A 72,089-nucleotide genomic window follows, 5' to 3' on the forward strand; every position below is an offset into this window, starting at 1 on the left:
ACACACTCACTCAGAGTAGCTGAGTCCTCTGTGCCACATGCATCTCTACATGAGATGCTTTATATGTATGATCCTAGTTCGTCACAACGAGGACTCTTACAGGATTAGGATTACTAGTATTACCCTGAATTTGCAGGTGAGAAAAGTGAGATTCAGAGATACAGAAGTAAGCTCTCTGAGAGGGGGCAGTAATAACGTGTCGATCCTGGACCCACACCAAAGTCTTCTGACCCGGAGTCAAGAGTGCTTTCCAGGGAAGATGATAGCCACGTGGGGTGGACATAGCAGCCCCTGGGAGTGAGGGTGAGATCGTTCCTTTGTCCACCACTTAAAAGATGTCCCTGAACCACAGACACACTCCTTTCCCCACCACCAACAGAGGGAACTAGACAAGTGCTTCCTATCATGGTCCATGTACTAAGTTAACTTAAGGTCTGGAAACTTCTTCTTTGGTGTCTCAATGTCCTCAAAACAAGACTATAAATGAATGAGATTGATTTGACCAGATACATATAGAAATAAAGCAGATTTCTTTTTGGCCATGCCTCACGTGTGTGTATGCGTGTGTGTGTGTGTGTGTGTGTGTCTCCATCTTGGGTTCTCGTAGCTGTTAGGTGAGCTAAGTCTATAACTTATTTAGCTCCTCTTCCCCCGCAGGCATTGTGGGGGTGACCTGGGCTGGGAGCCTTTGGCAGAGGAACATAGCCATAGCGGTAGTCCTGCCCCCAGTTCTGAGGCACCCGAGGCTGCTCCCTTCACGAGATGCTTCACTGGGAAATATTTAAAAAGCAGGTTGGCAGAAAGGTCTAGGCTTCCCTCTTGGAAAGAAATCTTCATCTGCGTTTATGCTAGAACATGACACTTCCTCTGTCTGTACAGGGTGGAGTACAGAGTTTTTTGCTTTTGAACATCCAGAGGGCTCTTCCGTAGAGCCCCCAAAGCACCCCGGTAAAGCCTTGCCCACACGGTACAGCCAGGTCATCTGCTGCTACCGGCCAGAAGAACAGAAATGCCGGCCGGCTGCTCTGGATCCAGTTTTTCATTAAGGACAGACTTTTGTCATTGACCGTGATGGTTGGTTGATAAGCAAAGAGTGCCAAATATGCTCAAAAAGAAAGATAGAACAGAGGTTTTTATTTATTTTTATTTTTTTAAATACAATTTATTGTCAAATTGGTTTCCGTACAACACCCAGTGCTCATGCCGGCAAGTGCCCTTCTCAATGCCCATCACCCATTTTCCCTTGGAGCAGAGATTTTTACCCTTGAATGTGCATTTGAGTCACCTGGAGGTGCTGTTACAAATGCAGATTCCAGATCAGGAGTGGGTGGGGCTGGGCTTCTCCGTGTCCAGAAGCTCCCAGGTGAAGCTGATGCTGGCCGAGACATGGGCCACACTTGAGGACCTACCAGGGTGCTCAGGGAAGAGCACATGGGGGATTCCCACCCCCTTGCCCGCCCCCACCCCCCCAGGCTTTGCTTCTAACCTCCTGGTCTGGCTCAGGAATGACTCTGTGCATCTTGATGTCTAGGTTTGTCCACCCCCGCTTTGGGCCCATCAAATGTATCCGCACACTTCGAGCTGTAGAGGCTGATGAGGAGCTCACCGTTGCCTACGGCTATGACCACAGCCCCCCGGGGAAGAGTGGGCCTGAAGCCCCTGAGTGGTACCAGGTGGAGCTAAAGGCCTTCCAGGCCACCCAGCAGAAGTGAAAGGCTCAGCCCTGGGCTTCAGAGACCTGGAATAGAAACTTGGATCTATGCACTACGTTTTCCGACCACGGGACAACCAGGGACTGCTCATGCTGTGACATCATATCCTCTCACGCAGCGTTAGCAACGACTTTCTCGCATACTAACTAGGCTTGACTGTATTACTCATACCAGATTTAAAATTAGCTAGCCTTGCAACAACGTCCTACTGAGAGGTATTGTCGAACACTTGACACAGACAGCGTGATGTTCTTGGGTGGTTCAAGTCTAAATCTGTACCACACTCAGAGATGCCAAATGATTAGACTGAAAAAGGGAAAGGGGGCTTTTCAGTCATTTTTAGCCAGTGGTTTTTCCATGATGTTTTTTCCTATGGCCAACACCAGGTGTGTTTTCACACTTGCGTATGTGCCATATGGAGGATAGAGAATTACTACATTTTTATTCTCTAAATGTAGTATAATTTGCCTTTTAACCTTTGATCTGTATCTTGCAATAGAATGGCTTTGTTTTTTTTCCTAGCAGACAGAACCCCACTTTTTGAGTCATTTCACCCCTCAGTCTCAATCTCTATCTTAGCTATATCTTTTATAAGAGAAAACTTCCAAATGGGTTTCGTGTCAGTGCCAGTGCGTAGGTCTCTCTGGCTCTTTCTATATCATTGTTTCATTCTTATGTCCTAATATAAAGAACTGGCTCATAGGGCCGGGGTATTATTATAGAATTATTATTCTCGCATGTAAACAAAGATATCTTTGCTTTAAGATGTGAGAAGGGATGAATTTACATTGTCTGCATTAAGTTATGGAAGAGTTGTAATATATACTTTAAGAAAGGAGAGAGGGAAATTAGTACTTCTGAGCAGTAACTGTGGCAATTTTGCAATATCTTTAATAGTACTAGTAATTTCTTCTCCTCGGGTACACTTTAAATGTACATAACATAGAGCAGTCTGGCTCGTGGCACATTGCATTGAATTCAGAAGTCAAACAACAAACTAGAATTCTAACACAGAATTCAAAAGTTTTTTTTTTTTTTTAATTGCTACCGTTAAGAGAGACATACTGATCACTAGGTACAAATCGAACTGTAATGCTAAAACTCTTCATTATTGTAATTTCAAAGCACTTACCTGCTTCAAAGCATTGTAAATTAAGAGTAATACCTGTGTAGTTTAAAAGCAATGATATCAATAGCATTTCAGCCATTTTGCCAGCTATGTGTAATCACAGCTGCAGAAATAAGGAGAAAACCCCTGTTTTTTTAGTTTAGCTAGTTTGGTGTGTAACGTGTCTGGGATCGCTCTGAATGAATTCCGAGAGTCTTGGGCTTTTGCAAGCACCCTCACCACATGCCATAGCCGGGTCTTCTTCAGATGCCTGGACACGGCAGCTGGAAAGTTCTGGAGAGCAGCGGTGGTTCCGAAATGCCGCTGCCAGTGGTGGCACCTGTCACCTGAGCTGGTTAGGTCTTGAAAGCTAAAGCCTTCCGAGCCGGTGGGGAGCTCTGGCTGAGCACAGATTGCCTGGTGGCAGTGAGGGGAGTGAAGAAACAGCTAGGAAGGAATTTGCTTTTTCTTGGCAGGTACCCATTGCTCTTAGGAAGAAGTTAGCAAAAGTGCCCGAGCCAGCGCTATTCACAACTTTCAGTTCAGGCGGTCTCTGGATGCAGTGTTCAGCCCTCAGTGACGGAAGGGGCCCTTCCCTCCTCTGCGGGACCCAGCGTCTTGGAGCTCCCCCCTCTCCCCGCCACCCCAGCAGTGCCAAGGGCATGTGGCCAGCGCAAGGCGTGCAGCCAGGTGGTAGTGGTTTCGGAGCTGAGCGTTCATACGTGAGTAGTGGTCAGGGCTGCTGAAAGGATCTGCCACAAAAGGAACCAAATAGGGTGTTTAGATGAAAATGCGGCAGGATAGGATAGCTTCTGTTCTGCAGAAAGAGATGATTCTGTAGGCAGTGATAGAGGGACAGTCTCGGGACTTGTATTCTGATGGGTGCTTTAATTCAAATGCGTCCCAAGGTGAGTGACTTCTTCAGGAGAAAGGTGGCTTCACTTAGCCCCGGCCAGTTGGGCTTGGAGCCAGTCAGGGAGCGAGGGCAGCATGGAGCCGGTCACACCTCCCACACAGCTAGGCCTTGAATGATTTTATTCCTGGGGGAGATACCATTCTTGCTGAGGCTGCAGTAGGGGGATAACCTCTGACCTAATGGGTTATTGGAACTTCCCCACCCAAATGGAATCTTTCTTTCTTCCTCTCTTTCTTTTGATACAAGGGATTGAAGAGTTGTAAGTAGTACCAGCTAATCCGTTTTTCGAATTAGATATGTGATGACAACACTCAGTTTAAAACCCAGCAGTGTGTCTGTGACCTTTAGACAAATCAGAGGAAACAGTAAGTACACCCAAGCCGAGCCTGGTCTTTCTCTCTCCTCTCTTCTTGTGTCTTCTGGCTCTTCTTTGTCCCGTTCTCCTGTCCCATCCCTTTCCACGTCCTCTCTTGTCTGTAAGAAGCTTTGCTGTGTGAGCTGGTCTCTTGCCCTTTTCCCTCCTCCCCCTCCCTGTTCTGAGCATCTCTCCTTTCTTGAGCGGCCCTCTGTGTGTACCTCTGGCCATTTCCTCTGTGTCTCTGCCTGGCTTGGTCGCTCCTGCTCGCCCACGCCCCCCACCCCACTCCCAAACAGAAGGCTTCGTCACGGACTGGAATCAGAGCAGGGTTGAGGTTCACTGTGTTCTGTAGGTAGGTAAAGTCGTGGCGGTGGAGGTACCATAAGGAATTAACTGGTTAGGAAGGAACGTGTTTGCTCCTCGTTGGAGCCAAAGTGTGACAGGGAAGGCCTCGGGATGTAATTTTTCTGCTGAGCCTTTACATCCACTGTGGAAGGAAACCTGTCAGGAAGCAGCCAGATCTGGTAGTTTTAGTGGCATCATGACCACAGCAGAATTGTGGAAGATTCCAGGTGGTAGGGAAGAAAAAAGTAACTTTGTGCTCTCCCCAAAAATGCTGGCACCTGTGAGGGTACGTGACACCATTGTCTCGAGGAGATTCACTCAGAGCTGTCTCGGGCCAACTCCTGCATGACTAGATCTTTCCTTAGCAGCTTTTCTATGACAAAATATTATCTTGTGTTAGAGTTAGGAATAGGAACTAACCTGTAGGAGTATGTCCCCAAAATGGACATTTGAATGGACTAACAAAACAACGATAAGGACTGAGTTTTCGACACAAAGGAATGATGAGATTAAGAGGCAGCAGGCAGGGAGGACTTGAGTTTCGTAGTACCTATTCTTATTTTAACCGGCTTCTCCCCTGGTCTATGGGAGAAACAAAGAAGGAAATTCAAGACCTCTTTGAACCTGGCCGGGGCTCTAGTTAAATTTATTTGCCTTCTGGGGGTTCTTCACACTTGAAAAACTATTTCCTTATCACCCACAACCTGGAAAGGCCAACATGGAGGCAAAAGTGTAACCAATGACAACATTTAATTGGAACTCTTAAAATGGCAGTAACTGTAAACGGTGAATTCAAGGCTTGCCTTCTCAGTGAGACAGTATGTGGCACTTTATAGAGACTTTCCTTTAATATATAAAATTTTAAATCACTCACTGCGAAGTGCATTTAAGATCTTCCAAGAGAGTGTCGTTTTCTGTTTTGCCTTGTTTTAAAACAGTTGCCTCAAGTTTCTGTCTTACGAGTAGTGATTTAGAATCCAGACATCTTTTCTTTTAGAAAAACAAGCAAAACTATGTTGCAAGACTGATAGTTGTATTGTTTATTTGCCACAGATCAAAGGTTCACAAAATATATTAAATTTACATCTACTTGAGGTACCTTGATAGATTGTGTTTTCTTTGATCTTTCCCTTCAGGAATTTGGAGTCTTGATGTCACTTTTTTATTTTAAAACTACTAAATTTTAATAGTTTTATTTTGCCAAATGTGTGCAAACATATTCAAAGCAATGAAACTATTTCAAGCCATACAACCACAGGGGTGGAAACCCTTTTCACAAATTTTAATGTGTTTGTATGTAAATAGATGTTTGTATGAAATATTTTCATGGTAGAATGAATATATTTAAATGAAGTTGAATTATTCCAGTGCTATTTAAACAAATTACAAAATTTTTGGTGAGAATTCTCTGAGTCTATTGAGATACAATGCAGATCAATTTTGATTTTTAAAACTCAAAAGCCTACAAATAACTCTGACTCATGGCAACCTCCCCGCGTTGTTGCATCTGCCGTGGAGAGAGCTCGTAGGCTTCCCCAGTGCCTCCGCCGCTTCCTGGTGTAAGTTAGGTGCTCATGGAGGTGTGTCTACCTTTAAGTGACATCGCTCCAGGCCTTTGAGGGCCTAGGAGTGAACTAGAGGCATTAGAGACACTGGTGCAGTTATCCGGAGCACAATTTCTTTGCAGGGCAGCAGAATCAGAAGCCAGATGTGGCCACGGGAACCTCGGAACCAGGTTTTCTGGCCACCATCAACCGCCACCCTTACTGCCTAGTCACACATGTCAGGGAGGCTGCCCTCAGTGGAGTTGGGGTTCAGACCCCAGGGTGGAACTTCACGGTTTTGCCAGCAGTCCCTGCCTCCTGGCCTCCGCCTCACAGAGAGGAAGGAGGAGGGAGCCGCTGGCAAGGGGCCCATTTCTCAGCACAGTCCATTTCCTGTCTCAGCTCTGGGAGACTATGCACGTAAGCACCAAACTTCCAACCAGAGAGAGACGTCCTCGGATAACGCAAATCCTTGCTTCCTCTGTCTGTGACTTTACACACTGTTGTTAGAAGTCGTTTTAATATCAAGACCAATCACATCTCTGGGACATACCTCCCAACTCTCCTGACTCTTACGTTACTAGAACACTCCTTTATAATGGTATTCAACTTGAGTGGGATTTTTTTTTTTCCTCTGCTTCGGTCCTGGATATAAAGAAATGATAAATACGACAAATTTTCACTGTGTATACTAGCAATATGTACACACATGCCAATGTATCTTAACACAGCGACTTGGTTATATTTTGAGTTCCTATAATTAACTTCGATCCTTGCATTGGGAAACCACAGGAATATGTAATGTCTGCTTATCATTGAAGAAATTAGGTTCATGGTCTGAGCTCCCTCTTTCAAAAGGTTTACTCCTGGGTTTTCTATGTTCTCCTTTTATCCTGAAATGCGTTTATTAGGTTGTGAGGTATGTTTAAGGATTGGAACCTAGGGGTATGCTTTCAGCATTTATTGCAACCAAAAGTTAACCCCGTCACAGTTAACAAAAGATTGGTCTTTTGTGGAATTTGAACTAAATCTATGAGCCTTATTCAATATCTATAATTCTATGATTTTTTTAAATTATGGGAAATTAATGAAAGATGTTTACATGAATAATGTTTGCCCTTACTGTGTTATGAATGAGTTTTTTTGTAGTGTGTCTGGGTGCATGTGCAAGAGAGTAGGAAAAATGTTTCTGAAACAAAACTTGACAAATATTTGTAATGAAAAGTAAATTTAAAGATTGCTATAATTGCGCTATAGAAACAATGCAAGTATTAAACAAAATATACAATCACCTGTCAGTGTCTTTCTTTGTCATTTGGAGCAGAAAGGTAGTAACATTTTTCTCATGACATGTCTTCCGGTATGTTGAAATCACGAAGCAAACTTTACACTTTGACTTATTTTTAAATGTTTTTAAAGCCATTTGCCATTTTCAAAGCATTAGGCGAGACAAGAGGAGGGGTATAAAATGGTTAGGAGATTTGTATTTAGCATGACACCACATACACCTATGAATCCGGAAGAATTCTCAACATCAAACAAAAGGGTCTAGTTGATTACATAAATGTTAAGGGTATTGGATACAAATGAAACAATCGGGAAATTTCTCAAGGATGGGAAGCTTCCGCTCACGGTTTAAAGAAGATCATAGGGATTTTGTTAGATGTTGTGGTAGATTTTGGATCTTAGGACAGTTTTGAGCAGAGAAAACCGGCAACCCCTGATCCCTCCCCGGATCACAGCTGACATCCCCAGACTCGCCCCTACAACATTCCCAAAGAACAGAAGCCAAAGACACAGGATGTAAAAATAACACCTTGCTACCAGTTGCGCCTTGTGCCCAGGGACCCAAAGCAATGGACTGTAGTAAGCTGGGTGGTACTACCTGAGGTGCAGTTAGGCATCCAGCTGAAGCAGGCCAGGAGACCTCCTGCTTTATCTTACCTCCCTCAGTTGCTCAGTCTTTGATCTTATCACACCTCCTAGGAAGAAAACCCAAGCAAGTAAGATGATTAAATCAACTGATGCTGGATCAGCTACATCACTTGGATAGAGACAGTTCCATATAGGGCCCCTGGGTGGCTGAGTCAGTTAAGCGTCCGACTTCGGCCCAGGTCATGATCTCATGGTTCATGGGTTCGAGCCTAGCGTCAGGTTCTGTACTGACAGTTCAGAGCCTGCAGCCTGCTTCACATTCTGTCTCTAGCTCTCTCTGCCCCTCCCCTACTTGTGCTCTGTCTCTCTGTCTCTAAAATAAATAAACATTTTTTAAAAATTTTTAACGAAACATCTCCATATGCTGGCTCTTTAAGGCGAAGTTTCACCCACTAACACAATATTGGTATTCTTCCTCCTTGTGCGGGGAGGGGTATGAGATTAAAATTTTAATGCTAATGGGGTGAGTCTAAGAAGCTAAAATCTCAAAAGCAAAAAGATCAGGCAACTTTTCGGGCATTAAAATTGGTGTGGAGTCAGGGGATGTAGAATTGAGGTAAGGTGAGGAGGATCGAGACCACATCCTTTTAGTCTCAGTACTTGTCTCATGTGTGGCCCAAAGTAAACACTCAGTAAACTGAATGATGGAACAGGAGAGAATAGATTGTAATGGTTAAGAGAACTCTGGTAGTCATCTTAGGCTGAAAACCCAGCTCTACCATGTCCTGTGTGACATAACTTCTTTGTGCCTCCGTTTCCTTATGTGCAAAATTGCATTAACGATGATACCTGAAAAAAAGCAAAACCAAACAAAAGACTGTGTTTGACCCGTGGAGCAGGCTCACGAACTGTGGCCCTGCTGCTTCAGGATGCCACTCTCCAGGCATAGCCAAAGAGTACCTCCTTCCAAGAAGTCCCCAATGCAGACAACCTGTCCCGGGAAGCTGGCCTGACTCTTCAGGACCTGCCCTCGGAGTCCCCCTTCTCTACACCACGTGGATGCTGCCGGGCCATGCCAGGGTGTGCACTGCATATCCTTGACTGTTCATTGAGTGAAACCTCTAGCTGATTTCTCACATACATGACAGGCTTTAGGGGACCAGCAAGTGTATCCTAGTGGATGCATATGAAGCAGTCTCCAAATATTTGCTGTGAGAATGACTTAAACTAGCATGTCTTTATTTCAAAAATCAGGTTCTGGGAGACTCTTCAAGATGGCGGAGAAGTAGGGGGACCGGGACTTCCCCAGCCCTCAAACACAGCTGTATTGAGCTCAGAACACTTAGAACACCCAGGAATACAGTCTGCAGAGTGACAGAAAAAATCACAGGTGGAGGAGACAGCTTGGCAAGACAGCCTGGCAGGACAGAGATGAGTTGGGAGGGATAAAACAGTCAACAGCACAGGCACAGAGGGGAGGGAACCCCTTCTGTGGAGAGACAAAAGGAAGAGAAAGAGACTGGGAAGTGTGAGATTGTATTAGGACAAGGGAGAAACCTCTCTGGACCACGGACAGGAGAACAAAAAGTACAGAGAGAGCCAGTTTCTACTTTGCAAACAGCCTTGAGAACTGAAGATCAATTGATCAATTATCAGGGGTGCAGGACTTTCTCCAGACTGAAGCCGTTGCCGTGTTTGCACACCTAGTGGCGAGGGGAGCCAGCCCTTGGACTCTGTAGTGATCGCAGGGGGCATGCCGGGAGAGAGCTGTCCCCTCCCTTGAGTACTGTGGGGAAAGGGTATACTGCTTCCCCACAAGGAGAAAAGACCCTGCAGGCACCAGCCAGAGGACCTTTGTCCGGTGGGCAGAATGGCGCTACCCCAGAACCGGGTTCACTAGGTGCGGGATCCTTTAAGACATCTGGGTTTGAATCCCAGCTGAGCACCTGGAAGGCACAGGAGACTGTGGAGCAAGCTGCCCACGCACACCCACATTGCTCTGCCAGCGTGGCCTGAACAGCATGATTTGGGATACGTGGTCCAGGGAGGAGAGGTTGGAATGTCACCATTTTTCTCCCCATCACCGACACTACGGGGCTTCAGGGAACAGGACAGCGCCCCCAGTGGAGGCGGGACCACCAAACCCTGTCTCCCCCGCCGCCCCCGATTGGGACTGACACTGACCAAACCAGACAGCTTCTCCTCCGGACCAGCATAGCCACCAGTCCCAGGCACTAACAGACAACTGTCTTGTGGGTTTGTATGTTAGTCTGGTTTTTTTTCTTTTCTTCTCTTTTTCCTTCTTTTTCTTTCTAACGTCCTCTTTATCCCCCCCCCTTCTTTCCTTCTTCTTTCTTCCCTTTGGAATCAGGCTCATAGTTTCAAATTTGACTTTTGGTCAGTTCTTATCATATACATCGTATATATCAGATATATATATATATATATAGGCATATATATATATCTGATATATACGGATATATAAGATAAGATAGATATAAGATAGATATAGATATATCTTATTTATCTATCTGTCTATATCTTTTTTCTTTCTCTGTTCTGTTTGTTTAATCAGACATTTTTACTCTGTCCTTTTTACATCTTTTCTTTGTATCTTTATTTTCTTCTTTATTCTTATCCTATTTCTTCGTTTTCCTCTCTCTTTGGACTAAGCCATATAGTTTCTTTGATTCTCAGCCTGGTGGGTCTGTTTTTTGGGTTGTTTTGTTTTGCTTTGTTTTTGCCCCTTTCATTTCTCTCTTTGGGATAAGGTTTCCCTTCTCCCCCCTTTTTTCTAGGGTTACTTCAGTGAACAAATCAAAGCACACCTGGTAGAAAGTCCAAACAATCCACCACTGTAAGTAGTGGGATAAAGCAGCCAAATACACAACAACAGAGTGCACAAAACACACTCCAAAAACACTTCCTGAAGTTCCAGGCCCTGGGCAGTGTATTACCCCTTTCTAATACAGTGGTTCTCACAGGTGCAAGAAAAGAACAATAACAAGCTATTAAAACAGATAAAAGACAGAAACAGCAAAAATGATGGAAAGGAAGAGTTCTCCTCGAAAGAAATTCCAGGAAGAAATGACAGCCAGAGAATTGCTCAACACAGATATAAACAATATATCTGAACAAGAATTTAGAATAATACCCATTAGACTAATAGCTGGGCTTGAAAGAAGCATAGGAGACAGCAGAGAATCTATTGCTGCAAAGATCAAGGACCTGAGAAATTGTCACAATGAATTAAGAAATGCTGTAAATGAGATGCAAGATAAACTAAATGCAGTGACAGCAAGAATGAAAGAAGTAGAGGAGAGAATAGGTAAGAAAGAAAATAAAATTATGGAAAATGATGAAGCTGAGAAAAAGAGGGAAAGGAAATTACTAGACCTTGAGGGGTTAGGTAGAGACCTAAGTGATTCAATGAAAAGAAGTAATATGCATATCATAGGAGTTCCAGAAGAAGAAGAGAGAGAAGGGGGCAGAAGGTTTATTTGAACAAATTATAGCTGAGAACTTCCCTAATCTGGGGAAGGAAACAAACATCCAAGTCCAGGAGTCACAGAGAACTCCCTTCAGAATCAACAAAAACAGGTCAACATCACAACATATAACAGTAAAACTGCCAAAATACAAAGATAAAGAGAGAACTCTGAAAACAGCTAGGGACAAACAGGCCTTAACTTACAAGGGCAGACACATAAAGGTAGTAGCAGACCTGTCCACTGAAACTGGGCAGGCCAGAAGGGAGTGACAGAAAATCTTCAATGTGCTGAATAGGAAAAATATGCACTCAAGAATCCTTTATCCAGCAAGGCTGCCACTCAGAATAGAAGGAGAGACAAAGGGTTTCCCAAACAAAAACTAAAGGAGTGCATGACCACTAAACCAGCCCTGCGAGAGTTCCTAAGAGGGACTCTGTGAGTGGAAAACAGCAAAGACTACAAAGGACCAGAGGCATCACCACAGCAAGAAACCTACAGATCACACACTGACACTAAATCCTTATCTTTCAAGAATCACTCTGAATGTAAATGGACTAAATGGCCCAATCAAAAGACACAGGGCATCAGAATGGATAAAAAACAAAGATCCATCTGTATGCTGCCTGCAAGAGACTCATTTCAGACCTGAGGACACCTGCAGAAAGTGAGGGGATGGAGAACCATCTGTCATACTACTGGATATCAAAGGAAAGCTGGAGTAGCCATACTCATATCAGACAAACTAGATTTTTTTTGATGATTCAATCATATTTTATTTATTTATTTAAAAAATTTTTAACATTTATTTATTTTGAGAGACAGAGACAGATCATGAGCAGGGGAGGGGCAGAGAGAGAGGGAAACAGAATCGGAAGCAGGCTCCAGGCTCTGAGCTGTCAGCACAGAGCCCAACATGGGGCTCGAACTCACAAACTGCGAGATCATGATCTGAGCTGAAGTTGGTTGCTTAACTGACTGAGCCACCCAGGCGCGCCCAAACTAGATTTTAAAACAAAGACTGTTACAAGAGATGAAGAAAGGCATCATATCATAAGGAGTCTATTCATCAAGAAGAGCTAACAATTGTAAATTTTATGCCCCCATTGTGAAACATCCAATGTATAAATCAATTCATCACAAACATAAGCAAACTTACTGATAATAACACTGTAATTGTAGATGACTTTAATACTCCACTTACAGCAATGAACAGACCATCTAGGCATAAAATCAATAAGGACACAATGGCTCTGAATGACACATTGGACCAAAGGGACTTAACAGATATATTCAGAACTTTTTATTCAAAAGCAGCAGAATAAACATTCTTCTCAAGTGCACATGGAATATTCTCCAAAATAGAACACATACTGGGTCACAAAACAGCCCACAATGAGTACAACAAGATTGAGATCATACCATGCATATTTTTGGATGACAACACTATACGATTTGAAATCAACCACGAGAAAAAAATTGGAAAGCCCCAAAATAAATGGAGGTCAAAGAACATCCTACTAAAGAATGAATGGGTCAACCAGAAAATCAAAGGAGTAATTTAACAGTATATGGAAGCAAATGAAAATGAAAACATCACAGTCCAAACCCTTTGGGATGCAGCAAAGGCAGTCCTAAGAGGAAAATACATTGGAATCCAGGCCTATCTCAAGAAGTAAGAAAGGTCCCAAATACACAACCTAACCCCACACCTAAAGGAACTAGAAAGATAGCAGAAAACAAAGCCTGATGCCAGTAGAAGAAGAGAAATAATAGAGATTAGAGCAGAAATAAACAATATAAAAAATTTTAAAAACCCAACAGAATAGATCAATAAATCTAAGAGCTGTTTTTTTTTTTAAGAATAAACAAAATTGATAAACCCCTAGCTAGACTACTCAAAAAGAAAAGAGAAAGGACCCAAATAGATAAAATCACAAATGAAAGGGGTGCCTGGGTGGCTCAGCTGTTTAAGTGTCCAACCTCAGCACCCGTCATGATCTCATGTTCATGAGTTTGAGACCCATGTGGGGCTCTGTGCTGGGAGCTCAAAGCTCAGAACTCGGAGCTCAGAGCCTGGAGCCTGCTTTGGATTCTGTGTCTCCCTCTCTCTCTCTCTGTCCTTCTCCCACTCATGCTCTGTCTTTCTCTCTCTCAAAAATATATAAACATTAAAAATTTTTTAAAAAGATAAAATCACAAATAAAAGAGGAGAGATCACAACCAACACCACAGACATATAAACAATTATTAGAGAATACTATGAACAACTATATGCCAACAAACTGGACAATCTGGAAGAAATGAACAAATTTCTAGACACCCACACACTACCAAAACTCAAAAGAGAAGAAATAGAAAATTTGAACAGACCCATAACCAGTGAAGAAATTAAATCCATTATCAAAAATCTCCCAACAAATAAGAATCCTGGGCCAGATGGCTTCCCAGTGGAATTCTACCAGACATTTAAAGCAGAGTTAATACCTATTTTTCTCAAGCTGTTACAAAAAATAGAAACGGAAGGAAAGCTTCCAGACTCATTCTGTAAAACCAGCATTACCTTGATTCCCAAACCAGACAAACAGAATTACAGGTGAATATCCCTGATGAACATAGATGCAAAAATTCTCAACAAGACACTAGCAAACCAAATTCAACAGTATATTAAAAGAATTATCCACCATGATAAGTGGGATTCATTCCGGGCTGCAGGGCTGATTCAATATTTGCAAATCAATGTGGTATATCACATGAATAGAAGAAAGGATAAGAACCATATGATCCTGTCAATAGATGCAGAAAAAGCATTTGACAAAATACAGCATCCTTTCTTAATAAAAACCTTAACATCATAAAATCCATAGAAAGGCCCACAGCTAATATCATCCTCAATGGGGAAAAACTGAGCGCTCTCCCCTGAGATCAGGAACACAACAGAGATGTCCATTCTCACTACTGTTGTTCAACATAGTGTTGGCAGTCCTAGACTCAGCAATCAGACATCAAAATGAAATAAAAGGTATCCAAATTGGCAAAGAAGTCAAACTCTCACTTTTCACAGATGATATGATACTCCACATGGAAAACCCGAAAGACCCCACCAAAGAACTGCTAGAACTGATACATAAATTCAGCAAAGTCTCAGGATATAAAATCAATGTACAAAAATCAGTTGTATTTCTATACACCAATAATGAAGCAACATAAAGAGGTATTGAGGAATCAATTCCATTTACAATTGCACCAAGAACCATTAAATACCTAGGAATAAACCAAACCAAAGAGGTAAAAGATCTGTATGCTGAAAACTAGAAACCTCCTGAAAGAAACTGAAGAAGACACAAAACAATGGAAAAACATTCCAAGCTCATGGATTGGAAAAACAATATTGTTAAAGTGTCAATACTACCAAAAGCAATCTACACATTCAGTGTCATCCCAATCAAAATAGCACCAGCATTCTTCACAGAGCTAGAACAAACAATCCTAAAATTTGAATGGAACCACAAAAGACCTTGAATAGCCAAAGTGATGTTGAAAAAGAAAACCAAGGTGGAGGCATCACAATTCCAGACTTTCGTCTGCCTGTATTACAAAACTGTCATCATCAAGACAGTATGATTTTGGCAAAAAAAACAGACACAGAGACCAATGGAATAGAATAGAGAACCCAGAAATGGACCCACAAATATATGGGCAACTAACCTTCGACAAAGCAGGAAAGAGTATCCAATGAAAAAAAGACCATCTCTTTAGCAAATGGTGCTGGGAGAACTGGACAGCAACACGCAGAAGAATGAAACTGGACCACTTTCTTACACCACACACTAAAATAAATTCCAAATGGATGAAATACCTAAGTGTGAGACAAGAAACCATCAAAATCCTACAGGAGAAAACCGGCAGCATCCTCTTTGATCTCAGCTGCAGCAACTTCTTACTTGACATGTCTCCGAAGGCAAGGGAAATAAAAGCAAACATGAACTATTGGACTTCATCAAGATAAAAGCTTCTGCACAGCAAAGGAAACAGTCAACAAAACTAAAAGGCAACCAATGGAATGGGAGAAGCTATTTGCAAATGACATACTGGATAAAGGATTATATCAAAAATCTGTAAAGAACTTAAACTCCACACCTAAAAAACAAATAATCCAGTGAAGAAATGGGCAGAAGACATGAATAGACACTTTTCCAAAGAAGACATCCAGAAGGCAAACAGACACATAAAAAAATGTTCAACATCACTCATCATTATGGAAATACAAATTAAAACCACAATGAGATACCACCTCACACTTGTTAGAGTGGCTAAAATTAACAACTCAGGAAACAACACATGTTGGCAATGATGTGGAGAAATGGAACCCTCTTGCACTGTTGGTGGGAATGCAAACTGGAGCAGCCACTCTGGAAAACGGTGTGTAGTTCCTCAAAAAATTAAAAATAGAACTACCCTATGACCCAGCAACAGCACTACTGGGAATTTATCCAAAGGATACAGAAGGGTTGATTCATAGGGACGCATTGAACCCAATGTTTATAGCAGTGCTTTCAACAATAGCCAGGTTATGGAAAAAGCCTAAATGTCCATCACATGATGAATGGATAAAGAAGATGAGGTTTTTATATCCAACAGAATACTACTCATCGATGAAAAAGAATGAAATCTTGCCATTTGCAACAACGTGGATGGAACTAAAGGGTATTATGCCAAGTGAAATAAGTCAGTCAGAGAGAGAATGATATCAAATGATTTCACACATATGTGGAATTTGAAAACTTTACAGAAGACCATAGGGGAAGGGAAGGAAAACTAAGTTGCAAACAGAGAGGGAGGCAAATCATAAGAGACTCTTAAAATACAGAGAACAAACTGAATGTTGATGGGAGTGGGGGGTTGAGGGAGTGTGAGAGGTGGGTGATGGGCATTGGGGAGGGCACTTGTTGGGATGAGCACTGGGTGTTGTTTGTCTGTGATGAATCACAGGAATCCACTCCTGAAGCCAAGACTACACTGTATGTAGGCTAGCTCAACAATAATTTTTAAAAAAAATATGTCTCAGTTTGCTCATTCATTCAACATATATTGCTTAAGTTTTGCTATATAATAGCCACTATTCTAAAACATTAACACCTCAGCACTGAACAACAATAAAGTCTCTGCCTTGCGGAGCTTACATGTTCAGGGGGACATTAGTCACAAACCAGCCAGAGAATGGCTATATGTGCCAGGAAAGTTCTGTGGGACAGGGGAGGAGGAAGGAGTATGGGAAGGGGTCTGCAGGGGCAAGATTGGGGAGCCCTCACTGAAGAAGGGAGAACACAAATCAGGGGGTCTGGAGAGAGTTTCAATGCAGGAGAGGATGCAATGAGCCAGGATTTCCTGAGGTGGGAACTTGCGTGGAGTGTCCAGGCCAGGGTGGCTGGCAAGGAGAGGCTGGGGTGATGTGCTCAAGTACTCAAAGGAAGAGCAGAAATCCAGATGTCTGGGGGCCCTCAAAGCCATTTTAAAGATCTTATTTATTAACTCAGAGTGTAATGGGAAATCAACCCATGATATAAACCCATTTTGTCTGTTTCTAAAAACAAACCAGCTTTGTCTTAGTTTACTGTGGGTTCCAAAACACTTTTTAAAAATGTTTATGTATTTATTTTGAGAGAGAGAGAGAGAGAGAACGTGAGCAAGGGAGAGACAGAGAGGGAGAGAGAGAATCCCAAGCAGCCTCTGTGCTGTCAGTGCAGAGCCCCACGTGGGGCTCGAACTCGCAGACTAGGAGATAAGGACCTGAGCCAAAATCAAGAGTCGGATGCTCAACTGACTGAGCCACTCAGGCGCCCCCGAAAGCACTTTTAAAATTTTAATTGCTATCATCCCAACAGTTGGCGTGCTCTGAACGACAGAGTGGTTAGAGGTGCTTCCCAGCTGTAGCAGGATCACTGTATCCCTCTGGCGGTTAACAGGTGAACAGACTAGAGTGGGCACGGGGCCAGGTAACTGCAGGAAGAAGAAGATGACGGTGGAGGGGAACACAAAGGACAAGGAGAGGTGGCAGGACCTCAGGCATACAGTAAAGGCAGAGACGATAGGATTTGCAGAGACAAGACATGGGGTTAATTATTTTCAAAGATATATTTAGTATCATTGAGGTATGGTGAGGCCAACACATCAGGAGACGAGTGCTAGTGAAAGAGAGTTGGCTACTCACAGTTCCCAAAAGGAGAGAGCCCGGGTGGGGGCAGGGAGGAGGGGGCACAAGCCACAGGGAAGCATCAATGTCAGGGGGCAAGGACCTCCATGATAACTTGGGGGAAAGGAACAGGTGAGGCAGTGTAAGCAAGTTTAGGATTGACTACTTTGAATAATTTCAACAGCTGCCTGGAATCCGGCCCTGGGGTGACAGCGGCCCAGCGTGAAAGAGCCTGTAGGAGCCGAGTATAAAGAAGCTGGTGGCGGTGTGGGCTCTGCAGTGGTGTCTGGACATGTAAGAAGCATGAGTTGTTTGCTGTCTCTTGGAACTGATAGCCAGGGTCAGCAAGGACCCAGATGTCGAAGTAATGGAATAAAAGGATATCTTTAATACATGGAAAGTTAGGAGTCAAGGCTAAGTCTGAATTTTGATATAAACAACTGCTGCAAGAATGAGGTAGTTACTTGTGGAATGACTTCGGTCTCCACTGCTCACACTGGTCTTCCCCCAAATCACATGCACTCTCCCTGTTTTTAGTTCTGATTCCAAAGTAACCCATTAATTCTTCATGGTCCGGCTCCCTCTTGTGGTAAGGATTTGATACTGTTTCTGACATGAAGTTGTAAAACAAAATGAACTTCAGCAAAAGGATGATTTAACACATTTCAAAGACAGAGACAAACCGTGTGCTGATGTATATCCCCATCATCAAGTTGAACTTTGACTCACCAGATGAAGACATCACTTCCAGAGCTTTTTTTTTTTTAACTTTTTTTAATGTTTTTTTTAATTTANACTAAGTTGAATAGAACTTGCTTATTTATTAAAATAAACAAAAGCATTTTATGTCATATAGCTCTTTAAAATCTCTTTCTGGGTAGAGCACAATTTTTCTGCAAAACATAGGTTATAAATTCATTAGTCCTGAATTAATCTAATCTTGTACTTCTCTAACGTATCATATTTCTTTTCTTTTTTTTTTTTTTTTTTAATGAGTCAACCATGAGTTGTGAGAAAGTTGTGGATCACCAGGGGACATTACCTTCTGGTTAACCATATGCAAAACTATGCAGAACTGAATGAAAGTGTTTAAGAGACCTTCACCAATGAGCAGTTTCCTGAGATTCTTCTAGACTCTAGAATCTAGCTTATAGCTGAGGCAGAGGAATTTAGTTTCTCTAAAACAAGAGCATCTTAAGTAGCTTAAATAAAAAATGGAGTCATATTCAAGCTTACCATGAGAGCAGGACATACACTGGGGGAAATTGTGTCCATCCCATAACTACTAAAATTGATCCCTAAAAGGATAACTTATCCCAATAGAATGGGATATTAGAGAAATTTCTCAAAATTTCTTTACACAGTAGAGCTATTCACAATTTAGTAATTGCTGTGTGTGTGTGTGTGTGTGTGTGTGTGTGTGTGTGTGTACCGGAATACCACTTATGTAGGTAAGAGTTACAGCCCCCATGGCCATGTGGAACACAGCCAGAAACCTGAAAGTAAGTGACTTTTGAGCAGCCAATAGCTATTTCAAAGTTCATGCCCTTTGTTCTGTAAAACTTCCCTGACTTAGGCACTGAGGAACGTCACCATTCCAGTCTCAGAGCCTCTGACCAGTAAGATGTGGGAACCGGCAAGAGAGAGGGGAGGGAGAAGCATTAGAAAATGTGGCTGGTATTTGTAGCAACATGGATGGAACTTGAAGGTGTTACGCTGAAGTGAAATAAGTCAGGCAGAGAAGGCAGATACCATATGTTTGCACATATAGGTGGATTAGGAGGAAGTTAACGGAGGACCGTGGGAGAGGAGAAGGAGGGAAATAGCTGGGGAGAGGGAGGGAGGCAAACCATGAGAGACTCTTGAATGCTGAGAACAAACTGAGGGCTGATGAGGGTGAGGATGAGGGGAAGGGGGGTGATGGGCATGGAAGAGGGCACTTGTTGGGATGAGCACTGGGTGTTGTATGGAAACCAACTTGACGATAAATTATTTAAAAAAGAAAATGTGGCTGGTTTTCTAAAAGTCTCTCTTCCAGTTTTTCAGCACCACGGCTTAAAAACCAATGTACTGGGGCACCTGGGCGGCTCATTCAGTTAAGCATCAGACTCTTGGTTTCAGCTCAGGTCATGATCTCATGATTCATGGGTTCAAGCCGGTCTGGCTCTGTGCTAACAGTGTGCAGTCTGCTTGGGATTCCTTCTCTCCCTATCTCTCTGCCCCTCCCCATCTCGTGCTGTCTCTGTCTCTCCTAAAATAAGTAAATATGCTTAAAAACAAAACCTATGTACTTTAACAACCTGTCACAAACTACTCAGCCACTGCTATGCCAACTCAGTGGGCAGTAACCTGGGAATGTGTTAGGTGTGTAGACTCCTGGACGCCAATCCCAGAGATTCCGCATTTGGGTCAAGTCCCCCGGCAGTACACAGAAAGCCCGGCACTTTTGCTTCACAATGTAGCCTTGTCAGGGATCTGAGAATGAGGCTCCTGCGTGATTAAGGAAAGATAAAAGTAAGTGGAATGTATTCTGCCTAATGATGATGGCGATTGTTGTCAGAACATAGGCTTCCTCCAAGAACTCAGAAATGGCTCTTGGGGAGTCATTGTAAGATCAGAGCAGAGATATCTAAAGTCACTGGAGAAAGAAAAAAATGGTTGTCAAACCAGCAGGACTTGATTTGATAAAATACCTTAAGAAACAATCAGGATGGGAACTTACTGCAAATTCCAAGAGGTGATGAAAGTAGATGAGGTTGTAGATAAAGCCAGACTGACCTCATGTGAATGGTGACTGAAATGTGTGATGGGTACATGGTGGGAAGGTAGGTCATTCTCTTATACCGTGCATTTTTATACATTTCCAAATCTCCACCATAAAAGGTGAAAAGAAAAAATAAAATTTCAAAAGGGAAAGTTGCCTATAAATATATCAAAAAACAAGTGTCCCAGAGGCAAACATCACTCATCCTAATTCTGTCTAAGTAATTGCTTTCCTTGAATTTCCTGGTCCCACTGGCAAAGTAATCCCTGTTGTGAATGGGCCCATCAGACAGCATTAAACATTACATGTTTATAAGTGAAAACTCCCTCTGTTCTGATTCCTTGCTCACCAAAGCAATCTTCTGACTGTCAATCTGCCTTCAGGGTGAAAATGCTCTGGTCGTGCTGGCATTGATGTGACAGTCATATTCTTCATTACTTGCGCTAAATTAGGATTCTGGTTATCTGTTAGTTGTCTAATTAGTTATCCATTAGTTATGTCGCTTAATTTTCACAATAGAAAACAAGGCGCTCTGTTATTACTTGGGGAAGATTACCATCCTAACTGGTTAAATGGGGGAAAAAATACGAAAGAATGCATGAGATTGTTCATTAATCTGGAAAAATGCACCTATGTTAAATACTCATTGCATATAATCTATAATGCCACGTTTGGGCTACAATGCCTTGTGAAGATATATATCTATATGTATGATTATTAGCCATTGTTTTTCTAAATAGAATTTCATTGACAGTCCGCATGTCATCACAAAGAATGGTAGTTTACCCATAAGCAGGCACGTGTAAATGTGTATTGCCACAATCACTGAAAGGGAATGGACCCTGAGGGTGCTGCTGTGCCTGTCTGACATCCAATGTCAATTCATGTATTAAATACTAGCCATGCTAAGCCTCTAAGTCTGTATCATCTATATCCATGCAAACACAAGATTTCAATGTCCTTCCCTCACCCCATCGGTGTGTCTTCCACACTCCCTGGAATGTTTCTACCTCATCCTTCTGTTTGGTGGAACAGTATTTCCTACTATAACCAAAGACACTCTCTTTTATTTTATTTTTTCTTTTCATTTTTGAAAGCTTCTTTCCATTCCAAAGTCTGATCTGATAACCTGGCATCCCTNTAGACATAGCAGGGCATGTATTACCAGGGTCAGCCTTTTGCAGAGCCCAGAGAAAGGAAAGGTACTGAGAAAAGCATATTGAATTTGATGTCAAAATACCAGGACTCAAGCCCTACGAGCTTTGTATGTTTTAACACTGTCTCCCCTTTATAAATGAGCCCAGTGCCCCCACTACTTCACGGGCTTAAGTGTAACGCAGATGGCCCCCATGATGGACACTGGATTGGCTATCCGAGAGCTATTCACAAGCCATCGTTCCCTTTGCCTTCCTGTGCGCAAAATATTCACCTTTCAAGGATCTCTTGCAGCTAAGGTTGACCCCTTGACCCAGTTCTGGCCAATGAGATGTTGGGGGTGGGGTGGGGTGTGGAGACTCACCAAGGGGAGCCTCCAGGAAAGATACATAAAAGAAAGACACTCCACAGGCATGTTACCTTCATCTCTTACTCCCCCACCCACTTTTCATGCAGTGACCAGAGTGCTATCTTAAAATAGTAAAGGAGATCATGCCATTGCCCTGCTAAAACCCCTCAATGACTTTATACTGTATGTAGAATAAATACAAACTATTTGCAATGGCCTGGTTCCCCTCCCTCTCCAGTGTCATCTAGCCCATTCTCCCATTCACTGTACTTCAGGCAGACCTTCTGTTTCTCAAACTTGCCAAACATTTTCCTGGTACCAGGCCTTTACACCTGCTGATTCTTCTGTGCGGTGTCCTCCTCCCACCCTTTGTATGGTTTGCTCTCTCTTTCAACTGTCAGCTCTTAAGCCATGCAGTTCATGTTAGAGGCGTCTTCCCTCTCCATTCCAACCTCTTGGAAATCTTGCCTATTTATTCCCTAATGTGTTACCCAATTTGTTTCATTGTTATCCCTTAGCCCAATCCACTGTCATTTCATGTATTTTTTTTTTTTTTTTACTATTTCATTGTCTTCTATCACTAAAACATGAGCATCACTGGGGTGCCATCTCTGTCATTCTTCTCACTGGCTATATCCTTAGCCTCTTGCATGGTGCCTGAGACATATGAAGCCCTCAATCAACATTTGTGAAACAAATGAATGAGTCTTCCCTGCGGATCTCCATCTCCGATATTTTACTTCTTCATCAAAGGAAATGAGAGGCTGAACAAGAGTTTGTAGCAAGAGTAACAAGTGCTTAACACAGGCCATGTGTGACAGTGAGATATGGCTTCCAGGAAGGGGTGATAACGGGAGCCAACTTGGTAGCAAAGAAACAAAACAAAAGAAAGGGAGCAATTGTCACTGGTTTAAGAGTGCCATGCAGTGGCCCTCATCACCCTGTAAACTATCTGGATCACCATGGCTGTAGACACTCAAAGGAGTCTTGAGAGAAGACATTTGGAAGTGAAGGCGGCCAGGCCAATCAAGGGAAAATGCCTGCTTTCCACAAATTTGGCATCTCAGGTCAAGTGAGGTGGCTCTCACTGTCCATCTAAATTCCCGTTTCTCTTTACTTCCTCTCCTCACAGGCCTCCTCTGTTCAAATCAGCTGCTCTGATTCATCTCCACAGTGTTTCCTGTACTGGATGGCTTCCAACCTGAGGATCAGGTGGCAAAGATTTCTAGAGAAAGCAGAACCTACAAAATTAGACTACCCTTGGGGCGCCTGGGTGGCTCAGTCAGTTGAGCGACCAACTTCGGCTCAGGTCATGATCTCATGGTTTTTAAGTTGGAGCCCCACATCGGGCTCTGTGCTGACAGCTCAAAGCCTAGAGCCTGCTTCGGATCCTGTATCTCCCTCTCTCTCTGCCCCTCGCCCTCTCATGCTCTGTCTCCCTTTCTCTCTCTCAAATATAAATAAAAACATCTCCATCTCTTTCTAGCAGTATTACTTTAGAAAAGTGTCTTAACTTCTCTAGGAGAACACCTACTTCATAATACCTACTTCATAAGGGATATTGTGAAGAGAAAATGAGATCGATCATATGTAAGACATCTGGCCCAGTAGAGAAGAGATTAATAAAGTTATAACTTTAAAACAAAGAGGGTGGACTTGGAGGGGATTTAATGAGGAAAAGATGTGTGTGTGTATATGTCTGTGTGTGTCTGTGTGTGATACCATGGTTTACAATAAGAAATATATATTTGGTCTTCATCTACAGTTCCTGACTCAAGCTCCCCAAACTCTTGGAATTTCCTAAGTAATAGGAACAAAAGGAGCATCTTGTGTTATAATATCTGATCTTTTGCCCTTAGTTCAGAGCAATAAAGGTGAAATGGGGGTCTTGATATTAATAACAGCCTCTTTCAACCACCCCTCATGAGGTTAATAAGAGGCTACTTTCAGAAAGTGCCTAGGTAACCTGAGGCTGGAAGCTTGTCGCCCACAGAACCTACCAGGTGATTAGAGGGTCGAAACTTTCAGCCCCATCCCCTGACTTCTGAGTACAGAGGGCCTGGAGATTGCATTCCAGCACCACCAAAGGTCAATGATTTAATCAATTGTGTGATAATTTAATGAAGCCTCCATAAAAATCCCTGACCTATGCGGTATTCTCATTCAAGGTCGGTGACTGAGAATGTGACACATCCCTGTACCCAGAGGGTGACCCACCTCAAACTCCACAGGGACAGAAGCCTCTGTGTTCAGGATCCTTCTGGACCTCATTCTGTGTACCTCTTTATCCAGTTGTTCATTCTATCCTTTAATATGCTATGTAATAAATTTGTGTCCTTCAATAACCTACATAATAAACTTGTATCCTTTAATATCCTATGTAATCAGGTAAGTAAACTGGTTTTCCTGAGTTCTGTGAGCAGCTATAGTAAATTAATTAAACCCAAGGGAGGCATGGTGGAACTCCAAGCTATAGTCAGTGACAACCTGGACTTGTGATCAGCATCTGAAGCAGGAGAAGTCTTACAGGACTGAACCCCAAACTTGTGGGATCTGATGCTACCAGGTAGGTAATGTCAGAACTGGGTTAAATTTGTGAGACACTTTTGGGGTGACTGGATGGCTCAGTTGGTGGAGCGTGTGACTCTTGATCTCAGGGTTGCGGGCTCAAGCCCCACATTGGGTGTAGAGATTACTTTAAAAAAATAGAATCTTAAAAAAAAATTTTTGTGGGACACCCTGTCAGCATCCACTGAGAATTAGAGAATTGGTTGGTGGTGTTAGAAAACACATGTCAGAAAAGGTATCTATGAAAAAATCCACAGCAGACCTCATATATACTGGTAAAATGTCAAAAGCATTCTCTTTAAGATCAGGAACAAGATATGCATGTCAACTTCACCTCTCCTATTTAATGTTCCTTTGAACATCTTGACCAATGCAATAAAACAAGATAAAGGTAAAAACTGTATAAGAATTAGAAATATATTTTTTAAAAGTGTTCTTATTTGAGGGGGTGCCTGGGTGGCTCAGTTGGTGAAGTGTCAGACTTCAGCTCAGGTCATGATCTCACAGTTTGTGGGTTCAAGCCCCATGTCGGGCTCTGTGCCGACAGCTAGCTCGGAGCCTGGAGCCTGTTTCAGATTCTGTATCTCCCTCTCTCTCTGACCCTCCCCTGCTCACGCTGTCTCTCTCTCTCAGAAATAAATTTTAAAAACATTTTTTAAAAAAGTGTTCTTATTTGCAGGTGACTGGTTACTTATGGAGAACACCAAAAAGAATCTACAAATAAATGATTAGAATTAATAAATATTTCACTTGGTTCCTAGGTGAAACCAACATACAAAAATCAATTGTATTTCTATGCATTAGCAACAAGAAATTTTAAAATGAAGATTTAAAGATATCTTTTAAAATAAACAAAAGAAAATCACTAGAAATAAATCAAATCAAGCCCTTTAAGAAGAAAATTGTAAAACTTTATTCAAAGACATTAAAGGAAACCCAAATAAATAGAAAGATTTACCATATTCTTAGACAGGAAGACTCAACATTGTTAATATGGCAATTCCCCTATGCTGGTTGATAACTTCAAAGCATCTTAGTTAAAATTCCAACAGGATTTTTCATAGAATTTGACAAGTTAAATCTAAAACTTGGGTAGAAAAACAAAGGCCCAAGAATAAATGAGACTCTGGTTGAAGAGCAAGATGAGAAACTTGCCCTGTTAACTATCAAGATATAAAGCTCTAGAAACTAAGGATGTGTTGGGTCAATCTGGAAACAGACAAAGCAGTGGAGTAAAATAGCCCAGAAATATAAACGCATAAGTGGTGCCTTTATTGATAAAGAGTCATCACCACAGATCAAAAGGAAAAGAGTGGGCTACTTAAATAAATGGTGCCCAAACAATAAGATATTCACACAGAAAAAAAATACAAAATTGGAGCCTTAGTTCATACCATATAAAACTCAATTCTAGGTGGATTAAAAACTTCAACATACAAAATACAACCATAAAGCATTTAGAATAACATAAATGGAACATCTCTTTTTACTTTAGGATAAGAAAAAAAAAATTTTTACACAAGACACAAAAACACACACTGTAAATAAAATGATTGATAAATTCGGTTATATTAAAACTAAGAACATCTGCTCTTTAAAAGACACCATGAAAAGAATGAAAAGAGAATCCATAAATACAAAGGAGATATTTGCTTCACATATAATGGGCAAAGGAGTCATATCCAGAATATATTAATAATTCCTACAAATCAATAAGAAAAAGACAAAGAGCCCAAGAGAAAACTAGGCAAAAGGCTTGATAAGACTTTCACAGAAAATGAAGCATACATAGCAAATAAATACATGAAAAGTTTCTCCTTATGAGCAGATAAATACAAACTAAAATCATAAGGGCCTATTTCACTCTCACCAGATTAACAATAACAAAAATTTAGCTGGACAGTACCAAGTGCTATTAAGTCCTGTCTCAGGGCCTTTGAGTATGGCTTTCCCCCTATGCCTGGAATACTTTTCCTTCAAATCTTCATAAGGCTACTATGAGCAGAACAAATGAGTCTATCTCCTCCTCTCTTCCCCTGTATAGTTGTTATTATCTTGCAGAACATTTTGAAAGCAAGTTGCAATATTAGGACACTTCACCCCTAAATACTTCCATAAGTATCTCCTGAGATTCTCCCAACTAAAACTCAATACCATTCACACAACTAAGGAAATTAACAACCATTGCCTAATATCATCTAGCACGTAGTCTGTATTCTAATTTCCAAACATTCTGTCTTTTGAATGTTACACATTACACATAATATCAGATATGTGATAGTACTTGTTTTCTGAAAACTTTTAAAAATGATTTAGCTACAAGTAAACGATTTAATTTGTCATCAGCTTCTCAGCAAGCATGGTACATGAGCCTTTTAAAGGGAAATAATCAAATGCACTAATTGTTTTCAAATATAATAGTTTATGAATATTAACATTTATCAATCAATAATATAATTTTTTAGTTTGTAGACATTTAAATGTTTCTTAATTCTGTTTTATTTTTATATTTTGAGTTCAATCCTTTTTCNTCCCAAGCACGGGAAAAGTTGCCCAATGGATAAAGAGAGCTTGCTGGAGGCAGGATAGGAGAGGGTGACTCAGCGGGCAGCCTCCAAGATAGAAACGGACCTAAGCCCAGAACCTCCTCCTCCCTGAGGCAGCTGCTGTTGCCCAAGCTCCAAAAACTGGACTGACGGACGAGAGAAGTCCCGAGGCTCAGAGAGAAAGCAAGGGTGAGAGAGAAAAGCTGCTTCTAAGAGACATTGGTTTCCTGCCTATGGAGCCTGGCATTAATGGGTCTCCCCTGAGGGAAAAAGCCTTTAAGAAGTAGCAAGAAGCAGTCTGAACAAGTTGCTTCTTCTTTTTTATGTTTCTTCTATTTTTGAGAGAGAGAGAGAAAAAGAACACAAGTAGGGGAGGGGCAGAGAGAGGGCGATAGAGGGTCCCAAGCAGGCCTTGCACTGACAGTAGTGAGCACAATATGGGACTCGAACTCAGGAACCACAAGATCATGATCTGAGCCAAAGTCGGATGCTCAACCAACTGACCCACTCAGGCGCCCCAGAGGTAATCTGAGCAAGCTTCTACACTCTGATCAGAAACTCCGGATTGGAGCCCACGGTTTGGGAGAGTTCAGTGGTTCTTTGAGTGTTTTGTTTCTTGGAGAATATCTGAAATTGAGGGTATCTAATTTGAATTCAGTTCATAAGACCAAAAAAGATTCTGGCTGTAGGAAATTTGGTGATGGAGACATAAGACAAGATAGAAATTTGTTTTAGAAACTGCTTTGTCAGATGCAGAATGAAGTCCCACTTACACTTCTAAGTAGATTTCATTAGTGTAAGTCAATCTAATAATAACTGTTTTAAGGCATAAAGGGGGCAGGTTTTACTGATCCCATTTTGCAGATGGGGAAACTGAGTCCGAGCAGGTAACATGGCTTGTAGGAGTCTTGCCAAGATTCATCTGGAACTGGAACTTCTTGCTATTAGCATACAAGAGAAGAAAATAAGGACTTCTACTTTAAGTTCATCATCGTCTTTAAATTAAGAAATGCTGCTTTGTTTTGTTAAACTTAGCAATGGAGTTAAAAGCAGAGTGACTTCATTTTTACTTTCATGTAACAAAACTCCCAGAAGACACATGTTCTCAGCAAAGTCTTAAAGTAATGTTACTACAGCGCGTGCTGGGAATGAATTGCTCATTTTCATGAAGCATGACTCAACCCTCACATCAGGAAATTTTTTCCTCTTGAAAGCCCTTGGAGCCCAAATTATTATAGAATCAAGAGGAATCACTTAAGAATATGAGTGATTTCTAAATGGCGAACACTTAGGGAAAGAGGTGATTTTGGAGGAAACAAATGACATTCAAATACTAGGTACTGTGAAGATGTGGAGACAATATGCAATCAAGGCTGCTATAAGCAAAATTAGGAGCAAGAGAATGCTCTCACCAGGAAACCTGAGCGGTGCCTCCTGACTCCGCCCCTTCCCACACGGTAGAGGCACGAAGCCACAGAGCGGCGAAGCTGAAGCCACCGCGCGGTGCCATCTGCTGAGGCCATTTTCCAGCCCAAGAGTGTTCACGTCCGGGTCTTTCAACTCTTTAGACACTAACTACATCCTTATCAGGAAAAGCATGGGCGCCAGGACTTCCAATGCATGCTTACTGGTTCACCTAAAATTATAATCACAGACTGTACTGATAACAAGAAACATACACGAAATAGACATTTGAAAGATGCGGTGAAATAATGTTTTTTAAATAATTATTTTACGGGTGCCCTGGAGGTTCAGTTGGTTGAGCAACCAGCTTCCACTAGGGTCATGATCTCCGGGTTTGTGTGCTGGAGCCCCACCTCTGGCTCTGTGCTGTCAGCCCAGATCCCTCTCTGGATCCTCTGTCCACCTTCCCCACATGCACTCTTTGTCTCAAAAATAAACATTAAAAAAAATCTTTAAAAAAAGTATTTTGTTTCTTTTCACTTAACCACACAAAGCCTTTTTATTCTCTCTGTCACACACACAAAGGACTATTTTGCTAATAATAAAATATGCTTTATTATTCTGAAGATCTTGATCTAACACTTCCTGATTAAGCAAGGTGAAGATCTATTTCTAAACCCAGTTTGTGTTGATACTTGCAATGACTATCAAAGATGAAAAAGAAAGGCAGGAAGGAAGGAAGGAAGAGAGAGAGAGAGAAAGAAAGAATAAAAGAAAGGAAGAAAGAAGAAAAAAAAAACAACTTCACAAATATTCTTGGGTCCAAACAAAAAGACATCATGACCAGGCTTATTTAAACCTGATGCCAAGTTTTCAATTCCATCTGTCAACTATGCAAAGGTTTTTAATGGAATTCATTTTCTAGATTTCTATCTCCCCATTTTGTTCTTGCAAACTAACTGGATGCTACATTTATATATTTTTTTAATTTTTTTTTTATTTTTGAGACAGAGTGACAGAGCACGAGTAGGGGAGGGTCAGAGAGAGGGAGACACAGAATCTGAAACAGGCTCCAGGCTTTGAGCTGTCAGCACAGAGCCCAACGTGGGGCTGGAACCCACGAACCTTGAGATCATGACCTGAGCCAAAGTCGGACGTTTAACGGACTGAGCCACCCAGGCGCCCCTATTTTTAACAAATGGATCCATAGCCTCGTGTAAGTCCTACTTTGGAGTATTCTTAAACAGAATGGGAAATTCTAGCTTTTAAATTTTTTTTTAATGTTTTATTTATTTCTAGGAGAGAGAGAGAGAGACAGCGTGAGCAGGGGAGGGTCAGAGAGAGAGGGAGTCACAGACTGAAACAGGCTCCAGGCTCTGAGCTGGCAGTCGGCACAGAGCCCGACGCGGGTCTCGAACCCACGAACCGCGAGATCATGACCTAAGCGAAAGTTGGACGCTTAACCGACTAAGCCACCCAGGCGCCCCGGGAAATTCTAGCTTTTAAAATTGTTACTGGACAGGGCACCTCGGTGCTCAGTCATTAAGCATCTGACCTTGGCTCAGGTCCTGATCTCATGGTTTATTACTTCGAGTTCCATATAGGGTGAAATCAAGTCCTGCTTGGGGTAAGCATGAGCTCTGCTTCCGGTGAACACAAGTCCGGCTCAGGAACAATAGCCCTGTTTCCAGTGAGCCTTGCTTCTTTCTCTCTCTCTCTCTCTCTCTCTCTCCCCTCCACTCTCTCTCCCTCTGCCCAGCACCCCCCATTCTCTCTCTGCTCCACACTCACTTGTGTCCCCTCTCTCACCCTCTCTCGAATAGAATAGAATAGAATAGAATAGAATAGAATAGAATAGAATAGAATAGAATAGAAGACTAGAATAAAAAGTTACTGGGCAGAGGACCAGTTCCAAACTTAGTGACTGCTGGCCCCTTGAAAGCCAATACTCAAGAGACTGGTTGCTTTATTCGAGAAGATGGGAGACTAACATCCCAAAGACCATCTTCTCAGTCCCGGTGAAGCAGAAGGCTTTTAATTTTTATATGTTTATTTGTTTTTGAGAGAGAGAGCGCACACGCAGGGAAGAGGCAGAGAGAGAGGGAGACACAGAATCCAAAGCAGGTTCCAGGCTCTGAGCTGTGAGCACAGAGCCCAATGTGGGGCTCACACTCACAAACCGAACCCGTTTGTTCATTACTTGAGCTGAAGTCAGATGCTCAACCAACTGAGCCATCCAGATGCCCCAAGCAGAGGGCTTTTAAAGGGGAAGTCGTGGGAAATGGTGAGGGGGCTACTTGCAGGAGAAACTGGTGCTCAACAGTTAAACATTTGTACTTGCAAGGCTTCTAAGGACTCGGCTCTGCAAGTAATCAAGGCTCCCAGGTGTCTCTTATTGAGGAGACCATGGCCAGTGGCAGCTGTTTGAAGTGCAGTCAGAACTTATCTTCCAGAAATTCTGGCTGTATGTTCCTCAAGGCCAACATATGTGGGATCTCAAGGGAGGTAAATTAGTTCTGCTATGAACTACCGTGTTTAGGTCAGCAAGCAAGGCATGTGTAAGCTTACCCCTCAAGACCAGTTGGAACAAAATGTTCAGATAGCATTTTTACCGGTGACGCAGACTTTGGAAACAAAAGAACACCAGATGGAAACATTTCCAAATGGCAATCAGGAAGAGAGACTGAGGGTATTGGTGTTCCTAAAAAATCACTATAAGGTAGGAAATGTATTTCCTACTATGAAACACATTCTAGACACTTGTACAACAGAAGTGACCAACAATTTGAACCATGTCTCTTTGTGAAAGAAAAATGTGTGGCGCGTCTTTCACTTTGGTGAGTCTTTTAACCACTGTGCCGTGAGATAACCACTGAATCATCCAAATAGCATAAAACATTTTTATGGTCATTCGCTGTCAGAAGTCTTCAGCTCTTCTGGAGCAGCTCCGGGGGATGCTTTGGAGTCAGATCTTGCGTGTCACAGGTGCTGAGGGGAGGTAGTAGGCAGTGGACCTTCTGCCACAACACCTGGGCATTTCTCTAGGCTGCTGTTTTTCCTGTCTTTATAGTATCCAAATCTTGGCCCCAGGTCTTGGAGATTCTGTGAGCTACCTAACACCCTCTAAAAAGTCCTTTTCATCTTTTAAAAAAAAAATTTTTTTTAAGTTTCTTTGTTAACTAATTTAATTTCTGTAGCAGGGGAGGCTGCAGAGAGAGGAGGGCAGAGGATCTGAAGCGGGCTCTGCACTGACAGCAGAGAGCCTGATGTGGGGCTTGAACTCACGAACCATGAGATCATGACCTGAGCTGAAGTTAGATGCTTAACTGACTGAGCCACCAGGTGCCCCAAAAGCCTTTTCACTTTAAACAAGCTGGAAGAGACCCCTAACGTATACCGTTTCCTTTTCAGACTTTACACAAATATTGCTGTCCATTCAATGGTGAAATTTTATACCATTAATTTTATCATGGACTGACAAACTTTAACAATTTGAAGCAAAATTTACTTTTTTGGTATAACTTAGATGAGGAATCCATAAACCCCAAATAGCATTGGCTTGAATACGACAGAAGCCTTCTACTTGACTCTCGGCGGTCCAGGGCTACGATGGTGGCGCCTGAGACCCAGGGTCCTTCTGTTTTGCTGCTCTGCCACTCGTAGGATGTTGCCTACGGATACAATGTCTGCAAGGCTCATGCATTTTCCACTAAATTCCTAAAAGGGTATTATTCCCCAGGGCAGGTTTAGAGGGCAACGGAATGGCACGAACTCAGGCTTTCCCAGCAAGTTCCTCCCCATGAAGGACTAGTGCATCAGGACAGCCTGTGGCCACCGCGTTCGCTCCCTGCCTACACATGCACAGTTCCTAAAGTGCATTAGATCAGCCTTTCTCCAGAAGCCTTAATCCCAGTGTCCCCAAGCCTCTTTCACTCTTTCACCTAAAGTGTCTTTCCAACTAGGGTTGTGTTCAGCTACATGTAACTGAAACCTCCAATAGGGATCATTCTTCTCACCAGAAGTCATGAGGTAAGAAACCTGAGCTGGTGTAGTAGCTATTGGATGCCATTGTCCAGACTATTCTTCTTTTCAGACTCTTTTGTAATGATAAAACACCCATACCCATTCCAGCTTCCCTTTCGTGTATAATGCAGGAACAAACAAAACAAAACAAAAAGGAAGCAAACAGGAAAGGATTGTCCTCTTTACAGGAAAGCAAACCTTATCTGGGAATACCTGGCAGGCATGTGTTTACATCTCTTTGACCAGAACCATGGCATCTGGCCATACCTAGTTGTAAGAGAGGCTAGGATTTTTGAGGGAGTAAATTACCATGCCAAATTTATTTCTCAGAACTTTCTTTCTGGGATTTTAAGGCCTGTGCTCCCTTTTGCCTAGTGTCTAAAAACTGGTACTTCATATGTTTTGTCCAAAATTCTAATTGTTTAAGACTGAAGACTATCTGGATCCAATTTTTTAAAGTTTATTTATTTATTTTGAGAGAAAGAGTCAGAGACACACACAGGACAGGGGTGGGGGGGGTGGGCGGGGGAGAGAACCCCAAGCAGGCTCCTCATTGTTAGCACAGAGCCCAATGTGGGGCTCGAACCCACAAACTGTGAGATCATGACCTGAGCCAAAGTCGGCCACTTAACCGACTGAGCCACCCAGGTGCCCCTCCAATTTCTCCATCTTGACCAAATGTGTAGAATAGTTCTGAGACGCATTCTCAGAACACTTAATAATCCCACAAACATAACTTAAAAGGGCAACCAAAAAATTAAATATCAAAAATAAACCTCTTGTGGGACTCTATGAGGGAAATGTTGCAAGGAACACAAAGTCCCAGAGACACCACTACAAGCATGAATCTAACAGAGAACATAATAACTCTAAGCCCGTATTTTTCAATAATAATACATTTACATAGAGTAGCAGAATGGATTTTTAAAAAATGAGATCCATCTATTTGCTGTCTACAAGAGACCCATTTTAGACCTGAGGACGCATTCACTGAAAGTGAGGAGATGGGAAAACGTCTATCATGCTACTGGACATCAAAAAGAAAGCTGGAGTAGCCATATTTATATCGGACAAACTGGACTTTAAAATAAAGGCAGTAACAAGAGATGAAGAAGGGCATTATATAATAATTTCAGGGTCTATCCATCAGGAAGAGCTAACAAGTATAATGCACTGAATTCAGAAACACCCAAATACATAAAACATTGATAAGAATGTGCCAATAGCCAAATATGGAAAGAGATTAAGTGTCCATCAACTGATGAATGGATCAAGAAAATGCAGTTTATATATACAATGGAATACTACATGGCAATGAAAAAGAATGAAATCTGCCACTTGTAGCAACTTGGATGGAACTCAAGTGTTTATCCTAAGTGAAATAAGTCAGGCAGAGAAAGATACCATATGTTTTCACTCATGTGGAACTGGAGAAACTTAACAGAGGACCAGAGGGGAGGGGAAGGGGGAAAAATAGTTGGAGAGAGGGAGGGAGGCAAACCATGAGAGACTCTTGAATCTGAGAACAAACTGAGGGCTGATGGAGGTGGGGGGTAGGGGAAGGGGGTTGTTGGCATGGGGAAGGGCACTTGTTGGGATGAGCACTGGGTGTTATATGGAAACCAACTTGACAATAAACTATATTAAAAATAATAAAAAAAAACCTCTTGTGAAATGAGGAATAGCTATATGAAAAAAAATTTCCTAATTGCTCCAGAATTATGCAAAAGAACAGTGGAGGAAATGGGAAGACCCAACATGACCTTGAACAGAAAGCCTCAAAGCATAAAGATAGCAATTCTCTTTAACCTCAACATTGAACATAGATTTAATAAAAATACTAGCAGGATTTTTTTTGTTTTCTAGGCTTTCAATCTTAAACTAATTCTGAGTTGGAGAAATAAGCAAGAACCAGGGAAACTTTGGAAAAAGATAGTAAAAACAGAACTAATCCTACCAGATTTGAAAATAATAACCTAATATTATTAAAACAAATGGCACATGAATAGGTAGATTGATGGAACAGCAGAGAAGATCCAAAAATAAGCCCAAATACATACAGAATTTAGGAAATAATCAAGTAGGCACCTCAAGTTCGAGGGGAAAGGACACATTATTCAAAACACAGTGTTAGACCAAGTAGGTGTCATCTAAAAAGAAAAAGTTAGGTTCATATCTCATATCTTTCACTGCAATAAATTTCAAATGGATCAAATATTTATATGTGAAAAAAAAGAACAAACCATAAAAGAGAGAGGGAGACACAGAAACCATGTGAGAATTCTTATGTTATCCCGGACATACAGAAGGTCTTTCTAATTGTGACACAGAACTAAAGTCATAAAAATGACTGTTAGGTTTGACAAATTAAAATTATTATTTTCATGCGAAAACCATTATAAACTTTCAATTGGCAAAGAGTGCACTAGAAAAAGATTTAAAAACACCTATCACAAAAAAGTTTAACTTCCACAATATATAAAGTATTCTTACAAATCAGTAAAAAAAAAAAAAAAAGGACAAAGGATATGAACAGACAATTCAACAGAAAAGGAAATAAGAATGACTGTTAAAAAGATGTTCAACCCCATTCACAATAAGAGAAATGCAAATTTTCACCTATTGATCTGCAAAGATCAAAAACTTTGATAACAGACTGCATTGGTGACAGTATAAGGAAACAGGGACTCTTCCCTTTGCCAGTGCAACCTCTGAGGAGGGCAATTAGAAATTCCACTGGTGGGGTGTCTGGATGGCTCAATGAAGCATCTGACTTCAGCTCGGTCATGTCTCATGTTCGTGAGTTGGAGCCCCACATTGGGCTCACTGCTGTCAGCAAGGAGGAGCCCACTTTGGATCCTCTGCACTCTCTCTGCCCATCCCCAGCCCAGGCTCAATTTCTAGCACTCAAAAATGAATAAATATTAAAAAAAAAAAAAAAGGAAATCTCACTTGCAAATGCATAGACCTTTCATCTAGCAATGCCACTTCTAGGAATTTGCCCTTCAGATATATTCACACTTTTACAAAATGATTTATGTAAAAGGTTATTCATCTCAATATTGATTGGAATAGCAAAAGACTGGAAACAACCTAAATGTCCACCAATAAAGTGCTGTCTAAATAAATTATGGCTAAAAGAATTCCATGAGGCCTAAGTGAGAATGATGCTTGTATATTTTAATATGAACTCATCTTCAGGATATTGTGTTGTTATGTAAAACAACAACAAATTTATGATCCTGATTGTTTGTGAAGAACCAGGAAGCTGAGAGGAGTGGGAAGGAGACTTCACTGTTTACTCATTTGTACATGGTCCAAATACTGAACCATGTGAATGTACTTCCTAGAGAAAAAGAAGCCCTTGTCATATTTTATAGATAAATAGAACTCTCAAACGATTGAGGAGCCAAGAGAAGTAATGAAATGCTTTTGTATATTCTGTTAATTCTGTGGAATGAAGGACCAAAATGAAAATTCAATTTTTGTTTTAGAACTTAAAGAATGCTCCAGGACTCCAAGAAAAGTACACAAAATCTTCTGTAATTAATTAAAATTAAACAATTTCAAAGTGCCTTTGTGGCTGGGGTGGCTCAGTCTTTTGGGTCCAACTCTTGGTTTCGGCTCAGGTCAATATCTCGCAATTCATGACTTTCAGTCTGGAGTAGGGCTCCACACTGATAATGCAAAGCCTACTTGGGATTCTCTCTCTCAAAATAAATAAACTTAAAAAAAAATAAACACTTTTTTAAAAAGTATAAATAACTAATAGCGTTAGGGTAAGGCATTAAAGTTAATAATTTTAAATGAGAAGTTTCATCTGACTCATAATTTTGAAAAATAAATATGAAAATGAAAGATCACAGGAATCAAACTTTTGATATAGGCAAATTAAAGCAATACAATAATCCAAAAAATAAGGCTAAAAATATTCATTTTAAAAACATCTAGCTACATATATGCATGCAGTGTGCAGCTCTAGGGAAGAACCATACTAACAGCTTTGTGAAATTAAATTTCTGACCTTGGCCTTAATAACTTATATTTAATTAGTCTTTGAGGCCACTGGGTGCCTCAGTCAGTTAGGCATCTGAACTCAGCTCAGGCCATGATCTCACAGTTCGCGTGTTCCAGCCCCACATCGGGTTCTGTGCTGACAGCTCAGAGCCTGGAGCCTGCTTCAGGTTCTGTGTCTTCCTCTCTCTCTCTGCCCCTTCCCAGCTTGCACGCACTCTCTCTCTCTTTCAAAAATAAAGATTAAAAAAAATTTTTTTTAATTAGTCTTCAACTCCTAGGGATTTTAACCCTGAAATATCTCCAATCTATATTCTTCTGCCAATGTCCCAGTGAAACGTTTTCTTTAGGCTCTTATGGTAAACTACCCGGCCACCATGGTTCCATTCCTACAGACCCTTACCATTGCCCCTGGAATTTCTAGCATAAGTCTGATGGTCCCACTCACTATCTTGCTTCAGCACTTTAATTAGTTACCCATTTGAGTAAAGCTCAAATGTTTCATGTGACTATCCTTTTTCCCTTTCTTTCTCCAAAATTCCTTCCCTACCCCCAAATATCCAAATATGGAAATTACCTAGTTGATTTTTTTTTCTTTTAGGCTATTAGTCCTGGGCTGGGTATCTGATTCTAGCCAGGCCAAAAATAGTCCATTCCAGAAATATCGACTCAGGACTGACAATCAGTTCATTTCTCTTTGAATGCCTGCAGCATACAAAAGTTCAGAGGCAATCTGTCCACATTTTCTGCCAACTGTACCAGGAAAGGGGAGAAATCCAGTTATAAAAGAGAGAGAGAATGAAGATGTGTACAGAAGCTGGAGCCCAGTCACCCTCCTACACTGTTGGTGGGAATGTAAACTGGTACAGCCCCTCTGGAAAACAGTGTGGAGGTTNTCCAGTTGCATCCTTGTCCTGCAATCCAGTGGGAGGAGTCAGACTCTTCTCAATAAATCCCCCCCTAGTAGGCTAGTTCAGTTTCTGATATCTGCACCCAAGTCAGTCCTAATCCACCCCCCTACCCCATACATGACAACATGGTGGCTCAACCACAGCCTGTCTTGATAGTCTCATTTCCCATTGTTCTCACCAGCACTCACTCCCCTGCCTCAAAGTCAAAACATGGCTCCATTCTCTGTGCTCACTGTTCTAAGTATTTGTCTCCTTGATTACATTGACCATATTATATTGTAGAATTCCCACTTTATATAAGTTCAAGGACATAGTCTTATTAATTTACATAGCTCAATGCCTAGCATAACTGAAAAACACACGGCAAATACTTCACAAATGTTTGATAAACCAGATTATTCAAACCAAGTAGCACTTCCCACATAGGCTCTGCAAATTTGCCCCCCAAAAATTTGACCAACTTGTTTTAATACCTGATTAAGAAAGCAGTCTTTTGTGAATAATTTTGTGTTTGAGCAGAAGAGTAACTTACGTGTGAAATAAACTGGCCACGTAAAGCAGTACAAACTTCAGAGACCCCAAGCCCCATCCACTCTCCTAAAGGGCCTGAATCAGTCACTTGAATGTAGAAAGTGCAATTTTATACCTACAATGTACTTCCTTCTCTTTTTTCTCATATATTTTATAATTATTCATTCTGTTGTTTTGCCTCAAAATCTGGAGATGTCAACCTCTCTTACAGTATTTGCTGTTTGCCCTGAAGTGTTCTTAAATGAGCTAATTGCTCAGCCACACAAATTAAAAACCTACCCTATCAACCAATTTTAGTATTTAGGGTTTTTTTCTGAAAAGTTTTTAATTAAAATTTTTTTAATGTTTATTTTTGAGAGAGACAGAGCACAAGTGGAGGAGGGGCAGAAAGAGAGGGAGACACAGAATCTGAAGCAGGCTCCAGGCTCTGAGCTGTCAGCACAGAACCTGATGCGGGGCTGGAACTCACGTACCATGAGATCATGACCTAAGGCAAAGTCGGACACTTAACTGAGTCACCCTGGTTGCCCTTTCTGAAAAGTTCTTTAACCCCAAATGTATTTCCAAATAAAAACCCAACAGGTTAGTTTTCGTTTGTTTGTTTGTTTCTAATGTATTATACATTACCTGGAGGCCAGGGGGGAAAAAAACAAAAATTTTTTGTTTTATTCTGCAATCATTCTAATAACCAAATAAAAGGAATAAAACACAGTATCTTTATGGCAAACCTGGTTTATTGAACTTCATAAGAGAAACGTTACAGTGACACTATTCCACAATGAAATTATTTAACTTAAGATTTCATGAGGAAACATATTAGCAATATACTGTCAATAAAGCATCATGATTAATATTAAGTACATTAGACTCTGGGTTAGCTTCTGTCAGTGTTCTCAAATTAAGACTCTTCCAAAACATATCTGATGTTTTCAATTAAAGGTCACAGTTAAAATAAATTCACATAGGACTTACAAAATGTGTAACTTGTGCTTTAAAAATTTATAATTGTTTGATAGCCACCATTCTGGAGGTGGTTTCTCAACAATGAAGTGTTTTATAAATATTCTGGAAAATATCTAAAAGCTTTACCCCCAACTGATAAGTATGCTCTTTTAAAAAATAAAAACATATGTAGAAAAAATTAAAACAGTAAATCATTACAAATGAGATACAAATATTTCAAAATTAATAAATATTAAAGTGAAAAAATAAGTCCTTTCACAGAACTGTAAAGGATACCTATTACTAAGTTCTTACAAAAAGAAATAAAGTTAAATTATTTTTTTAACCATTATTAACAGCACTTAAAAACAGAAATGTGCTTGGAAAGTTTGTAAACTTCCTTCCCACACTTCAGAAAGTGTTTTAAAAGCAATAAACAGATTCCCTTCTTTAAAAAACTCTTACACCCACCACAATTAGCACAGTTGTCATTGTTTTACTATAAAAATAGTTACAAGTCAACATTAATTTAAATTCAAACCATTTTTAATTCCAGCAACAAAGTGGATTAATCTCCCTAAACACACATAATGCCAACTTGTTTTTCCTTAAGCTCTAATATTTAAAACTGAATAATTATTTTCTAAAATTATTACTTTCAGTTAGTTCATTTGATGGAATAATCTTGTTTTTATAATTATATTATCCAGTTAGGACCACCATAATGATTCAACAAAAATCCCAAATTACATTAGATTACATAGTTAATTGATTTACCACGTTCTGAAAATATTTTAAGTACAATCATCTTTTGGTTTAATTACTTCTAGAATTATCAAGGATGGCAATCTATCAGAATTAGTGAATGTGCACCCTTCAGTTAAAGTTCATGGCTTACATTCCATTCATGTAATAGCTTTATATGCAAGCTTACTATTTTCAATGTGCAAAGTCTCAAATTCAAAATAAAAGTATTTAGGGTAAAAAAAAGCTTCTTGAACTATTCTTTCCACAACTGAGGGAGACAGACAAGGTATTTTTCAATATTTGATTTATTTTTCATACTGGGAAGGAATAGTTTGTTGTGACCATAAAATTTAAAGATTTTTAAAAACTGATATACCATAACACAACACATCACAGAAATATATGTAGACTCATAGCAATTAGCGGTATGCCTTCAGAGCTACACTCTAAATAGAAGTTGAGTTGTTAATTCAACCTTTAGTTATTAAATTGACTGACTGTGGAGGAGAACAAGAGATACTATGCCAGATATACAGTTTGAAATTACTAAAAGCTAAGAATAGGTCTCCTGTGGCAGCCAGGAACCATGTTTACGTATTTTCTCTCAAGTTACAACTCCTCAAATGCTTTCAATTGGTTTTTCACTAAAGATATCAAAATAAAATATAAAGCACCTTAATATGTCACTTCATTTTCATTAAAGTCAGTCTTATTTTTGCGTATTTTAATAGAACTCAGTACGAAAACAACTCAAATTATTTTTCTAAAAGGAACTATGACTTCTGAAGATCTGATTGATATTGAATAGAAATATCAAGTATCTGGAAACACTGGAAAAGTCACTCTTTATGCACTGAGAACCAGAAAACATTCCATGCCTTCTCCTTCCACTGGAACTAAATAGTCTTGGCTCTAAAATGTACCAATAATAATGCAATTAAATACCTCAATAATACAGAGAAAGAACTTTAGGGAGAGGCAAATACCAGTTTTATCCTACTGAGAACACTTCCCATTCAAAGCACATACCTAGGAAGTATATCCTAAACTCTTAATTTGTTCTTTCAATCCCAGGAACACAGGATGGCACAGTCACTTACTCCTAAAATACCATCATGCTCTCATTTGAAGCCTCCTCCTTTGGGCTCTCAATGGAAAATGTTGTGAGTCATTCTACCTTTGCTTCATTTCAACCTCACATGAAAACCAACTTTTCCCGTGTTGTCACAATGACAAACTTAATTAAGTAGATACAAAATACAAAAATTAGCATGACAATGATAAATAGTAAAGTGTCAGGACGATCCATTATATTTGAGATTAAATCTTATGACTTATCACTGTCATACTTCAAAAGTATTTCTTTAGTCAAAATTTGATAGTGTAATGACTGTTACTTAGCACCAGCATGTCATTGCAGGCTTTGGTTCAGGCTTCAGAGTAATTCCGTTATCAGGGGGTTGACTAAGCATTAATGGTTTGTGGCTCTTAAGTTTATGAGCCAAGGTCATAAATATAGCTTCCACATGGTCATTATCATTGGGGTTTTTCGCAGAGGTTTCAAACAAAGGCATACTATGTGTGTCAGCAAATTTTTGTGCCAAGTCTGTAGGTACTTGAATGGCACTTCTCAAGTCACATTTATTTCCAACGAGAATCCGTGGTATGTCACTGGCTAGCAAATGTTGTTTGCATTCTTCTATCCAAGATGGTAGGCTATGAAAACTAGCCATGTTGGTCATATCATACACGAAGACAACAGCATGAACATTTCTGTAGTAGTGCTGTACCATGCTCTTCCTAAATCGCTCTTGTCCTGCTGTGTCCCACAACTGGATCTGAAAATGAAAAAAGAGAGAAAACTGAAAATTTCATCCCAGTCATACATACTGAAAATTTTCATCAACTCTGCATGGTCTTTAGTACTTCTTCACTTATATTACTTTGTTCCCTTCCATAACACCTTTTCAGTATAATTTATGGGATCCAGATTTCATGACACTAATTACCTCATAATTAATGCAAGTATCAGAACAAATATTTCAACTTAGCATTTAAATTTCAGTAAGTTAAATTTGTCTGGAGAAAATTTACCTAAAAAAATGATTTTAAACTATTAAATAAAAATACATTAGGTGTTAACAAACATGTTAACTGTCTAATCCATGTAAATTTAGTTACTATATGCCCTTTTCTACCTTTTACTAGATTAACTTAAAATAGTAGACTTAGGACAGATACTAAGAGTCATTAGGTCTAGTCCCCACAACTATAGATAGATAGACAGATAGATAGATAGATAGATAGATATAAATAGATATATACAGATATATAATCTATAAAAGCCCCCTTGTAAATTATAAAAGGCTAGAAAATCACTTATTTAACCTAAACATCTCAACCAACAAGACTATTCCAATATCTCCTAGTCAAAATATGGGGGAGTTGAAGAGAATAATATCGAAAGCTAAATATAAGTCCTGTGTTATAATTATCTTAAAAGACTGAATTCCCTTACCTTTATTTCCTAAAGAAGTTAAATGATGAGGATACTGATCTCAGTGGAAAAGACTAAAGGTAGATTTGCTTAGATAACTTTATTTTTAATGTTTTTTTTTATTTTTGAGAGAGAGAGAGAGATAGAGGACAGACCACATATGGGGGAGGGGTAGAGAGAGAGAGAGGGAGACACAGTCCAAAGCAGGCTCCAGGCTATAAGCCATCGGCACAGAGTCTGACACAGGGTCCAAACCCATGGACCACAAGATCATGACCTGAGCCGACATCGGATGCTTAACCAAATGAGCCACCCAGGCGCCCCTTGCTTAGATAATTTTTGGTTGACAGACTTGTACTATTTATAAATACTGAAAGTGTGAACTGGAAGCCTAAACTGGTGATTTCTCACAGAGCTGTCAACACCAAAGTAGAGGGAAATGAGGTGATTCCATAGATGGCCCAAAATGGAAGTAGGATATAAGATATAAAGTGCTCAGCACATATATTCAGTGCTCAATTAAGATGTAATGAATGAATAAATACACTTTAAAAGTGTGATTAGAGATGAAAATATGGATCATCAATCTCTTCCATGATATCTTAATTGTCTTNATGCTCTTTTGACTGCCACCCAGGCACTCCCATACTACCCTAGTTTTTATCAGTTACTTTTTTTTTTTGGTAGTTCCTTTTTTTAAGTATTTGTTTTATTTTTGGAAGAGCACAAGCAGGTAAGGGGCAGAGAGGAGGACAGAGGATACTAAGCAGGCTCTGCATTGACAGACTGACTGCAGGGAGTCCAACATGGACCCTGAACTCACGAACTGAGATCATGACCTGAGCCAAAGTCAGACGCTCAATGGTCTGAGTTACCCAGGTGCCCCTAGTAGTTCTTTTTAAGTACAAATTTCCCCATTTTCTTAATATTCTCCTTTTCTTTCTAACTAACAATAACCAAATTCTGCTCTAGGCAGAAATATGAAGTACTATACAAACTTGATTTCTGAGGCTCTTCCGGAACTAAAGGAGGCCAAAATGACATAGTTCTAGCCAATAATGTGTAGACAGTCTTTCAGTGGGATGTCCCAAGAAAACTATGGATGTGTGATTTAAAGAAAAAAAAAAAAAAAAAAAAAAAAAAAGAGGAGCATTTGGCACATGCCTTTTGCACCTCTGTCGCCATACCCTTTCTACCTGGATACAATAACTGGAGGTTCAGCAATTATCATATGAGCATGAAGAAGAAAGCCACACATAAGAACGACAGAAGTCTACTTAGACCTGGAATCCTGCTGACAGGGTACCATCATACAGACTGCTGCCTCAGGTCTCCTTATTCCATGAGAAAAGTAAAACCTTACATGGTTAAATCATTATAGTTGAATTTCTCTTATATGTAGCTAAATGACATCCTAAAATTATTTACCATGTACACTGTTTAAAACTCTTACCCTACACTCAATTTACTCACTAAATCACAAGGTTTTGCCTCAATACACACCTAGAGACCACATCACAAAATAAATTATTATCAAATGTCCTTTTGTGATGTAAGCAACATAATTGGCAAATAGGCCATAAAGACTTAGTATCATATAAATCAGAGATAGAAGCAAACAACTATCAGCAAACTAGGAACTACTAACAACTAAGTCTGTTTAAATCAACAAATATTTATTCAATGCCAACTGTGTGCCAGCAGGTGACTGTCTACCTCTAGGCTTTAGCTTCTTCAACAGTGAAAGTAAAATTTAGTTTCAGACCTAAAAAATAAGCATTCATAGACTAACTACACTGTGTATGCAAAGAGCTAATAAAGTAAATGTTTAATTCTTTAAAAATCCAACTTTCCTTTTAAAAAAAGAAATACAACTTTCTTATCCCACTAACAGGTTAAGAATAAAAACACTCAACAAACAATTAAAAATGTTTCAAACTATAGCTGTCAAAACTTGTTACACAGGGGCACCTGGGTGGCTCAGTCAGTTAAGCGTCTGACTTCGGCTCAGGTCATGATCTCACAGTTCGTGGGTTCAAGCCCCGCGTCGGGCTCTGTGCTGACAGCTAGCTCAGGGCCTGGAGCCTGTTTCGGATTCTGTGTCTCCCTCTCTCTCTGATCCTCCCCTGCTCATGCTCTCTCTCTCTCTCAGAAATAAATAAAACATTAAAACAAAATTTTTTTAACTTATTACACAAACCTACAATAATCAAGACTGTGTGCTACTGGAGTAAGATTAGACATACAGATCAAAAGAACAAAATTAAGAGTCCAGAAATAAATCCATATATCTGTGGTCAATTGATTTTCAACAAGAGTGTCACGATAATTCAATACGGGAAAGAATAGTTGTTTTAACAAATAGTGCTGGGACAATATACAGGAAATGAGGCTGGACCCCCAACCTCACACCATATAGAAAAATTTACTCAAAATGGATGAAAAACCTAAATTTAAGAGCTGAAACTATAAAATTCTTAAGAAAAAATAGGGGTAAACATTTGTGACCACTGGGTTAGACCATATTAGATATGATATTTAAAGCACAAGCAAAGACAAAATAAACTGGACTTCATCAAAATTTAAAATGTTTGTGTTTCAAAGAATATTATCAAGAAAGTGAACAGACAGCTCACAAAATGGGAGAAAAATGCCTGTAAATAATATATGTGATGGGGTCTACTATTCAGAATACTCAAGATCTTTTACAACTCAGTAATAAAAGGACAGGTTACCCAATTTAGAAATTGACAAAGAATCTGAACAGACATTTCTCCAAAGAAAAAGTACAAATGGCCAATAAACACATAAAAAGATGCTCAACATCATTAGCAATCAAGGAAATGCAAATCAAAAACAAATGAAATACCATCTTACACGCACATTAAGATAACCATTAAAAAACAAACAAAAAGGGATGCCTGGGTGGGTCAGTGGGTTAGGGGTCCAACTTCAGTTCAGGTCACAATCTCTCAGTCCGTGGGTTCGAGCCCCACCATCAGGCTCTGTGCTGACAGATCAGAGCCTGGGGCCTGCTTTGGATTCTGTGTCTCCCTCTCTCTCTGCCCCTCCCCAGCTCGTGTTCTGTCTCTCTCTGTCTCAAAAATAAACGTTAAAAAAAAAAAAAGATGGACAATAACAAGTGTTGGCAGAGATGTAGAAAAACTGGCACCTTCATACATTGCTGGTAGGGATGTAAAATAGTACAGCCCCTTTAGAAAACAGTGTGGCAGTTCCTCAAAAAGTTAGACTATTACTTACCTGTAAAGAGGAATAAAGTACTGATACTTGCTACAACACAGGTGAACTTCCAGAATACACTAAGTGAAAGAAGCCAGACATATATGCTATGGTTCCATTTATATAAACCATCCCAAAGAGAGAAATCCATAGACATGAAACACAGACTTGGTGACTGCCAGGGCTGGGAAATGGGGAGAAACTGTTCAGTGGGTGAGGGGTTTTAGTTTAGAGTGATGGAAATATTTTGAAATGGGACAGAGGTGTGGTTATGCAATATTATGAATCTACTAAATGCCAATGAACTATTTACTTTAAAACAGTTAATTTTTTTATTTGAATTTCACTTCAATAAATTATTTTTTAAAAGTTGCCATATGACCCAGCAATTCCACTCCCAGGTATATTATGAAAGAACTGAAAAGATATGCTCACATAAAAACTTGTATACAAATGTTCATAGAACAGTATCTGTAAGAGCTAAAAGGTAGAAACAACCCAAATATCCATCAACTGATGAAGGAATAAACAAAATGTATGTCCAAATAATGGAATATCATTAGGCCATAAAAAGGAACAAAGTACCAGGATGCCTGGGTGGCTCAGTTGTTTTAAGCGTCCGACTTCGGCTCAGATCATGATCTCATGGTTCGTTGTGTTTAAGCCCCGTGTTGGGCTCTGTGCTGACAGCTCAGAGCCTGGAGCCTGCTTTGGATTCTGTCTCCCTCTCCCTCTACTCCTCCCCCAATCACACTCTGTCTCTCTCTCTCTCTCAAAAATAAACATTAAAATAAATAAATACATAAAATAATGAAGTACTGATATATGCTACAACACGGATGAACCTTGAAAACATTATCCTAAGTGAAAGCAGCCAGACACCACAGAATCATATAAGATTCGCTGTATATGAAATGTGCAGTAGAGACAAATCCACAGAGACAGAAAGTAGGCTGGTGGTTGCCAGGGTTGAGGGTAGGGTAAGAATGGGGAGTGGCTGTTAAAATGGGTCCAGGGTTTCTTTTTGGAGTTCTGGAATCAGACAGGGATGATGACTGTACGACCCTCTGAATATATTAAAAGCCACTAAACTGTATATTTTAAACAGGTAAATCTTACGGTATGTGAATTATATTTCAGTTTTTTAAAGTGACCAAAAAAAAAACCCCATGCCAAACTATATCTTTATCTAGAAAGATATCTTTCTGTATCTGTATTTAGAAAGATATTTGGGGAATAATTTGGATGACCTATATAAAATCTGTCCAAGGAAACTGCAGCTGATCTCTCTTTTAACATTTCCTGTAGTTCAGGTATTCAAAAACCATTTCATCAGTGAAGAATGATTTATAATGTTTTAACCAGAGAATACTTAGGAGCTAAAAGTAAATAAATGAAAAGCACACAGGGAAATATACCAATACATTAACCATTGTTGTCTTTAAGGCAATTTCCCCATTTCTACTTTTCTGTTTTCCCTAACAACCAACCACTTCTTTTATAAAAACAAACTAAACATAGGGACGCCTGGGTGGCTTAGTCGGTTAAGCATCCGACTTTCGCTTAGGTCATGATCTCGCGGTTCGTGGGTTCGAGCCCCACATTGGGCTCTGTGCTGACTGTCAGCTCAGAGCCTGGAGCCTGTTTCAGAGTCTGTGACTCCCTCTCTCTCTGACCCTCTCCTGCTCACGCTGTCTCTCTCTCTCTCTCTCCTAGAAATAAATAAAAAAATAAAAAAAGAAAAAAAATTCATAAGTATGCATTCTACCATATCAAGACTTCCAGGAAACAAGGGCCATGAAATAATAACTCCTCACACTTTACTGGAAAGCCATAAAATGCATTACTGAGTTAATGAGGTACTTACAAAGGATTATTTAAAAAGAAGCTTCAGAAATTCTTCACAGAACTGCTGAAACAAGAGCTCAGGCAGAGGCACCCTGACATGTGGTCTGCGGCCTTCAAGCCCGCATGGAACACGGAGGCGAGGGCAAAGGGGACTGCGGGAGGAGCGGTGAGAGACTCAGCAAAAGGACAGGACAGATGAAAAACACTGTCAGCCATAAAAGGGAAGTGAAAGCTTGAGCAAAAGAGAGAGAAACCAATAGGGAGATACTTGGTAGAGAACAAACCTCATGATAGCTTAGAAAAGTCTTGAGGTTTCGCTTTGAGTAGAGTGATTCAGTGTTTAACAAAGGAGAATAACACTTAGGAAACTAAAGAAGTGACATAATTTTGTCTGGTTTATTTAGGAAGTATTTTCAGAGCAATTTTTCCCAATTTAATAGTATTTTTAGGGGAACCTGGGTGGCTCAGTCGGTTAAGTATCTGGCTTTGGCTTAGGACATGATCTCGCGGTTCATGGGTTCAAGCCCAGTGTCAAGCTCTGTGCTGAAAGCTCAGATCCTGGAGCCTGCTTCAGATTCCGTCTCTCTCTCTCTCTTTCTCTCTCTCTCTCTATGCACCCCCCCACTCATGCTTTCTCTGTCTCTCTCTCCTCTCAAAACTAAATAAACATTAAAAAATGGTATTTTATGGAAAATGGCTAATGCATGCTCCTATAGATAGTCCTCCCATTTTAAACTTTATACGGACAACATGAAACATATTTCAATAATATTTCACAAATCTCTACTTTAAATTCCATTAAAGTAAATTCCAACAAAAATTACATTACTATTTGTAGAATCCTAACAGTAGATTCTTATTATTGATGCAAATTCTTTTAATAGTTTTATTACCAAAATGAGAGATGATCTAAACTGATTTAAACTGTTTTTGCCTGACTGAAAATGATAGAAGTATTAATCCAAATGATCCCCCTTTCTTTGATCAGCTACCTAATTTCCATTAGTTTCTCTTATCACCTCAATTTTGGATTTCCAGAGTAGCCTACCATCTGATCTCCTTGTTTCCATACATTCAACATGTATCCCGAGTACTCCACAGTTTAGATAAACGGAGCTAGACATTCGAAGAAGTCTATGGCATCACCAGACATGGATCCTGCTCTGAGTAAGACTGAGTAAGACTTAATAAAAGAGGAAAAGACACCTACATAATATAATGACGAAAGACATCATTTAAAGTCTCAGGTAAGTTGCTAAAGGGAATTCATAGGGAAGAAAGAGAACAGAGAAGGAGGGGTGTGATATTTTTGACAGACACACTGAATTGAATAGGGAAGGATTACATGTGGTGAAATATAGGTGTAGGAAATATTCCAGGCAAAGAGTAGGACATGCAAGGGGAAAATGGAGGGATCAGCAAACAAGTGGCTGGACTTTAGGGTATTTGAAGGAAATTAGTGGGAAATAAGGTCTGAAAGGCAGTCAGGAGCAAAAGGAAGAAAGTCCTACGTTAATTTTAAAAGTTAGAATTTTACAATACAATGGCGAACTACCTAGGGCATCTGAGGCAGAGAACATTAGTTTCCCTAAAGTGCAACACTAATCTGGCATTTTGGCAACAACGTACAAAATAGGTTCATTGAAGACTGGCCATGGGACATGAGTTGAGCTGCTGCAACAGTTCAGAGGGATTTTGAAAACTAGGATTTTGAAGAAAGGACGGATGAGAGAATCATGCATATAGAGAAACTGCTGGATTTAGGGAGCCAAAGAGAGGGAAGGAGGCCTTGAAGATGAGGAGGATGCCATCAGGACAACCTAGGTGATGCGGGGAGAGACAGGAGAAACACATTTGCCAGAGAAGATGAACTCACTTCAGACATTCCAGGCAAAGGAGGGATTATCCAAATGGCCATGTCTAGAAGACAGCAGGAAATGCAGAGTAAGATGGGGAGAAAGGTGGGCTAGACAAAGATTTGGAGGTTACCTTCATGGATGTGATATCGGACACTGAAAGACTACCAAAGGCTAGAATGTAGGTAGAAAGCCAGGGCAAGGGACAGACTGTATCTCACTCTAGATTCACTCTCAATTGATGCCACACCTGGCCTTTTTACCATGCATATAAAATGAAATCTAGACTCTCTTTTTTTTCTTTATAACGCAGCTAATATTTACTAATTTCTTAGAGAGTCTGCATGCACACCTGCGTGTGGGTTAGGGGCAGAAAGAGAGGGGGACAGAGGATCTGCAGGCTCCATGCCCAAGCAGAGCTCAAACTCAATGAACTTTGAGATCATGACCTGAGCCAAAGTTGGATGCTTAACCGACTAAGCCACCCAGGTGCCCCTGAAGTCGACTCTTTAGCTTTCTTTTTCAAACTCTTCACAAATGTTGCTACCGATACGTGCATATTCTTCTCATTTGCCACCTTTCCACAAGAACATCTGATCCGACTGGAGCATCCTGCTAATGGTCCTCATCAGAAAAGCCCTGCCCTCCCTCCGTGAAACCGCACCCAGCACTCCAAGCACAAAGGATTCCTCCACCCACACCCAAACAGTAACTTGGCACTCATTCTTCACCTGGTTTTGCTGGTCACCTTTTTAGGTATATAAATCTTATCCTACTCTAAGGCAGTAATTCATTTATGAACTGTATCAGGGTCAGCAAACTTTTTCTGCAGAAGGTCAGAACAGTGAATATCTCAGGTTTTGTGGGTCTAACAGTCTCTGTCACAACTACTCAACTCTGCCACTGTAGCACAAAAGCAAGCCCAAAATGCAGACACGAGCATAGCTGTGTTTCAGTACTTTGTTTACAAACACTAAAATCAGAGTTTCACATAATTTCAACTTCACCTGTCATAAAATCATATTCTTACGATGTTCCTCCCAACCACTTAAAAAAGTAAAAATCGAGGCACCTGGGTAACTTAGTTGATTAAGCGTCTGACTCTTGGTTTCAGCTCAGGTCAAGATCTCATGGTCCATGGGTTTAAGCCTCACGTCAGGCTCCACATTGATAATGGGATTCTCTCTCTCCTCTCTATCCCTCCTCTGCTCTCAAAATAAATTTAAAAACTCAAAAAATAGTAAACTAAAGTAAAAATCATTCTTAGCTTGCAGGCCATATAAAAATAGGCAGCACACCATACTTGGCCCTCAAGCATACTTTGCCAACTCCTACAGTGTATCATAAGTCTTTGTGACTAACAAAAATGTCACCTCTCATGCAATTACTCATTAAATATTTGTTGTACCAGTGGGGGAGGGGTACTGATTATTTTCCTTTAGTTAATATTACCATCTTGTATTTAACGTGGCAAAATGGGGGCGCCTGGGTAGCTCAGTCAGTTAAGCGTCCAACTTCCGCTCAGGTCATGATCTCACAGTTCGTGGGTTCAAGCCCCACGTCAGACTCTGTGCTGAAGCTAGCTCAGAGCCTGGAGCTTGCTTCGGATTCTGTGTCTCCCTCTCTCTCTGACCCTCCCCTGCTCATGCTGTCTCTCTCTCTCAGAAATAAAACATTAAAATTAAAAAAAAATTAACATGGCAAAATGTCATACCTCTGTAAAGTAAGCCATCCCAATGTTCAAATAGAAACTGCTGACCCCTAATAAGATGGATTAAATGCAACATGAGGCATTAATGATTCTGCTGGTGTCTGTCATTGTAAAATGCTCGTACTAAAGGAATATAGCGAGGTATGACGGGGATACGCATACAAGGATGGAACATAAGGATTAGGGTTGAGTCTTAATTTAAAAATCAAATGTGCTTTTATTTAAGGAATTCGTTTTATAATTTTCTTCAACTTCAAAAATTCTGCAAATAAGATTTTCCTCTTTCAACCATACATATATAGTACTCAGGAACAGACTTACAAATATAGACTTTGTTACATTTCATAAAACATTTTAACTGATTCTGAAAAGGCACTGCCATAAGACATGCTCTCTGAAAAATTTCTAGTCCACAGTTAAAAACACTCAAAACAGTATCTCACTTTTACCAAATAAAAATGTCTAGAATATCATTTTATTAGTAAAGTAACATAAAGCTTTCCAGCTATCACTTGAAGATGAAAAATGAAAAGACATGTCATTTCAGATTAGGCTAAAAATTTTCCAAAGAGAAAATATTTATGAACATTATAGCAGCACTTGAAATGCATTACAGATTAACAAAGAAAAAGCAGAAGCAGCACATGGAATAAAGCTCTTTTTTAAGACACTAAAACATAGTTTTTTTAAAAATTGTCCAAAATATAATATATGGCTACTTTGCAATGTCTTTGTTTCTTAAAGCTTTGGGAAAAAATGACCAATAAAGTCTTATCTTTTTCTACCACAGAATTCTCAGAATATTTCTGTAAGGGGGGGCACCTGGATGGCTCTGTTGCTTGGGCGTCTGACTTCAGCTCAGGTCATGATCTCGTAGTCCGTGAGTTTGAGCCCCCATTGGGGCTGACAGCTCAGAGCATGGACCCTGCTTTGGATTCTGTTTCTCTCTCTCTCTCTCAAAAATAAGCCAACATTCAAAAAACAATTTTTTANCCAGGCGCCCCTCAAAAAACAATTTTAAAGAATATTTCTGTAAGAGTCTTTTTCAACCACAATAAAAATCTTTCAAATCTTAAAAGCTGGAGGTACAAGTCAATGGCTAAGGCCTTAAAAAGAAGAAAAAAGAAACTCAATCTCTATGTCTCTACCAACCAAACATGTTAGGCTAAAGCTCAGGAGGAATAATCCCAGAAAAAAAATGTTTTCTCCTTTTTTTTTTTTTTAAGATTTTTTAAAATGTTTATTTACCCTTGAGAGAGAGAGCATGAGCGGAGAAGGGGCAGAGACAGAGGGGGAAAGAAGATCCAAAGCCGGGTCTGTGCCGACAGCAGTGAGCTCCATGTGAGGATTGAACTCACGAACCGTGAGATCATGACCTGAGCCAAATATAAGTATCTCTTAAATTTGCACCTGATTCATCTGACATATTAAAGTGCAAATGGCAACCCAAAAGTAGGTAAAGGAGAAAAATCCCAACTCCTCCCCTGCCTCCATTCCCCTACTTGTGTCTTTAAAATTGGGGCACCTGTGTGGCTCAGTCAGTTAAGCGTCCAACTTCGGCTCAGGTCATGATCTCACGGTTTGTGGGTTCAAGCCCTGCATCCAGCTCTGTGCTGACAGCTAGCTCAAAGCCTGGAGGCTGCTTCTAATTCTGTGTCTCCCTCTCTCTGACCCTCCCCTGCTCATACTGTCTCTCTCTCTCTCTCTCAAAAATAAATAAAACATTTAAGAAAATTTTTTAAATAAATAAAATCATGCTTTTGGGGGGAATTTCTCTTACCTTCTGCATATGCCCTACTTTATTTCTGCTTCACACTCTGGGTGCACAGCCACAAAAAGGATGGTGCCAAAGAGGAACAATGATGAGAAGCCACCAGGGAAGAAGAATCATCTTAAGAGTATCAATTATGAACCAGGTGCTTCCTGTATGTTCTCATCTAATCCTCTCAGCTAATCTCATCTGGCATTATTATCCCAATTTTTCAGAAGAGAAAATGGTCTCTGAAAGATTAAGGAACCTATCTAGAGACTAGAGTAACCAATCACCTCAGTTCGCCTGAGTCTGAGGGGCTTCCCAGGGTGTGGGACTTCATTTTAAAACTGGGACAGTCCTGAGCAAAAGTAGTCACCCTGCTGAGGACACATAGCCCATCCTTATCCTTTCATAGGTTCAGATCTGAGCCAAGTCAGGTGGGCTCCAAAGCCCATGCACTCTCTCCCAGGACTTCTGCTTTTCCCAAACTAACCTCCCTCTCAAACTTCAGAAGCCTCATTATCTTCGTCACCCCCAGGCTTCTGGGCCTAACCTAATTCTGATGAAAAATATTCAGTCTCTTCTTACTGTAAGGTCTTTTCCTCTATAATGCATACAGATCTTAACTCCCTATTGCAGTGTACCCCAAGGACCACCACTGGCAATCTGAATGGGATGATACCAAATTAAAGTAAAAACTAAAAGGCAAAGGCACCTATAGAAGGCTGATTTCTTTTCGGTCCAATTTCTCCTTTACATCATTAGCATTTAAACCCTTTTGGAGATGGTGGGGAAGGGCAGTGGTTAGAGAACTAACAAATAAATTGTTCTTCCTTCAAATATGTGGGGGAAACAATGAAGCCATGAGTCTGTTTGTCCCCCCACAAGGGAACTTAAGTAAAGAACATACTAATTTAGGGGCGCCTGGGTGGCTCAGTCGGTTAAGCGTCTGACTTCGGCTCAGGTCATGATCTCACGGTTCGTGAGTTCGAGCCCCGCGTCTCGGACTCTGTGCTGACAGCTTGGAGCCTGTTTCGGATTCTGTGTCTCCCTCTCTCTCTGGCCCTCCTCTGCTCATGCTCTGTTTCTCTCTCTCTCTGAATAATAAATGAAACATTAAAATTTAAAAAAAAAACTGTTTTAAAAAAAAAAGAACATCCTAATTTAAAGCAAAAAAGTAAATGCAGTATAAGGAACGCAGAACTTTTCCTGGGGTCTGAATTAAGACTTGGGAGAGAGTGGCGCTAAGAATGCGCTTTAGGTAAACCAAGTAGAACTATCATGTATAAAATGTTTCTGCAGGAAAATAGATTTTTCTAAACAAGTCAATGTCATACAGAAACTTCTGTAGCAAAACTGCATGCAAGAGAATGCCTAACTACTTCCTCAAAGGCAACACGGTTTTACTTCCACAATATCTAGGGCAGTGTTCAGATGCCTGGCATAATAAACGATACTTATCAAACGACGTTTCCATGCTTGAGAAATTTCATTTTTTCCTTCGGTCTTACTTCACTGACTCCCAACACATGAGACACTGCCAATGGATACATTCTACACTCTTTGCTTCTCAAAGTGTGGCTCACAGACTAGTAGCATCTGCATCACCGGAGTCCTTACCAAATCAGAATCTGATTTTTTTTTTTTTTTAAACACAAGTTGCCCAGGTAAATCGCGGGGCATTAAAGTTTGCGGAGCACTGCCTTAGAAGTTTGTTATAGATAAATCCTTCCAGTCTCCAACTCCAATCTCTACATCAGCTTGAGAAACAGCGGAGCGCACACCTCGCACAGGGCCAGCGATTAACCCACCGTATAGGGTTGGGAACTGTTACCCGAGGCGTCCTTCCTCCCGGGCAGTCCCCCCATCCGCTCACCTTGATGCGCTCCCCATCGATCTCCACCGCTCGTTCTCGGAAATCCACCCCAATAGTAGCCTCGGTGCGGTCCGGGAAGCGGCCGGCGCAGAAGCGGTAGGTCAGGCACGTCTTGCCCACATTGGAGTCACCGATCACGATTATCTTGAAGATACGTGAGCGAGCCGGCGGCAGAAATACCGAAGTCCCTGACACCACACCGCTGGACGAGAAGCTCGCCTCGAGAGACGACTCCATCTCCGAAGCCATTCTCCGGACCCGCCCCAAACTGAGGCGGAGGAAAGGAGACGCAGAAAGGCTGAGAGATTACGCCACCGCGAGNCTCGGGAGGAAGCCGCGCAATCACTCTGGGGGCGGGGAGAGAAAGACAGCTGAAAGGAAGGAGGTACCACCGGGCACTCTCTCGCGAGAGGGCCGAAGAGCCGCCTTAAACGGGGGCGTGCGCCTGGTGACGGCTGTAAGGTCTTCGGAAGGCTAGGGTGTCGGGTTCCGCGCTGTAGTCGACGTCGTTAGGGATTCCCCGGAGTTGGAGATGGAAGCGGGTTCCCTTGGTTCACAGCTGGGGGTCTGTGGTGTCGGCTGTATCCCCTGCCTCCCCCGGATTCTCTGGATCCCGGGAGTTGGGACAGCGCCAGGGACTGGAGAGGCCGCCCGTCGTGGGAGGCGCTTGGAGACGAGCCCCTCCTGGTCGCGTGCGGTTTTGCCGCCTTCAGTCTTGGCTGGCGCGTGGTTGTCAGTGAGCAGGTGGGAGTTCGAGGCCTCCTACCGCCTTGGCGCCGAGAATTTCCTAGGCGCCCCCAAGGCCAAGTGAGGGTATCCGCGGGACTCTGGTGCCCTGGGCTCGTTTGGCTAATGCCCCTAGGCCCAGAAAGTAGAGCTGATCACACGTGGCCCACTTGGGGGTATTGAACCTGGAGTTTTTACCAGTCGGCCTCTCTAGTGAGAATAAAACCCATTGTGCTTAGTGCCTGGATCGGTAATTACTGAGTGCACGCAGTGGTCTTCGGCGCACTATTTAAGGAAAACATTAATAGACGAGACCACTCAGCCTTAAATAATCTTCTCTGGATTACCGTGAATTCTTCAGAGGAAACCTGTCATACGTTAACTCACACAAAAGGTCCAAAATGTGTAAACTCTGCATTTTGTGAGAAGTTGTGTTGTTTTGCAATGACAAGACTGTGTTTTTCTGTTTGAGCAAATGGTTATGCTCTTGGTAAAGTCAAGGACTATAGAGAGGAGGGCATGGCAGGATTTAAGTTGAGTGAGGGAAATGGTAGAGCACTCAGAGTTCTAGGAAAGGAGATTAACTGCTTATCCCATTAGATTACATGAGAATGTAGTCAGAAGAAATTAGTGGCAGAACCCAGGTGTGCCCAGAATTGACAGGAGTTTGTAAAAAACCTTAACATACAGTAATTTCTGGTGCAGTAGAAAAACTGTCCAGTCATGAATATGCAAAGCTGTGTTAGCCAGGGGGGAAAAAAGTTTACTCACCTGCTTGAATGTGTATGCCAATTACATGTATTCTGTTTCCTGCTAGAGAAACTTTCCGATTCAAATTGTTTATTTGTGAGGTTGTTTCCATGAAGATGTTTCACCCCCAACTATTAGAGGGCCTTGGAATATATTCCTCTCATTTACTCTACCTGTCCCATTCAAAGGAGAGAAGGTGAAGATGTAAGACAAAAAGCAGCTGAAGAATTCAAAGCTGTGGATAATCAGGTAATTTCAAAGGATGAGTGAAAAAAAAAAAAAGCAGCAGCATCTTCACACCCTAAGACCCTTGCTCTTTTATATTGAGGCCTTTTCAATTTAGCTTTTGCTAACTCTCAGAAGTTCCTTTTCTTGTCTCTTTATCCAAATCCTATTCATACTTCAAAAGTTTTATCTCTGTAAAGGTTTTCCTGATTACTTCAGCATAGAATGTTCTTTGTTTTATTCTGAAACTAGTACACTTTGGAGGGCATTGCTCATTTGGTCTTTGAAACTCATCATCAGTGTTTAAGTTTTGTAATTATGTGTTGTGTCCTTCCAGCCAGATGGTCAGCTCTTGACTACTGATAGAAAGCTCATTGTTATTCAGCAAATGATGAATAAATTAGTGAAGTTAGAAATTTCTTGCGTAAAGTTTGTCATTTTGGGCCTTTTACCAATTACACTCAGTTCAGTACTACTTAAATAAAGAAAAAATACTATAGACACTTGACATTGTTATGAGGAGTTTTGTGTTTTCAGCCTGCAATTTGAGAGACTCCTTATGACTGAGGTATATGTCACTCTTCTTAACTGGATAATCCCAGACCTTCCAGATTTTATACTTGGAGATTCTACTATTGGGAAGAGTGGATAGATTATGCAGCCCTGTTTTCTGAGAATTCATTTTGTGTCTGGAATTCTTCACTCCTTGCTGTCACCACCACTTGACCTCAAAGTAGAAAGATTTAACTCTTTCTCTTAATGCTTTGCTACACAGCTGAGAAGAGACTAAATTTGAATCCTTAGCAGTCCAACTTAAACTTGAACATTATAAATGGTTTAGGGTATTTATTTAAATTTACAGATTTATAATTTATTTAGGTTATTTGTTTAGATGTATATTTAAAAATACTTTTCTAATAGAAAAAACTGAATGATTATTAGAAACATAAAATAAGGGGAACCAGAGTGGCTCAGTGGGTTAAGTGGCCAACTCTTGATCCCAAGGTCATGAGTTCAAGCCCCACATTGGGCTCTGTGCTGGGTGTAAAGGCCTACTTAAAAAAGAAGAAGAAGAAGAAACATGAAATAAGGGTTGTCTTATGTACAAAATATGATTACTTCTTTTCAGCGGGTTGTTTTGTTGTTACAGAGATGCCACCTTCCTGTGGCAGAGGCCACTCTTAAACTGATCTTAACCAAGGAATAGTTCCTAGACAATTTCATTCTTCAGTTCAGGCCTGAGCACAGAGGACAAAGGATCGTTTTCTTGCCTAGATAAGGCTTTTCAATCTTGGCACAGCTGACGTTTTGAGCCAGATAATTCTTTGTTGCAGGAAGCCAACCTGTGCATTGTGGGATGTTTAGCAGCATCCCTGGCTACTACTATATGCCAGTGGTATTCCATTCCTAGTTGTAACAACTTAAATCTCTAGACATTACCAAATGCCCTTGGAGGGCAAAATTGTGCCCCCTCCCCACTAATTGAAAACCATGACCTATATCATAAGGGCCCTTCTCGCAGTTCTGTTACCTGTACATCCTGATTGATAATATGAGTCATCTCTCTCTTAAAGACGGAACTCTAATTCCCCAGAGAAGTACAGCATTGGTCTTACTGGCCTCCACCAGATTACCATACCGCTGCGTTTAATAGTAACCCCAAATATCATAAAAAATATAGTATAGGTAGCAGAATTTAACTTTAGTCCTAAATAGTAAATTGCCATTATCATTTTATAGGTTAGCTTACTGAGTTTTAGAATTAAATCCAGAAACACAAAACAGATCAAATAAGGAAAGGGCTGGTTCTTTGCAATGATCAATAAAATAAATACAGCAAAATCAAAATAGCAAAGATTTTTAAACAGAGAGATGTTAAGAAGGAAATAGGAGTTAAACTCAGATTCAAAGGGAATTTTTTTAAGTAGGCTCTACTCCCAGTGTGGGCTTGAACTCACAACCCAGAGATCAGGAGTCACATGGTCTGCTAACTGAACCAGCCAGGTGCCCCCAAGGGAATTTTAAATATAAAAGAATACAGTGTATAAGTCTATGTACTCATAAAAATATGTTACTGAGCACCTACCACATGAAGGAAAGGCAGTATATGAGTTGCTAAAGATACTGTGGTTAACAAAAAGACCCAATTTGTGGAAATTGTTTAACAGAGTACCAGAGAAGAAGGGGGTTGGTGCCTCTAACCCCTGCATTGTTCAAGGTTCTACTGTATGCCTTACGTTATGTGTGTTGTATATGATATTACTTGGAGGTAGATTGTGATAACTTAAAGATTCATATGGTAAAACTTAGAACAACAGCTAATAAAGAAGCGTATCTAAGTAGCCAACAAAGACATTAAAATGAGATACTACAAATTAGTCCAAGAGACGACAAAAGGAAAAATAAACAAAATGTAGATTGGACAAACAGAAAGTAATATATCAGAAATTAGACAAATAGTAAATGATCTAAACACTGTGATTAAAAGGAAGATGTGCCTCTCTAGAAAGAAAAGCAAGACGTAATTATGTACTACTGACTACATAAAACAAGCAGCATCAACATAAAGACACATTAAGTTCAAAGTAAAATGAAGGAAAAAGATATTCCAGCTTTATTCTGTTTATATTTCTACACTAATGTCAGCTAAAGTTGAATTTAGGAGAAGGAATGTGGCCCACCTTTAGGACAAGAGATATAGAAGGACACTTCATAATGTAAAAAGGTCAATTCGTTAAGAAGATATAGCAACAAAGCTTAAAATTACATGAAGTAAAAACTGACAAGACAGAAAAGAGAAATAAACAAGTCCACAATTATAGCTGAGATTTCAACATTTCCTTCTCAGTATTTGATAAACAGGTAGATTTTAAAAATCAGTAGTGATAAAGAGAACTTGAACAATGTTATCAACCAATCTGACCGAATTGATATTTAGAATTACATCAAACAACAGCAGAGTACACATTTATTTCAAAATGCACATGGAACATTCACCAAGCTAGACCACACACTGGGAAATTTTTTTTCTTTTAATTCAAAATAAATTTAAAATAACTGAAAATTGTGTCAAGGTTCAGTCAGGAAATAGAAACCACATAGTAATTTGGCCATGTAATGTTTAATATAAATAATTATTAACTATGATGGAATTGAGTTAAGGGATTTAGCGAATAGAAGATAAAGAGAACTCTAAATACTATAGGGATATCAGATATAAGAAGTAGTTAACTACCCCTAGGGCTAAGATAGACTCCCCGAAGAACACACACACACACACACCCTGACCTCAGCTCCAGGCTGAGATCTAGACCTTGTTATAGGGAAGAAGAAGGCCCTTGGCTTAATGACTGTTAATTTGCTATGGGACTCTGCCAGTGAAACATGCTGGTAATCCACCCTTTGGAACTTGCTGAAAGTCCACCTGTGGGGGTGCCAGAGAAAGCTGTTCATGGGTAGGTATCTTGCAGAAGCCACTCTGCTACAAAACAGTCTGAAGGTGGACCTGGGGAAGCTGCTAGGTGCTGGACAAATTGCCCATACTGCAGGAGCCAGGCAAAGGATAGGGGGTGCTAGAGAAGCTGTGTGTAATGCAAGTGCCAGCCAAGAAAGCAAGCAAGAACGAGGAAGGAAAATTCTTTCCAGCACCCTCTACTACCATAGCTTAACACTGTGCCAGTTGGCAAAGGAAAAATGTTTAAAGAGCTTCATTCCAGTTTTAGAGCAAGCAATGAATCTAGGAGATAGAACACTTCTTAATAAACAGAGAAGAAAAATCTGTCATCATCTTTACAGATGCTAAAAAGATATCTGATCTAAAATTTAACATCCATATCCAATTTAAAAATCTTTGGTAACTTAAGAATTGAAGGATACTAATAATATCAAACATTTCTATAAGTATGGGTAGTAAGGTTCTTTTTTTAAAATTTTTAAACTTTATTTATTTTGAGAGACAGAGCAGAGGAGGGGCAGAGAGAGAGAGAGGAAGAGAGAGAATCCCATGGATGTGGAGCTTGAACTCACAAACCATGAGATCATGACCTAAGCCAAAACCTAGAGTTGGAAGCTAAACTGACTAAGCCACCCAGGCACCCCTAGTAAGGTTCTTTGAGGGATCCTTCTGCCAAACAGCTATAATCTGCATGAGACATGCTCTGTAAGGCATCATTGGTCCCCAAGAGATTAAGAAAGTCCTAAGGAATTCCACTACCATCACATACACACAAACCCTTAGCCCAGGCTGATCAGCAAGCAGACAGTAGGACGTGTGTCTATAGCAGCTGCAATCCAGACTGAGCCCTAAACTAGCTGCCAACTAGAAAAGCCATACATAGGAGTTCCTCATTCTCCCACAAAGAACTAAATTAATCTGAATCCTGTGTTGTTCCCTGGCTATGAGCAGAAACAAGCAAAACCTCTCTGGAAGAAAACATCCCCAACTTAGGCCAAGAATTAAGGTCAAACAATAAGCTCACAATCAAAGAACTCCAAGCACCAAGAAGCCAAACTGATCAGTATCTGCAGGAATAACATTCAGTAGATATATAACTCCAAGACCATACATGGTGGAATTGACAGAGTACTGAATATCTGTGTTCCAAATGTATCAGAAAGTGCAAGATGTAATCACAAAGATGAGCAAGAGACTACCAAGAATGAACAGGTAGACTGGGAGGCAGGTAGGAAAGAGGAGACTTTCTAGACATTAACAGTACAGTTGTTGAAATGACAAAACTCAGTGGAAAGGTTAGAGAGCAAATTAGATACAGATAAAGAGAGAATAAATGAGAAGATATACCCAAAGAAATAATCTAGAATATACTATAGAGAGACAAGGAACTAAAAATATGGAAGAGATATTTAAAAAGTGGAGGCTAGCATGAGAGAATATCACATAACTAATTGGACTCTAAGGAGGATAGAATAAAAAAGAAGCAATATTTTCCCCCAACGTTTTGTAAAACTTCAAACATACAGAAAAGTGGAAAAATTGTACAGCAAACATTCATATCCACCATCTAGATTTTAGAATTAATGTTTCATAAACTATATCATTTACCCATTCTCCTACCCATCCATCAATGCATTATATATATGTATATATAATATGTGTTTATTTTTGAGACAGAGACAGAGTGCAAGCAGGTGAGGGGCAGAGAGAGAGGGAATCAGAATCTGAAGCAGGCTCCAGGTGCTGAGCTTACAGCACAGATCCTAATGAGGGGTCGAACCCACAAACTGTGAAATCATGACCTGAGCTGAAGCCTGGTGCTTAACTGACTAAGCCACTCAGGCGCCCCATGCATTATATATTTTGATACACTTCAGGTAAGTTGGCAGATGTCACACTTAAAGATTTCACTATGTTTACAATTAACTAGTGTTCAATATTGTTTTATAGGTTTCCCCCCTAGGTAAAAGTTGTTTATTTATTTATTTTTAATTTGAGAGAGAGCGGGAAGAGGGGAACAAGGAGAGAGAGAGAGAAGAGAGAGAGAGACTCTCAAGCAGGCTCCACACTCAGCATGGAGCCAGACGCAGGGCTTGATCCCACCACCCTGGGATCATGACCTCATCCAAAATCAAGGATTGGATGGTCAACCAACTGAGCCACCCAGGTGCTCCTCCCCAGATAAAATGTATGTACAATAAAATGTACAAATCATAAATGCACCATTCTGAATTTTTACAAGTGTCTATATGGTGTAACACAAACACCTTTAAAAAAATACAACATATCCATCACCCCCAGAAAGTGCTATCATGTTCCTTGTCAGTAAAACCCTGTCCCCTATCTCCCACTGGGAACCACTGTTATAAGAGGCAATTTTTAAAGAAATAGTATCATGATTTTTGCAGTAATGATGAAAAACGTGTACCTAGGGGTTCAAGAATCACAACATAACCAAAACAGGATAAGTAAAAAGAAATACATAACACACTAAAGAAATTGAAGAACTCACAAGAAAAGATCTTAAAAGCAGCCAGAGAGAAAGGACTGATCACTTGCCCAAAAATCCCAGCAATAAAATCACAGTAAGGGGCACCTGGGTGGCTCAGTCGGTTAAGTGTCTGACTCTTGGGTTTTGGTTCAGGTCATGATCTCATGGTTCACGACTTCGAGCCCCTTATCAGGCTCTGTATTGACAGTGCAGATTCTCTCTCTCTGTCTCTGTTTCTCTCTCTGCCTCTCCCACGCTCCCATGCTCTCTCTCTTTCTGTGTCTCTCTCAAATTAAATAAACTTAAAAATCACAATGAGGGGCACCTAGGTGCCTCAGTCAGTTAAGCGACTGACTTTAGCTCAGGTCATGATCTCATGGTTGTTGGCTTTGAGCCATGCATCAGGTTCCTCTGTACTGATAGTGTGGAGCCTGCTTGGGATTCTCTCTGTCCCTCCCCACCTCCCACCTCTTTCTCTCAAAATAAATAAATAAACTTAAAACAAATTTTTTTAAAGGAATAGAAAGGATCATTAATTTAAAAAGGTTTCATTTACCAAAAAGATAAAATAATTCCTTATTTTTTATTTTTTAATTTATTTTTTAAAAATTGTTTTTGATGTTTTATTTTATTTTTTGAGAGACAGAGTGTGAGCAGGGAAGTGCAGAGAGAGAGGGAGACACAGAATCCAAAGCAGGCTCTAGGCTCTGAGGTGTCAGCACAGAGCCCGATGCAGGGTTCGAACCCATGAATGCAAGATCATAACCTAAGCCGAAATCAAACACTCAACTGACCGAGCCACCCAGGCCACCCTGTCTTTTTATTTTAGAGAGAGAGCATACTCACACGGGGAGGGGAGAGAAAGAGAGAGAGAGAGAGAGAATCTCAAGCAGCTCAAGTAGGCTCCACAGTCAGCACAGCCCCATGCAAGGCTTGAACCCATGACCCCAGGATCATGACCTGAGCAGAAATCAGGAGTCAGACACTCAACTGACTGAGCTACCCATGCAGCCTAAGATAAAATAATTCTAAACATGTTTGTAAGTGATAAAAATGGGCTTGGGATATGTACAGAAAAAAAACAACAACTACAGAGGGTGGTGAATTTCCATGTAACCGTGTCAGTTTTGATAGGTTAAGCAAATGAAAAACCAGTACACTGGCCTAGGCACTGAGTATACTGAAGTCAGTGAGGCAAACCAATGCCTTCATGGAAAACCTGTATGCTAGAGGAAGAGATAAACATTTTAACAAAACTATAATGCAATTTCGGTTAATGATAAATGAAAGAAGAAAAATAAAGCAAGATAAGAAGTGACAGCACGATTGGAAGAGGTGGTTATTTTATGTGGGTTGTAAGGGAAGACTTTGAGAAACTGGTATCTAAGCAGAGACACAAATGAGGTGAGGTAGCAAGTGATGTGTGTAGATGGGGTAATGGTTTTGGAGGCAAAGGAAGAAGCAACTGCAAAGACCCTGAGGCAAAACCAAAGTTTGAGGAAGGCAAATATGTATTTCATTTATTTATTTATTTTTTATGAATATAATTTATTGTCAAATTGGCTTCCATACAGTGCTCATCCCAAGTGCCCTCCTCAATGTCCATCACCCATTTGTATTTAAATTTTTAAAACCTACTTAGAATCGATGTATTTTTTTCCACTTCAACTGAAATGTAGAACCTTACTCTCATAATAGCCCCATACACCCTCTCTTTATGTTATAGTTGTCATCAATTACATCTGCATGTGTGCAAAACTCCATGAGACAGCGTTGTAGCTTTTCCTTTCAACATCAAACATTTTCAAGAACTCAAGGGGCAAATAGTCTACGTACTTTCTATAGGCATTTACCATGTCTGGTGTTCTTCCTTCATTCCTGATGTTTCAAGTTTCTTTCTAGTACACTTCTCTTCTCTCTGAAGAATTTCCTCTAGCAATTTTTTTTAGAAAAGGTCTGCTAGCAATGAATTCTTTTAGTTTTCTTCATCAAAGATTGCCATTATTCCACCTTAATTTCTGGAAGATATTTTCATTGGCTATCCTGTTAAATGTCTACCATTCTTTTTTCTTTCAGCACTTTAAATATGTTGTGCCACTTTCTGCTGGATTGCATGGTTCCTGATAAGAAATCTGTGGTCAGATTGTTACCCTGCAGATAATACATACTTCTTCTCTGGCTGCTTTCAAGACTTTGTCTTTATTTTTCAGCATTTCAGTTATGATATATTTGGGCAGAGGTTTCTTTGTGATCATCATGTTTGGGCTTTGTTGAACTTCTTGAATCTATATTTATGTCTTTTGTCAAATCTGAGACTTTTCATTAATTCCTTATTCAAATTTTTTCAGCCACTTTAATTATTATCCCGCAGGTCCCTCAGATTCTATTCACTATTTAGCCAATATTTTTTTTTCTCTGTTGTTCAGATTGGATAATTTCTATTGATTTATTTGCAAGTTCACTGATGCTTTTTTCTGTTATCATCTCCACTCAGTTATGAGAGTATCCATTGACTTCTTAAATTTTTGGCTACTATAGTTTTCAATTCTAAAATAACCATTTAATTTTTCATTGTATTTTCCATTTCTTTGTTGATGCTTTCTATTTTTCCATTGGTTTGGTTTTTTTTCTATAACATTTTTTAAAGTATATTTATTTTTGAGAAAGAGAGGAGGTCAGAGAGAGACAGAGAGAGAGAAAATCCAAAGCAGGCTCCACACTGTCAGCAGAGAGCCCAATGCGGGGCTCAAACCCACAAACTGTGAGATCATGACCTGAGCTGAAGTCGGCAGCTTAATCGACTGAGCTACCTAGGCGCCCCTCCAATGGTTTCAAAAGTGCATTTGATTGCTTGTAAGAGAACTTTTTATAATAATCAAGAACTTTGAAGATCTGAGGTTTTGCCTTACTTGCAGATTATTAAATTAAGCCACCATAGGTTCATGCATAGCAGCAGAAGACATGAGTCTCCTGGGTCAGAAACAAAGAACAATCTATTAGCCACAGCAGTAGTAGGAAACAGTTTCAGCATTTATGCTAGTTTCCTGAGTCCCAGTTCCCACAGAGTGATGCCATGAGGACAAGGTGATACCTGTACATGAACTGAGTTGCACTATAAGAGAAGAACTCTGTGGGAAACTCTAGCCTGTAATAAGGGGCTAGCAAACCTACCCAACTGTGCTGTGAAAAGACACATGATCTTTTTTATCCTGGACAGCAAACAAATCTACCCTTGTCCTCATAGGGAGATGTCTGTTTTCCAAGGATATTTGCTATACAAGCATCCCTGAAAAGATAATCTAGGAAAAAGGCTGTTAATGCCTTTGCCCAAAAGACATGTGGAAATACAAGGGATGAATGGAAAATCATCTCCCAAGAAATAACTGCTCTAAGACCTTTTCTCACATAATTCCATCATCTCTGTCCTCTCAATGTTGGCATCTTTTGCCCCCATGTAAATTTGTGATTTTCCTGGTTCTTAGTGTGCATAATAATTGTGGATTGTATCCTGGACATTTTGAATATGCTGTTTTGAGACTCAAGGTCTTCTTTAAATTCAATTGAGAATGTTGATGTTTTTGTATTAGCAGGCAATCAACCCAGGTAGGTTTAGAGTAGCCTCCTGTGGGTGGGAAAGGGCATAANTAGAAATGCCTTTCTCCTCTCTTCTAGAGGAAATTTGCTGACATTTCAAGATAATGAGTAATCTCTCCTGAGGGTGGAATGATCCAGTAACCAGCAGCCTTGAGAAAAGCTTAAAGACTCCTAAATTCAGAATTATTGTCCTGTAATGCAACCCACTGCATGTACATCTGGCGCTCACCCTCTCACCTGTGGGAATTGGGGCAAGAAGAATTGACACAAAATATTGCTATAAATGCTTATTTGATATGAATAACTCATCTTCTATGTTCCTGGCCCAGGAGTTTTGTGTCTTCTGTTAGTAAATATGTATGAAACTATGGCAGGCTACCCTGCTAGCTCACAAGAAGAATACACTCTCGGACACTTCCGTTTCTGAGTGGCAGGAGGTCAAGTTAAAGTGGGCAGAGGCCAGATCATGTAGGGCCGTAGGTCAGGTACTGGATGGATTGATTTCAAGAATAATGACAGGAGTAGCGGTGGAGAGGACAGGACATCACCTGTTGAACTCTTTTGTGATAAGAGCGAAGGGACTGTGAGGACAATAGACAACTGTCTGAAGAAGGGAGAACGAATGATGTAGCGTAACAGTACGCACCTAAGGGAATAGGATTGTAGAAAGGAACCAAAAAGGTGTGGAATTGCCAGTAGAGAAAAAGCAAGACGCCTCCCTCATCTTTAGGCCTTTTGTTTAGGAGAGTGAGGGACTAAAACCCACACACAACTTGAAAGTATTGCAAAGGAAGGCATGTTTTCAGGAAATGGCTAGGTTTTTGGTTAGAGTAAGAAGAAAAGGGAATGTTTAAAAAATTTGTTAAAGATACAGGGAATTTGATCTCAGCACAATGCAAGAGTCAAATAGATGAAAAGAAATGGGAAGTTAGGCTAGATTAGAGCAAGGCACTGTGGGATTAAGAATCTGTATATGGGGGCACCTGGGTGGGTCAGTTGGTTAAGATACCAACTTTTGATTTCAGTTCAGATCATGATCTCACAGTTCAGGGGTTTGAACCCCACACTGGGCTCTATGCTGACAGTACAGAGCCTGCTTGGGATTCTCTCTCTCTCTCTCTCTCTGCTCCTCCCTTGCGCTCTCTCTCTCTCTCTCAAAATAAATAAATAAACTTTAAAAAAAAAAGAATCTGTATTTGGACTTGACCTGTTAAAAAGGCAGATAAGGGATGTCTGGGTGGCTCAGTCAGTTAAGCGTCTTGACTCTTGATTTCAGCTCCAGTCATGATCTCACATTTGGTGGGATGGAGCCCAATGTTGGGCTCTGTGCTGACAGTGCAGATCCTGCTTGGGATTCTCTCTCTCCCATCTCTACCCCTCCCCCCTTGAAATAAATAAATAAAACTGAAAAAAAAAAGAGGTAAATAGACATACGAGATATGATGGGGTTATATCTAATTTTTTTTTTCTAAAGGAAGGTCTAATTATAGCTTGTTGAGATTGTTCTTTGAGCAGTTTGTAGCCTGTAATTAGTCCCTTGGTATTGTTCTGTTAGGCAGTTTATATTGATAAAGCAGGAAGACATGATGGGGGTGGCGGGAGTGTGGAGGGAGCAGACTCGCCAGGAGCACACTGAAGTCTATGCCTGTAAATCCAGTTGGGACCTTGGCTGAAAGGATCTCTGGAGGCATTATTTAAATCCAGGAACTTTGGGAACCCCGGAGGCCCCTTTTATAGACTAAATCTTTGGTGCTGCTACTGGACAGTCCTCCAGGGACATGGGAATCCAGCTGTGGATGAGAAAGAGCATGATGATATAAAATATCTACCTGCAAAGCCCAAGAAAAGCAATGTCATTTTAGGTCTTTCCTCAGACTTGAACTTCTTAGAGGGTCCTTATTTGAACACATTATCTGAAACAGTATTTTTCAGGGTCACTTTCTATCCCTTATTATGCTTCCCCAAACTTCTTAGCACTTACCACCCTGTCATATATTTATTTGTTTTGTATTTCCTCTCAGTAGAGTATAAAGATCTTAAGAACAGATTTTTTTACTGCTTATTTCCAGGACCCAGAATAGTGCCTGGCACATTGTAAGTACCCAATAAATATTTATAGAGTGAGTGAATGGATACATTGAAGAATATTAGGACAATTAAATGATTTCAGTATGAGACCAATTACAAAACCACAAATCCTAAAATTAATAGCAATTTTACATACAGCAAAAGCCTTTTGAAAAATATAGAAAAAGATCATAATTCTAAATAACAACAAAAAAAGTAAGATATCCAGAACTAAATAACATTCAAATTTTACTGACAGAAGAATTGAATAAACAAAGAAGTATACCATATTGCTGAATGGAAAAACATACTGTAAGAATTCCCCCTAAGTTATTCTATAATGTTAACACAGTATCAATCAAAATCGTAACTAAAGTTTTACGGGAAATGGAGAAGAAGACCTGACAAAAAGATTTGAAATGTCATCAGGAAGAATAAATGCCATAGAACAGTGAATTAAATTCTAAAGAAAGGTACTGATGAGGGACCTTGCTCTATCAGACACAAAAACATAGGAAAAAACAAATTGGTGGCATGTATCACAAGCTTAAAAAAAAAAAGACATGCCCTTTAGCCCGGATATTCCCCTTCTGGAAATTTTTCCTGAGAAATAGATACTATAGCAGAGCTGGTTATTAAAGCAGTGTCTGTCAGGCCAAAAGGACAGTATCAATCAATGTTTCACAGGTAGAGAACATTCTAACCAATCATGGCTTAAGCAAATACCTGTGGATCCCATGGAGGCTTCGAGAATTATGTAGAACCACCTTAATTGCTGTGGAAGGTGTTCACCACATATTTCTATGTTTTAAAAAAAAAGCTGATTATAAAACAGTGTATCTAATAGTATCTTCATTTATGTAAAATAAAGAATAATTTACACATATAGGTGAAGAAATAACCTGGATGGAAGGCTGTGCATCAAAATATTAACAGTAGTCCCCTTGAAATAAGCATCAAGGATGATTAAACAGGTTTTTGTTTGTATTTTGAATTTGTACACAGAAAAATTGGTTTAGTTTTCCCCTAAAAGGATGGCAGTTAAATTCTTTACTGTTGCCACCTGGTGGCTACCACAGAGAGGTTTCTTATTTCTTTGCTATCATTAAGAAATAATGCACACAACATGATAATTCTAAAATTGTAAAGAAATCTACAGTGTCACCTAGTTCTATCCATCATTAAAAAAAATTTTTTTACATTTATTTATTTTTGAAAGAGAGAGGCAGAGCACAAGTGGTGGAATGGCAGAGAGAGAATGAGACACAGAATCTGAAGAAGGCTCCAGGCTCTGAGCTGTCAGCATAGAGCCTGACGCGGGGCCTGAACCCACAAACCATGAGATCATGACCTGAGCCAAAGTTGGACACTTAACTGACTGAGCCACCCAGGCGCTCCCTATCCATCATTTTATAGCTGAGGAATTAAAGCAAAAATTTTAAGCCACTTAACTGAAGTCACACTGTTGGTAAAACTTATTAATAGTAACAAACATTTGTTGAGCCCCCTTTTTAAGTACCTTATATGGATTATCTCATCTTACTCTCCTAGGAACCTATGAGGCAGGTCCTATTTTTACTCTCATGTGTCCCCATTTAACATACGAGGATCCTGAGAATCAGAGAAGGTAAGTGACTGACCCAAGTTTGCACACACGGGGCAGAGCCAGGCATTCCAAGGTCCACCTCCCTCTCCTGAACCTCCTCTCTCGTACCATCTTACTATATCCCAGCCTCTCTTCCTTCACTGCTTTTGGTGACAACTCTTGGCATATCCCCAATGTTATGTTCCTCATAGTTGGAAAGAAAGTATAAACACTTACTGAGAGGGAAGCGAAATAACTTACCCCCACCCCCACCCTGGTGCCTTGTAAGAATCTTGTTCAGATAGAAACAGACTTACTTTGAGTTGTTCCTGGGTCCAGATAGTAGAGACTCTTCTGTCAGAGACTTGGGACTATGGATAGGCTTACTTGGGTTCCCCTGTTCCAGTTTTATCCATGCTATGCTCCCTGCTTAAGTTTTTGATCCCAGAGTTTAGAGTTAACATCACTACATGCACCCATTCATGAACTCCCCCCCCCCCCCNTTCTCGGGACAATAGTCTCTGGCTCTGCATCTCTCTATCTTTGCGCCTCAAAACCAAATGGCCTAAGTGCTAATAAGTGTAAATACAATACTAGGGATACATCTTTTGGAAGTGAAATTAGAAATCTGAAACAACTAGTGCCTTTACCCTCTGAAACCCTATGAAAACCCAGAAAGTCTTTCAGAATTGCTCCCAAAATGAATGCATACCTTTGAATTATCTAATTAAAGCTGCTTTTTCTCAAGTACCATCTTGCTTGAAAATAAATTTTAAAATGTGTACAAGTATTGTAAAAGTGTTATTTTCTCTGTTTTCCAGCTTTAGATTTTTAGAGGACAGTGCAAGCATGAAAATACCATAGACGCTAGACAGTCTTGAGTTAAAATTCACATATTAGCTCTCACACATCAGGTATGGTTTGAGTAAATTATTAAATTACATTTTAATTAAAAATTTTTCTTATGTCTAAAATTAAGGATAAAAACATCTGCTTCTAGAGTCCTCCTTTCCCCTCTTCCTTCCTTTAAGTAGAAGAGATGGTGATTTTTGCTGTCTGAGATTGTCTCCTGTATGTCCTGCCTCCTTAAAGATCTTGACTTAGCCTTTACATAAGTCTCTCCCATTTTAAATAAAACTGAAAAGAAGAAAAAAATTCCTCTGTCTGCATCTCCAGTCAGCTCTCCATCTCTCTCTTCTGCTTTTCAAAGCCAGACTTGTTGAAATACAGTAAAACCTTGGTTTGCTAACATAATTTGTTCTGGAAACATGCTTGTAATCCAAAGCACGCGTATATCAAAGCAAATTTCAAGAACCATTGGCTCAGTTATGATCGTGTGACTCTCGGCATCACATACTGCTTGTATTGCAAGACATGGCTCATTTATCATGTTAAAATTTATTAGAATTGTTTGCTTGTCTTGCAGAACACTCGCAGAACAAGTTATTCATGATCCAAGGTTTTACTGTGCTTCTTTACCATCTTTGCATTGTGTCACCTCTCATTCATTCTAGTTTTTCCAAAAGTCCTTAGAAACAGCTCACCCCCACTTTGGTAATTTTCTTCCTTAAACGATTCCAAGACATACTTCTCTTATTGTTTTTCTCCTACTTCCCTGATTGCTACCCTTCTTGTCCCTTCCCTTGAATTTTGTTTATCTCACTTTCTGATCTGGGTTCTTCTTATTCTACAAAATCTCCCTTGGCAGTCTTTTCCATATCCATAGCTTCAATTACCACCCATATCTGTGTGCCCCTCCCCACATCCCCTTCTGCTGGACTCAAAGGTTACATGACTTAGTGCTTGCTTGGATTTTTTTTTTTTAATATTTTTATTTATTTCTAGGAGAGAGAGAGACAGCATGAGCAGGGGAGGGTCAGAGAGAGAGGGAGACACAGACTCCGAAATAGGCTCCAGGCTCTGAGCTGGCTGTCAGCACAGAGCCCGACGCGGGGCTCGAACCCACGAACCGCGAGATCATGACCTAAGCGAAAGTCAGACGCCTAACCGACTAAGCCACCCAGGCGCCCCAATGCTTGCTTGGATTTCCACAAGTACCTCAAAATAAAAATATCCTATTCCTTTTCCAAACTTATTTCTCCTCCAGTGTTACTTATTTTTTAGTGAATGGTGCCTTCACATAACCAGGTGTTCATGGATTTTATTCTTGATTTCTCCGTCTCCTTCAGCTCCTCCCACTCCTAGTCCAGCCAATCACCAGGTTCCATTAATTCTACTATATTGGATTAAATTGTGTCTTCCCCCCTCCCCCCCACCACTCAAAAAGATATGTCTAAGTCCTAACCCCCTGGTACCTGTGAATGTGTCCTTATTTGTAAATAGGAACTTTGCAGATGTGATTAAGGATCTCCAGATGAGATCATATGACCGGTATCCATATATGAGAAAGAAGAGGGAAGAGAGAGAAAACTGAGACCCAGACAGAGGGGGAAAGGCCTTGTGTAGGCCCCTCTGACCGTGCAGGGACCCCTGGAGTCAGGCCACTGCAGTCCAAGGGACACCAAGGACTACCAGCCCTACCAACACCTTGACTGCAGCCTCTGGCTTCCGAAACTTTGAAAGAAAAAATTTCTGCTGTTTTGAATGTATAAGAGTGTGATCATGTGTTATGCAGTCCCGGGAAAACTAATATAGCTACCTTCTAAATATCTCTTGAAATCCATCCATGTTTCTCCATCTTCAGTGCTCCTATCTAATTCAGGCCACAATCATATCAATCTTCTGCCTTGTCTCCCTGCTGCCAGCCTCAGCCCATCATTCTAAAATGCATGAAATCTACCTCACTATTGACAATCTGTGGGTGGTTTGCCAATGACTCCTAGATTGAGTCTAAATGCCTGGTGTCATAGCTTACAGGACTTCCGTTTTGGTTTCTGCTTCCTCGTGTGGCCTTATTTCTCAC

At 40.4% G+C, this 72,089-nt stretch overlaps 2 protein-coding genes across 2 annotated transcripts in view; one reads left to right on the forward strand and one right to left on the reverse strand.

The window, feature by feature from the left end:
• Positions 1-7,274, forward strand: part of SETD7 (SET domain containing 7, histone lysine methyltransferase) — a 47,749-nt gene extending 40,475 nt beyond the window's left edge. The window contains exon 8 of the mRNA XM_077755959.1: positions 1,532-7,274. Coding sequence (XP_077612085.1) covers positions 1,532-1,712 — 181 coding nt within the window. The 3' untranslated portion in view covers positions 1,713-7,274. The remainder of the gene's footprint in view (positions 1-1,531) is intronic.
• Positions 7,275-38,520: 31,246 nt separating this feature from the next.
• RAB33B (RAB33B, member RAS oncogene family) lies at positions 38,521-54,589 on the reverse strand. The gene is made up of 2 exons (XM_077755960.1): positions 54,275-54,589; positions 38,521-41,331 (listed from the first exon to the last, which is right to left on the reverse strand). Exons 1-2 carry the CDS (start codon positions 54,521-54,523, stop codon positions 40,891-40,893), a joined length of 690 nt encoding a protein of 229 aa, XP_077612086.1. The 5' UTR covers positions 54,524-54,589; the 3' UTR covers positions 38,521-40,890.
• Between the last annotated feature and the right edge of the window lie 17,500 nt (positions 54,590-72,089).

Source organism: Crocuta crocuta, unplaced genomic scaffold (assembly GCF_008692635.1).
Source record: "Crocuta crocuta isolate KB4526 unplaced genomic scaffold, BGI_CrCroc_1.0 scaffold112, whole genome shotgun sequence".
Lineage (NCBI taxonomy): Eukaryota > Metazoa > Chordata > Mammalia > Carnivora > Hyaenidae > Crocuta > Crocuta crocuta.

Bases quoted from the DNA above. Each gene is read 5' to 3' on its own strand.
- RAB33B (XM_077755960.1), bottom strand. From the start codon at position 54,523: ATGGCTTCGGAGATGGAGTCGTCTCTCGAGGCGAGCTTCTCGTCCAGC. The intron at 41,332-54,274 runs GTGAGCGGATGG...TTTCATTTTCAG, and splicing joins TCGATGGGGAGCGCATCAAG to ATCCAGTTGTGGGACACAGC.